This window comes from Bidens hawaiensis, unplaced genomic scaffold (assembly GCF_021521415.1).
Source record: "Bidens hawaiensis isolate Kalapana, Puna unplaced genomic scaffold, B.hawaiensis_p1.1 tig00009903_1, whole genome shotgun sequence".
Classification (NCBI taxonomy): Eukaryota; Viridiplantae; Streptophyta; class Magnoliopsida; order Asterales; family Asteraceae; genus Bidens; species Bidens hawaiensis.
This window is the reverse complement of record NW_027491744.1, coordinates 1-51,267: the sequence shown is the minus strand read 5'-3', so window position 1 is coordinate 51,267 and position 51,267 is coordinate 1. Positions and strand designations below refer to the sequence as shown.

Genomic DNA, 51,267 nt, shown 5'->3' with positions numbered 1-51,267 from the left:
ATATCAAAACTAAATGGGGATTGGAATATGCTACCTAGTACCTTCTACCCAAAATTTTCAAAGTTTCCGAATGGCAAACGTAATTGACAAGTTCGACATTCATACAAAATAGATTTCACCAACCTTTTAAATCTCTAATATCTTTGGTATACTTTATTAATTGTTTTAGTTATATATACTCTAAAACACAAAATTTTTGTTATTTTCAGTTTTAGTGTAGTATTACAACATATTTATGAACGTTATTATTAAGCCGTCTGATATATTGCTATTGCAGGGTGTGCTTATACTAATTATAAAGTATGTATAGTTTTTCATGGTCTAGTTAAGGTACCGTATGTCTATATATAAAAAAATATATATTTCCAAACTATGTATATATTGCGGCATGACCATTTGACTGCATAGCGGAGGGAACTTCCTAGTTATTTTAAGGTATACTATTCATGAGCATAGCTTGGATCCAAAGTTGTTTTGTGTGCACCGTACTAAAATGACTAAATGTAAATTTGTGCACGCGGAATAATGTCATCTAGTTTGTTTATGATTGGCGTTGTTTTGTTACGTGTGCATAACATTTGTGGTTTTCTAGTACGTCCTAATTCAAGTGAACATAAATCTTTGAAAGTTGTATAGAAAAAAATGACTTTGGGTGAATTCAAGAGTAACGCGTCTATGCACATAGCATCTACATACGAAATACAAAATGGTAGAATTTTGTATTCTTGCTCATAGTATTTATATTCGCATATTGCCTTACGAAGTTCAGAAATTTCAAGTTTTGAAAAAGGCAAATGAAATAATTGCATGTGATTATATAATTTTCCTTTTGTGGCTTGTAGGTTTTCTTTATTTTTATTTTTTTCTAGAAAACTCACTAGTTCTACTTATACTTACTAATCCTAATTTTAAATCAATATCATTGTACACATTAAGGGTTTGTATTCAACCTTATCAAGGTAAATTTGTTCCGACCAGTTATATCCATAAAGCAACCATTAGAAAGAGTAACTAGCTCAATATGGATGGTGAGTTGATGATTAAAAGAGAAGCAGTCAAATTCCCACGCTTGATGCAGGGAGGATTTAGTTTTGACCGAAATCCGTTCGTTATGGTACTGATATTGGGATGGCACTCGGTATAGCAATTATGAAAACAAATGAGCCAAAGATATATAGTTGTCATGTGCCGAGAAGAATATCAGCACGTGTTTTATAGGGATCAAAAACCATAGTAATGAATAAAGTTGTAGTATACCAAAAGGATAGCTATACGTGTTTTACATCGATCAATAACTATACAAATGAATACCGGTATTGATGTCACTATCGGTTTGCCAAAAATTTTATACTAGAATGTTGAGAAAAAAATACTATGTATTTAACTTTTTCTTAAAAAATCAAAGTTGAAACAATAAAAACTTTGTAGCTAAACTTCAAATTAAGTACAAAAATTTTATGGCCAGCTTATAGAAAATGAAATTTATATAATTTATTTTAAACAGACTTTTGTGACAAACTTTAAAATACAAAACTTTTGTGGCCAATTAAAAAGAACAATTTACTACTTGTTACATGAATTATTAAGCACTATCATTAATAAACAAATTTAATGTTCGATCTACTCTTTATTATTTTAATTTTTAATTTAAAATTTCAGTTAATCCGTAGTCTCAGAAGCTATTATTAGTATTCTTTATACAAGGAACATATATAATAATTTGATTTTCCAGTTTGACCCTTTTGGCTAGAGAGAGCCTAAACTAACAAAGACGAGAATTGAGAATGCAAGGTTGTGAAGAATGACGCACGTGTTACACGATACACATGTGACACTTATAAAAAGTAAAACAGAAGATTAAAATAAAATAAAACATATTCAGCCACAAACACAGCACGTAGGATTTAGGCCTTTTTAAGATTATGTCTTGTAAGAATCACTTGAAAATAAATACGGGTCAAAGTTATATATTATAAATAGAACTTTGTAAATATTATTTTATTTTATATTTTTGTGTGTCTATATGGCGTTAGGGCGTTAGGACTTAACTCTTTGAGTTCCGCTTTATATCAGTGAAATTAGTTTGATCATTTCGTGTTATAGAGTTTATTTAATTTTTGTTTTTAATCGTTTTGATATTTTATAATAATTTATTTTACTTTTTAACGTAGTTTGTTTTAATTTAATACATACAAATTAGTTTGTTATTATATTATTTTGCGTTTGGATATGTTTGGATATTTTCAATTGAGATGTGTAGGTTTCTTAGATTTTTAACGAACAAAAATACACAAACACGAACATGTTGATTTTTTTAAATGAACAAACATGAACACAAATATTTGTCTAATGAAAAATGGGACGTTGATGTAGTTGACGATGGCGGGTAGTATCGGAAGTTAACCGGCGATGGAGATGATAGACCAGCAATGGAGAACATGTAAAGAAGATAAATTATATTAGGGTTTGAGGATGAAAATATTTACCAATAAATAAGATCTTATAACCCATTTGAGAGCTATTATGGTTTAGTAAGACCCATAACTCGTGGAAATTATTCTTTGATAATTAAGGGGTTATTTCACAAATAAATGAGATGTTATAACCCGTTTAAGGGTTATCCGGGTTTGGTGAGACCCATGACCCGCGAAAATTATTGTTTGATTATGAAAGAGTTTCACAAATAAATGAGATGTTTTAACCCATTTAAAGACTGTCTGAGTTTGGTAAGACCCATACCCGCGATTTTCGGATCAAATGCATGAGAAGCCTCCATTTAGAAATCAAGCAATCCAGTGGCTCTAGAGAATGAGGGACAACCTGAGAGCGACACGTATGATTTTATGGTAGGCAATTTTATAAATAGTTAGATATTGACATAACTACTAAAATGTTTATTTCGTTGGGCCTGGATGGAATACAGTCCCAAAAGCCCCATCTCTTAGACCTCATTTTATCTGATATCTAAGCGACTAAACGGTCTAGCAATTGTAGCACAATGTTTTCGGATTTGACAATGTTTAGATATTTATTTAGTATATAAAGAAACGCGGGCAATATTTTTCTTATCTATATATTTTTTAACAGCTATTTGGATCACTGAGAAGCCACTGACCTGCCCAAACGTGTACATTTCACTCTTCAGAGAAAACCAACCATAGATGAGAAACCCCTTATTTTTTTGTTACATGTGTGAGCATGACATGACTTAAACCCAAGACCCCCATTTCACTCTCCATAGAAAACCAATCATAGATTAGAACCCCCTTATCTTTTGTCATAGGTGTGAATTGAATCCCAGCCCCCCCCCCCCCCCCCCCCCTCTCTTTTTTCTTTAATGAAACCTTTTTAAGAATAAATAAACAATTGTAGTTTTTTTTTTGCTTATTATGTTAGCAACCTTCTTCCTTCATTCATGCAATACTGGGGATAATAAACTAAGATTACTTTGGTAACCATTATACTAGTATATGCATTTTGAGTTTACACTTAGGTTATGAAAGAGGACCAAGTGGATGCAGCAAGTTGCGGCACGAGAGGCAAGAACACCACCACGGTGATGCAGTACCGACAAAAAGTTCACCCTAGCGGCAATACAGAGCCTAGTTTTGTGATCTTGTGGAAGAAGCCTTTATCTTTGTGTATTTAAAACTCGTGCATAAGGTATTTATTTCTTACATTTTTAATGTTCGCTTACATTAAAAATAAATAAATAAAAAGTAATTTCTTTTTCTACTTTATTTATTTTTGTACTGAAAGATTCTTTCTAAAACTCAGAAAATATAAAATCCTTATTTGCTTTTACATTAAACGTGTGTACCTTGTGAATAAAAAAAATTTAGCTATTAGTTTTTTTTATTATTTTTGTCAATTTTTTTATTATTGTGTTAAAAACATGGTTTAGAGATGAATTGAAAGAGATAGTAATGACTGCTTGGTCAAATATCTGAAACAAGTCTTGTATCTGTCAATAGTAATGACTGCATTGAAGGCACATTAAATGGTCATGATCCTCGTCGTGGGTTATGATTGTGAAGCATATCTCAGCTGAAACAACATGTTAATGACTCACAACGGCTAGTAGCTTATTGCTTGGACAACAAGAGTGTGGAAACAAAGCAGACCAAGTCCAACGGCTCTTTCAAAGACTTTTTAATTTTTATTGTCAATATAATCATTTTACTATATAATGAGGCTATGATGAAAAACATATGACCCTTACAACAACTTGCACTACACTAACACTCTTTTGTACTCTAGACTTGTTCAGCAACAGTTCTTGAGTTGTAACACATTTACCTGTTAATAAATCTGAGGCATGCGGATAATTTTCCTCTCCCGAGGTTTTTTTTACGGAGATCCTACCAAGGATCAAGGCTTTTTCATCGCTATATCCTGATCCATTTACTGCTTTACAATACACACTTGTAATATTGTGAAGAACACGTTACCTCACTTATAAAGTTTGATCACTAAGGAGGTGTTGGCCTAGCTTTTTATTTTTTGGCTTATGCTTGTATCCTTACACAAATAAGCTTCTTCAAATAAACTAAAAATCATCTTCAAGCAAGCTTTTTTAAATTAGCATATATACGCTAATAAGCTTGAGCTTAAAAAGTTAAACTAAACACCAAATTAAGTTTATTTTGTAAAAAACAAGTTAAAAATAATAATAACTATAAGCTTTATTAAAAAAAAGCTAGGCTAGAAATTTTTAACCAAAACAATGTGAATGAAAAACAAAAAAGCTTAAAAATAGGAAGGTTGAGAAACAAAGCCCGTATCCCTTTAAACAAAATTATGCACAAAAGCAAATAAAAGGTTAAATACCAAGAAACATATATAATGACAAAACAACAAAATTCAAGGATTATACGTAGGAAGATTTTGGGAGGTCACAATCACCAACATCAAATTGTAGATGTATATAGTAGTTGCAACTAAAAGAAATAAAAAAAACAATAGAAAAATCTTTCTTAACATTGAAATGTCTACGGAGTAAAACAGAAATAATGGCAGGCAATAGCATAACAAATGAATAAATAAATACACAAACAAATAAAAAAATAAGTGGATCACACGATCGGAATCCAAAGAAATTTTATAAGTAGGGGGTCAGCAAAATTACATTAAATTGTGTATTATAATCAACCCAAAGGAAGAACCATACTTAACTTTAAGCATCTATTATACTATAAAAATGAGTCAAAATACCTCAAAAATTGACCACAAAAGTCAAACAAACACCTCTAGTGTTACACTTGCACCATCTTATAAGCCTTTATTGGCACCAATATTATTCAAGCATGCCATTCTTCAAAGCTTTGCTGCTCCCCTCAACTTTCCATAAATCCCACACACGGGTTTTCGGTGGCTGGTTTTATCTGCAATCAGTGCAACCAAGCCTGGTTTTTCATCATCAATCACCGCATCAACCAACCCATAGGCTTTCGCCTCCCACGTGCTCATAAAATAATCGTGGTCTGTATTAGCTTCAACCTGTATAAAAAGATAATAATTAACTCTTTGTTGTCATAAAATCATTTATGTTATTAAAGTATTTTGTTGTCATAAAATATGGTAAACAAGTTTATCTTAATCATATATACTAAAGTTATTCAATCCAAAGACTTTCTACGTCTCAAGAAACTCATGAACGTACATCTAAATCTAAGAAAGAAATATACATAGCAAATTTCCTTTCCATATATGATGAATATGTAATGGAGACATATTCATTACACAATGTTACAAAAAAAAAATATCAATGATGAAGTTGTTTGTTTTAGTTGAAAATCCTTAAATATTAAGTTTGTGGTATTTTAAATAAATGTGAAAAGTAAATTAAATAAAGACTAAAGAGTGAACATGTGAATAGAGAGGGTTTGTTACGTACGAAAGCAGCAGTGTTGGTGGAGCCCACTACGGCTTGTTAATGGAGGGAGCCATGAAGCCATGATTCGTGCCAAACCGTCTCCTCCAATCGGGGCGGGGCGGGGCGGGGCGGGGCAGGGCAGGGCAGGTTATAAAAAAAGGAAAAAATATCCAAATAGCCAAGGTTGAATATGTCTTTTCAAAAATAACCTTGATTTTGAAAAGAAAACTTACAAAATGACCAAGAAATTAAGTCGGATTCGACGTAACCCATTTCTTACCCAATGAATTAATGTGATCTATTAGAAGTCGCCACTTGTTCCATTTTTCTGGCGGATCCGACTAATTGGGAGTTTTCTGACGCATTCGTGAAGGAGCCGACATAAAAAAACAGTCGGGTCCAATGGTTTAAGTCCTGTAAACCTCGGATCCGGTGGCTAATCTTCCATCAAATTTCTCTATATTAAACTCATGGGTTCGTCGCTTTCTTGCGTGTCGCTTTCTTGCACGGATTTCTCAAAAAACAAGTGTGATTCGTGGGAAATAAGGGCATCTCCAATGGGTTTGAGTGTTTTGAAATACAAGCATCTCAGTCATTCAGTTACATATTTTCTCCTACCATTCTCTCTCATCTTTGCTACTTTAGAGTGGTTTGTAATTCCAAACTCTTTCTTTTATCTCTTCTCCCTCTCCTTCGCCTAGGCTCCATGTAGGCTCTCTCTCTCTCTCTCTCCTTTCAAACCAACCATTATAGATGCCATAAACACTATGGTTGTGTTCTATTTGAATAATTAATTGATTTACACTATTGATTTGTTTGATTATGTGAAAAAATAATAAAGATGGAGATAAGGGTTGGTTATGGAGGTTTTAGGGTTTGATTTGTAGAAGATGAAGATGAAAAAAATTACGTCAGCATATGAAAAACTACGTCGGACGGCGGAAAAACTTTGTTTTCATGACCAAACATCATGACACGTGGCGAGATTTTAGTGGCCAATCTAATTCATCGGATCATAAATGGTTTACGTCGGATTTGACTGAATTTCTTAACCATTTTGGAAAAGTTCTCAAAACCATAATTATTTTTGAAAATGAATGATCAACATTGGATATTGGGGAATTTTCTATATTCTCCGGTTCGATAGTAACAAAATTATTCAAACCACCCTGGCTTGACTCGTGAACCTTTTGTCCTCCCTCCTCCTATATATTATTATTATATTAGAAATATAATATATTTATAATTATTTAAAATGAATAGGATTTGTTACGCACGGAAGCAGCAGTATTGGTGGAGCCATTGTTTATGGAGCCATGATCCGAGCTCCAATGAGGGCGGGACAGAATACATTATAAAACAAAACCCTTTTCTCCGATATCATACAACATATTCATCAAAAAACCAATTAAAAAGTAAAAATGTAAAATGACAATGAGGATGAGTGGTGGTTCTTTGGTCATCAAGAGTGCAGTCGAAGCGGGCAAGTGAAGATGGATGTTGACGCCACGTCTCTCATCCCAAATGGTAAACCAAACCCACCTTTGATTTTTTACTTTGATTTTGATTCTGAGTTTGAGTTTGTTGCGGGTGCCATTGTTGCTACAGGTATCCGACAAATGTATGAGTATGTCATTTATGGCATACATGCTGCGAAGCCGGCAATCAAGAAAAGCGACGAGGACTCGATTAATTTCGAGATTCCGGCTCATGGGTTAAAGAAGTGTGACATTATGATGGAGGTCGACCCATACAACCGCTTCATAATGTCCTCTTTAAACCCCGAGAGGCCCTACAAGCAATCTTTAAAGTTACCTCGTGATGCCAACTTTGAGAAAGCAATCTTCAAGATCGTCAAGCTTGATTTGGGCCATATCGATGTCACCATTACTAACTTTGCTAGGAAGTCCGTCGTGGTCAAGTTCACTGATCAAGAAGATTAGGCTAGGGTTTGGTTGTTTAGTTGGTTAATTAGTTTTATTGGTGACAGTCTTATGATTGCAAGATTTGAGTTTAAATTTAAAATTGGTTTGGTTAGTTGTATAGCATGAAGATTGGTATGATATCAATTAATGAAATTTATCTTTGGTCTTATATGTGGTTATGTTATGATATTAATAATTAATGGATTATGCTAAATTGCAACTATTTAAGCTAGATTTTATTTTATTAGTTTTAAAGAAATAATGTTGAATTTGTAAGTATGTTTTTATTAAAACAATTAAATGCATAATAATTGTTTGTGAAAATGCCTAGTCGGATATTGTATGAAATTGATGTGAGTTTGTTTAGATGGAAGGGTCAAAATATGAACCATTATGAAGATGGAAACTTTTGGTATGTATTATATTTTCTTGATTGTAAGATGATTTCAGTACCCCTCTTGCATTCTTTTATTACATCATGTGTCATGATCCACAACATTATGAGTTCTTGATCTTGAGGAAGTGTGAGATTGAATTGTTGTCTTGATCTTGAGGAAGTGTGAGATTGAATTGTTGTATCTGCTAGCAATCGTAAGCCCAATTTAATGTCAAATGTATTCCAATTACAGTTAAATCGAGTGATGGTGTTTGTCTCATATTTGATTGTTGCTGCTATAATTCGCATTGTTAGCAAGTAGATTGAGCTTGATAACACCTTCGATTCCAAAAATATTAATAATTCTTAATATCAACGAGGTTCGTTCAACTTGAGTTAATTAGCGTGTTTGTAACCGATTTTGAACATGTATTTAGATCTAGGTTTTAATCATTTATGAAACCAAATAAAAGTGATCATTCTTATCTACAAGTTCAGAATCAATTAGCGTATCAACTTGAGTTAATTAGCGTGTTTGTAACCGGTTTGAACATATATTTAGATCTAGTTTTTAATCTGAAGAGGTATGTACCCGCCTCAACACCGAGCGAGGCGGGTCAACCCACAAGATATAGACAAGAGGCTTGAAATCAAGACATTATGAAGGCACAAAGCCAAAACCTACGCGCATGGCGCATATCACATATGCTCATACATCACATGCTCAGGCATCACATATGCTCATGCATCACATATGCTCACGCATCACATATGCTCACGCGTATCACATGCTCACGCACCATATATGCTCACGCATATCACATCTGCGCGTGACGTATCCGCGCGTGACGCATATCACATCTGCGCGTGGCGCATCCGCGCGTGGCGCATATCACATGCTTGTGCATATCACATCTGCGCATGAAACATCTGCGCGTGAGAATAAAGAGAAGACCTCGTGCATCCTCAGGATAGGCGCATATCACACATGCACATAATCAACCTCGTCCTTATCCAAATCAGGATTAGGGCAACCTTGATTGTGCACGTCAGACAACCTTCCAGAAGGTATCTTTTTAAGGAATAAGAATATGCTGATGTTGACAGCTGCCAATGAAAGGTGGACAACTCAGCAAAACCCATGTGCTACCACGTGATTGCACATGGGTCAGAGAATAATCAATGAAAAAGCACTAGGTGTCCCAAGGACACGTGGCGCAAAGCAATTGGAGGAGGCCAAAAAGGCCCTAATTGGGTCTGAGCCCAATCATTGGAAACCCTAGCACTATAAATACCACATCAACTCCACAAGGAGAGGTATGCCCTATTACACAGTATTCAGCTATATTAAGCAATACACTCCAATTTCCTTACTCTCAGATTATTATCTTCTCCTACAAATTCTTATTCTCACACCGGAGGGTTACCCCAAAGAGGACCCCTCTGTCCCTTTCTGAGGGGTAAGTTTACGGTGCTGTTCATTTTGTAGGTGGAAGAATCCAGATTCCAGAGAACCATCGGTGAAATAGCATAATCACACCCGAGGAAAGTTGATCGTCTACCAGTGAGTCGATCCACGTTTCTTCATTGGCGCCATCACCTGTTACAACGGCAACAAAATCTCATCAGTTCTCTAAAAAAAAAAAAATTTTCACCATGGTTTCTGGTGTTCGTAACAGCGATCAAGTTCTGGAGGATATTGAGCGTGAGGATGTTAATGAGGGACAGCAGTTTCTGAGGGTGCCGCGTGATTCTACGCGCACCACCAGTAATCATCCCTTCATCACAACTCCTCATGGCCAGACTGAAACTCCTCCAGACGATCTCACGTTCCAAAATCTTACCGGCGCGAAACAAAAAGGACCAATGGGTCCAGAAGATGAAACCAATGACCCTAAAGAATGGCTCATAAACGAGCAACGACGTCTAATGGACAAGTACAATGTGCTGGTCAAACACAGAACACAAAGGCTAGCGTTTGATAAGCAAACCATTCAAGGAACAAAAAGGGCGCGCGCGCCGGAAGAGGGTCACTCTGTTCACACTGAACACGCTGAGTTTAGTGATGAAGAAGTGCACAGCATGAGGAAGACGCGAGATACTCATGCAGGAGGCTCACAGCTCCGCGCGCACGTGAACATGGCGCCTGGAGCCAAAGCCGATCTGGATCTATACACACCATACAGCCCACCAGTGAGAGGGCAAGTGGACGTAACCACACCGTACAGGCCAGCCATCTTGGTGAAACATTCAAAATTCACTGAGCGCATAGCGAAGGCTCCCATTCAGCATAAAACCAAGATGCCAAGTGGTTTGGGCAAATATGACGGCACAACAGATCCAGACGATTTCTTACAAGGTTTTTACAACACCGGAAACCAAGAAAGCTGGACGATGCCAACATGGTGTCACATGTTTGCTCGCTGCCTCACGGGCGCGGCGCGTGTCTGGTTCGAAAGCTTGCCTACTGGGCAAATCGATGGGTTCGAGGAACTATTGGAAAAGTTCCAAGCTCACTTCGTACAACAGCGCAAACACACGCGCGACCCTGATGACATCATGCACTGCGTGCGCAGGAATGATGAAACGATTGAAGACTACATAACTCGTTTCAATCAGGAGTCTCTGGCAATCGGAGGTATCATTGAGCAACTATTGCGCGTGGCCTTTATACAAGGCGCGCGCAGTGATCAACTCCGCCGAGCTCTCGTAAGCAGAGATGGCATGCCGACCACTTGGGCCAAGCTAATGGAAGCATCGCGAGTCTTCGCGAGAAATGAAAAACAAATTGCCCAAGATAGAGCGAGAGAAAGAGGGCATCAAGCAGAGGCACCGCGCAGCAACGAAAGAAGGGGCAAACAGAACACTGTATGGTCCAGGTTGCAACCAACCAGTTTTTCTCCCGCAGAAAAGCAGGCGCAACCAAGCTCACCTCAGCCCCAAAAAGACATTCGTAATCACGGAGAAGGTGATAAGAGGGAAGGCGGCAGAGATCCTAACAGACCTCTGCCAAGAATATGGACTCCCCTCACTAAAACGCCTTCACAAGTGTTAAGCACTGAGAATGTCCAGTTCAAAAGCCCCAAGCCACTACACTACAAGGGACCATCAAACAGTGGCAAGTACTGTGAGTTTCACAAGTCCACAGGACACAACACTGATGCATGCCATCACTTGAAGGATGCAATTGAAAAAGATGTGAAATCATGCAAGCTGGCTCACCTGGTGAAAAACCCAAGACCAGAAAATGAACAACCAGAAGGAGCCTCTGCCAGCAAAAAGTTCAAAAGAATCTGTGTAGCCGAGGAAGGAAGGCAAGGGCAAAAATCAAGAAAGAGAAGCGCGCAAGTCCAAGGAGATTGGCGCGAGCAACAAGTAATCTTCCCAAGAATCAGGGGAGGCCCTTCTATCAGCAGCCCTCTTGTCATCACTACACACATTGCTCATTATGAAGTGTCAAAAGTCCTGGTGGACACTGGCAGCGAATCAGACATCATGTATGAGCAATGTTTCAGGAAGCTGGATCCAGCAGACCAAGCAAGGCTTGAAATTGTGAATGCACCAATCTCTGGTGTTTCAAATGAAATCATTCATCCCCTAGGTCAAATACAATTTGAACTAACCATGGGGGATGAGAAACACAAGCGAGCCGAAGTTGTCAACTTCTTGGTCTTGCCCACCACTTCATGCCACAATATGATCTTGGGTAGGGGAACGATTGCCCAATTCAACGCCATACCGTCGCCAGCGCACGGCGCGTTGGGGTTCCCAACACCAACAAGTGTAACATTTGTATACCGAGATCATTTGTGTGCAGTGACAAGTACTCCGCGGGAAGGGAGAATGAAACTTCCAATGGCAGACAACGCGCCAGAGGAATGGATTCTCAACCCAAAATTCCCGGAGCAGACAATCACAATTGGCGCTACGATATCAGACGACACGAGGTTGAGAATGAAAAGATTGCTCACAGCATATATGTCGGTCTTCGCGTGGCAACACTCTGATATGACTGGGGTTCCGCGAGACCTGGCGCAACATTCTCTCAACACGTTCAAGTCTGTAGAGCCAATTGCTCAAAAGAAGAGAGTCATGGGGGATGAGAAGGCGAAGGCCATGAATGAGCAGGTTGAGGATCTACTTCGCGCAAACATCATCCGCCCGATACGATACCAAACATGGGTAGCCAATCCTGTGATGGTAAAGAAAAGTAACGGGTCGTGGAGGATGTGCATTGACTTCAAGGACCTCAACAAAGCATGTCCAAAAGATTGTTACCCCCTCCCAAACATCGACGCAAAGGTGGACTCCGTGGCGCCATTCAAGCTCAAATGTTTCCTGGATGCCTACAAGGGCTATCACCAGATTCAAATGGCACCACAAGACGAGGACAAGACCGCCTTCAGAACCGACAAGGGTGTTTTTTGTTACACAAAAATGCCCTTTGGTTTGAAGAATGCGGGAGCCACCTACCAAAGACTTATGGATGCCGTTTTCAACGAGCAAATTGGAAGAAACCTAGAAGTCTACGTGGATGATTTGTTGATCAAAAGCAGGGAGGAAAAACAAATGCTCAAAGACATCGAAGAAACCCTTGGGCGCCTAAAGGAAGTTAACATGAAGCTCAATCCAAGCAAATGCACTTTCGGCGTACAAGAGGGAAAATTTCTAGGTGTAATGGTCACCAAGGATGGTTTCAAGGTGAACCCAGAAAAGATGGAGGCCATCCTTGACATGCCCTCGCCATCCACCATGAAAGAAGTCCAGAAGCTGAATGGTAGATTGGTATCAATCAACAGGTTCCTAGCGAACCATGCAAGCAAATCTACCCCATTTGTCAACACATTGAGAAATTGCTTAAAGAAAAGCCAATTTAAATGGACTCCTGAGGCCGAGCAAGCTTTCAGTGAGATAAAAGAATGTTTGATAAATCTGCCCGCGCTCACAGCTCCACTTCCTGGTGAAATTTTGACATTGTACCTATCAGCAGGAGAGCGCGCCATCGGCGCAGTATTGTTGGTGGATCGCAAGGGAATCCAAACGCCAATATACTATGTAAGTCGGGTGCTGACAGATCTTGAGACGCGCTACTCCATCATGGAAAAGTTAGTTTTGTCACTAACACACGCGTCGCGCAAGCTTCATAGATATTTCAATGGTCATCCTATTGAAGTTCTAACTGGTTACAACATCCAGCAAGTCTTGCGGCGTCCCGCGCTCTCGGGAAGGCTGACAAAATGGGCGCTGGAATTAGGAGAGCACACGATCGCCTATAAGCCCCGTCCAGCAATAAAGGGACAAGTCTTAGCTGATTTCATCGCAGAAATCCCCGAAGGAAAAATTGAAGAGGCTCAGCGCGAGGTAGACCCTCCGCGAGCCAATGATGAAGAAAATGTTTGGAGATTGTTCACTGACGGAGCTTCAAACAACGAAGGGTCCGGCGCAGGCCTCAAACTGGTGGATCCAGAGAATCATGAATATACTTACGCCATCAGGTTGGACTTCAAGAGCACCAACAATGAAGCTGAGTATGAAGCCCTGCTGGCTGGCCTGCGCATCGCGCACAAATTCGGAGTTAAAAAGCTAGAGGCCCATGTTGATTCATACTTGGTAGCAGCACAGGTCAATGGCCTTTATGATGCCAAGGAGAACACAATGCCTCTGTATCTAGAGCAGGCGAAAAAGCTCATCGAGCAATTTGACTGCTTCAGAATCATTCATATTCCGCGCAGTGAAAACAAATCTGCCGACGCGCTGAGCAAGATGGCATCAACCAGCTTCGATCACTTTGGCAAAGATGTCAGGGTAGAAGTAATGAGCAACCCGTCGGTGGGAGCGAAGTTTGTCCTTGTAACTCATACAACCCCTTCATCATGGATAACTCCAATAATGGAATTCTTGAAGGAGGGAAAGGTACCGGACAATCGCGCACAGGCGAGGAAGATAAGACACAAGTCGCAGAACTATGAACTGCTTGATGGTACATTATATCGACGCTCTTATCTTGGACCGCTCATGAAATGCCTAGATGCTGAGGAAGCAAGCTATGTGATCAGAGAGATACACGAAGGAATATGTGGAATACATGCTGGCCCGCGCATGGTGGTTGCCAAGGCAATGAGCGCAGGTTATTATTGGCCAGGCATGTACTTGGACGCTTTAAAAGAGATCCAAAAATGCAAAGCATGTCAGAGCTATGCGCCAAACACCATGCGGCCAAAGAACAACTTGATTCCGGTGACCTCCGCATGGCCTTTCCACAAATGGGCAATCGATATTGTGGGTCCCCTACCGCAAGCGCAAGGGCGAGTAAAATTTTTGGTAGTGGCAGTAGACTATTTCACAAAATGGGTCGAAGCCAAGCCACTAGCAAAAATCACAGCCGAGGCGATGAAGCAATTTATCTGGAGCCACATCATATGCCGTTTTGGCTTGCCCATGGAAATTGTGAGCGATAATGGCAAACAATTCACTGACAGGAAGATATCCAGCTGGCTCAAGGAGTTGCGCATCAACCAAATCTTCACTTCAGTATACCACCCTCAGGGGAATGGTCAAGTGGAGCGCGCGAACCAAAGCTTGCTGAATGGGCTGAAGAAAAGGTTGGAGGGAGAATCCCATTCTTGGGTTGACGAGCTACCTAATGTCCTGTGGGCGCACAGGACATTAAGCAAAACCAGCAATGGCGAATCCCTGTTCAGCCTAACCTATGGAACGGAGGCTATGATTCCAGCAGAAATTGGATGCCCATCCCATAGAGTGCTCATGATGAACAAGATTGATAACGAGCGCGAAAGGAGGTTGGATCTCAACTTACTTGAAGGGCGCAGAGAGGCGGCTATCATCAGTGAAGCAAAATACAAGAAAAAACTGGAAAAATATTACAATCTGCGCGTGAAAGAATGCAACTTCAAGAAGAATGATTTTGTCCTTCGAAACAATGAAGCTAGCCGCGCGATACCCCCGGGAAAGATGTCCCCCAATTGGGAGGGACCTTATCAAGTCTCGGAAGAATTGGGAAAAGGCGCATACGCTTTAAAAGATTTGAATGGAAAGAAGATCCCGCGCGCATGGAACGCGGGACAGCTTAGAAAATGTTTCATGTAAAAAATGTCAAGTTTGTAATCAAGGCTTTTTAAGTCATTATGAATAATGATACGCGCTATCTTCTCTTAATGTGGATTCTATTACCTTTTGCATACATGTTTCACACTTCCCTTTATTAATTTTGAGCAATATGACAACATTGTATTGACATCAAAACAAAATAAAACGAAGTAAAACATACATGCGCAAACGCGTTAACGAGTCTTAACTCTAAAACGTCAGGGCCTTAGCCCAATAATATGAGCCTTAGCTCAGGGCCTTAGCCCAATAATGTGAGCCTTAGCTCAAATCACTCACAACATCCATCCTACATGCTGCGCAGCCTGACCATAAAAATACCTAAGCACAACTAAGGCAAAGCAAATGCCAAAACATAGTTGTTAAGGTCTCAGGTCGAGGTCGCGCATGAAATTGTAATGGATATCTGAGTAACACATACTGACACGTAAAGGCTAAAAAACTCATAATTCCCTATAATAAATGCGCGATAACGTCGCGCAAAAGAGGAATAATGAAACGCCAAGGCACGTGTCAACATAATCAAGATATGGCAAAATCACTTACAATATGGCAAGGATTAAGTATAATAATTTCCTTACAACCTTGTTCTTATTTCAACGTGCAAGCATATCTTATATTCAACAAGCAAACATGCAACATAAAGAGATGAATGGGGAATGCACAAGATGCGAATAAGGGAAAAACAAAATTTCATTCCAAAGCATTGAAATTTACAAGTTTACAAGATGATGAGATACAAACTACAAATAAAAAAAAAACATGAAGGGCTTCTCAATTCTCCACGTCGACGTCAGCCTCTTCATCGTCCTCATCACCGCCCTCAGCATCTGGCGCAGCCCGCTCCTCGTCATCTCCAAACTGACCATAGTCAAGTTGTTCGTCCTGAATGGAGTCTTCTATCACAATAGTGTCAGGAGCGGGTCCTTTGGCCACGCCAGAGCCGCTAGCGGGGGCAGCGTTCCCCGCGCAATCATCGCCGCCACCAGCCCCTTCGCACTCGTCAAGTAATTTCTTTAGCGCGCCGAGATCGGGCTGGTCAGCAAGCGCAGATATCTGCAAATCATAAGGAAAAATATGAGTACAAAAAGACTTGGAAAATAAGTCAAGGTAATCTCATTAAAGTTAAAATACCTGCGCAAGGATAGGAATGGGAGTATTCAAATACTTCTCCCCCATCTCGGCCATGTCCGCGCAGGCAACGTCGAGCTGATAAGGGTAGTCGGATGGGTTCTTCTTCAGCATGCTATATTCACAGCCATCCTTAAACCCTTCAGCTCGACCCACCAAGCGCGCGGCAGCGTTGCAATCCATCACAAGGGCCTGAAACTCGTCTGAGTATTTCATCGCGTAAGCGCAACGAGTCATACCCTGTGAGATTAGCCATTGGCGATCCTGCGCGAGGGAAGAAACAGACGTCTCAAGAGCAGGAATCTGAGAGTTTAACAACTCAACAGTTTCCTTAGTCTGTTTCAGCTCCTCTTTGTCGGACGCTGCTGCCGCCAAGGCTTCTTCCTTTTCCGCACGCGCAACATCGAGTGCTTCCTGGCTAGACGCTGCCGTCGCCAAGGCTTCATCTTTCTCGGCCCGCGCGGCCGCCAGCTCCTTCTTCAGGCACGCAACCTCACTCTCCAATGATGATTTGTCAGTTATAGACTGGACAAGAGCTTGGTCACGCGCCTCCGCGTCCAGCTCCAAGTCGCGCACTCTACGCGCGTACTTGGCCGCGTCCGCCTCGGCCGCCTGTAGCTTCTCCCGCGCAGCCTGTAGCTCATGCCCGCGCTTCACGAAGGCGGTGTTGGCACTTGCTCTGTTCTCGCTGAGCTCAGCTTGGAGTTTCTCAGCTCTCTCTCGAGCATCAGAAAGATTCCAAGCAGACACTTTAACCTCTTGCTTGGCTTCCGCAAGAGCATCACGTACCTTTATGTAATCATAGCGAAGCTCTTGGGAGGCAGCAAAGAAAGCCGACCCAGAAAACAGATGATCGTTGAGCAAGTCCTCGCGAGCGCGGTCCTCCTGAAACCTCCTTTCAGCTGGAGGCACAGAATGAGCCCAGAAGTCCTCACACACACCCATGGACTAAAATGAGCTGTCCTCAGTAATATTCCATCTCGGGCGGTAAATGTGATCGGCTTCCTGCAAACACAAAGTAATGATCTAAGTCATCAAAACACTAATATGGAAGTCCGCGCAGCGGAGCAAAAACGAACCTATACCTGCGGGGATGAAGCAGAAAAGTCAGCGCCAGCCCCACGAGAAGACTGCGCCTCGAAGTCTCGTGGCGCTGCAGGGCTGGGGCGGCCACTGTCGGAGCCTTCAACTTGAACCTCCTCATCCTCTGAAACAGGCCTTTTCTCCTGCGACCTAGAAGAACCAAAATCAGTCTCGCGAGGAGGGCTGCGCGCAGGAGGAGGTGAGGGAGGTCTCGACGCCGCCAGGTCGGCGCGTAAAACGGCCTCCTGCTCCTTAGTAATCCCGATGAGGGGAGATTCAATGCTTGCAGGAGCAGGAGCAGAACCAACGGCGCTGGCACCGGCGCCAGCAGTGCCGCTAGCAACTTGTACGCCAGCAATGACTCCTATAAAAAAATCAACAAAAAGAAATGGTTCTGACTTGATCTAAAAAGAGAAAAGTCAGAAAATAAAAGTGCATTACATACCTTGGCGCACCGCCGTTCGCGAGTTAAACATCGCCATGAAGTCCATTCTTCCCCTTTTTGGGGGTAAAACAGGGGACTTCGAAGCGACATCCGGCGCAGCCTCGGCACCTTGTTGCGCCTGAGGTTGATCCACCAAGGTCGCCGGCTCTACAAACATTTGAGTGAGCAAAGATTCATTAATAATTCTATCAGAATCGCGCTCATAAAACCATAAAGTATAAAGTATACCTGTCGAAGAGGAAACGGCAGGCGCAACGCCGCTTCCCTTTTCCGCCGCGCGAAGAGAGGAGGTAGCGGCACAATACCTCGTGTGGACAGGAGGTCTGCCCACTTTTTGAGGCAGGGAAGACAAGGAAAACTTGGAGGTAAACTCCTGGGTTTTCTCAAGTCCCTTCGCCTGACTAGGAGGATCCTGAACAACAGGGGCATTATCTTTCTTCTGTTTCTTACTGGCCCCTGCGCCAGTTTTCCCTTTAGCCTTACGCTTTAGTTGGGGCACCTCAGCCTCCTCCTCCTCCTCCTCTTCCGCGAGCTCCAGCTCGTAGTTCTCAAGCGCGTCTACAATACACGCAACAGAAAGGTTAGCCAAATCTGGTATTATAAAGGCATAAGCATAAGTACAAAGGCTTACCAGGCGCGTCGCTGTCAAAGCGAAATCCCAGATCAACAGGGATGCACATGTCATCGAAGCGATCGGGGAAGCCAACCTCCCCAGCGCCCAGCGCGACGGAGCCACCCTCCATATGCTCATCATAGGCGGCGTGGACATACTCCTTGCTGACTGCACAAAACAAGTCAAATGATATCAGCAAAACGATTTATATTCGCGTAGAAGTAATGCAATGAGTTAACTTACACAAGCCGTCAACTTGGATAACGGGCTCAGTCGCGCTGTCGGCCCACCTCCTGCTCATACCAACCCCCACCAGCGCCTCCTCGCAAATGTTCTTGGCGGGGGATGGTTCGGCAGTCAACTTTTTTACCCAGGCGCCAGTTGGGTTCTTGAAGACACCCACATCCGCAGGCGCAGAAGAGATCGCGCGCATGGTCATGCGGATGGGGATCACACCAGCCCTGATATAGAAAAATCTCTCAGACCAGTCATGAAGGCTCTTGAATGAAACAGTGCAGCACTTGACCTTCTGACTGCGAGGAATAAATGAGAACCAAGAATCTTGGATCTTGGGCTTATAAAAAAACTGAAAGCGCCGAGGGGTGGGCTCCTCGCGCTGAGATTTGCACATGAACTCAAAGTGAGTCATGCGCACGAGTCCAAACGGATGGACTTGGGATATATGAATCCCATAAAACCTAAGCAGCGCACCCACAAACCTTGTCATCGGGAGACGAAGGTTGCAGTGGGTGAAAAAATGGCAATAAAGGGATATATAGCCAGTGGGCGGGTCCGCCGCCGTTTGCCCGGCCGCCGGCTGCATGCTGGCGATAAGGCTGTCAAAATCGGACTGCCTCAGTTTACAGGGGATTTCATCCCACTTCTTCACTGCCTTGGTCTTCCCCACCTCCTCCGATGAGGCCTCAGCAGCCCTCTTCCCCTTGCCGGTCTTCTTCAACGTAGACATTACTAACGATTTCACGCGGCGATTGCTGGGGGAGATTGTGTTGTCTGGGCTATCAGACATACAACAGAGTCAGGCACAAGTTGCTTCTGAAGAACGGAAATCTGGAAGATAGGCACTTAATCGGAATAGAAAGAAACGAAAGCCAATGCGACAAAGAAGATGAAGGATAAAAAACTCAAAGGGCTTGCTTTTATAGGCCCAGGAGAGAGTAAAATTGGTACTGATCGGACTTCACGCGCCCCCACTAGCAGGTGTAAGCCAATGCGAGCGCGACACCTGTCCCTGACACTGTGTGAGGGGACACGAAAAGAAACGATACAGGTGCTGCCAGAGTTCACGCGCCACCACTCGCAGGTACGGACCAACGCGAGCGCGACACGTGTTCCTGACACTATGTGAGGGGACATGAAAGGCAACTGTAGCACCTCGAGCACACGAAAAGTCTGACACGTCTCCATCACTGACGCATGTCAGCAACAACCAACCACGTACAGGGACGATTCGTTTTCAACCAAAAGGATAGAATTTCGCGCACCGATGAGTAATAAGAAGAAAAGACAAACCCGATTAAAAGAGCAAACTATTAAGTCTAATATCTATCTTACCTCGCTCGCGCGAGACAAGACACACATTAGACTGGGGGGGCTTGAAGAGGTATGTACCCGCCTCAACACCGAGCGAGGCGGGTCAACCCACAAGATATAGACAAGAGGCTTGAAATCAAGACATTATGAAGGCACAAAGCCAAAACCTACGCGCATGGCGCATATCACATATGCTCATACATCACATGCTCAGGCATCACATATGCTCATGCATCACATATGCTCAGGCATCACATATGCTCACGCATCACATATGCTCACGCGTATCACATGCTCACGCACCATATATGCTCACGCATATCACATCTGCGCGTGACGTATCCGCGCGTGACGCATATCACATCTGCGCGTGGCGCATCCGCGCGTAGCGCATATCACATGCTTGTGCATATCACATCTGCGCATGAAACATCTGCGCGTGAGAATAAAGAGAAGACCTCGCGCATCCTCAGGATAGGCGCATATCACACATGCACATAATCAACCTCGTCCTTATCCAAATCAGGATTAGGGCAACCTTGATTGTGCACGTCAGACAACCTTCCAGAAGGTATCTTTTTAAGGAATAAGAATATGCTGATGTTGACAGCTGCCAATGAAAGGTGGACAACTCAGCAAAACCCATGTGCTACCACGTGATTGCCCATGGGTCAGAGAATAATCAATGAAAAAGCACCAGGTGTCCCAAGGACACGTGGCGCAAAGCAATTGGAGGAGGCCAAAAAGGCCCTAATTGGGTCTGAGCCCAATCATTGGAAACCCTAGCACTATAAATACCACATCAACTCCACAAGGAGAGGTATGCCCTATTACACAGTATTCAGCTATATTAAGCAATACACTCCAATTTCCTTACTCTCAGATTATTATCTTCTCCTACAAATTCTTATTCTCACACCGGAGGGTTACCCCAAAGAGGACCCCTCTGTCCCTTTCTGAGGGGTAAGTTTACGGTGCTGTTCATTTTGTAGGTGGAAGAATCCAGATTCCAGAGAACCATCGGTGAAATAGCATAATCACACCCGAGGAAAGTTGATCGTCTACCAGTGAGTCGATCCACGTTTCTTCATAATCATTTATGGAACCAAATCTTAGTTATCATTTTTATCTACAAGTTCAGAAAATCAATTACATAACAACATATTTGAAATATATATCTTAACAGGAAATCACAGACGTGGTACCGTCAAAAAGACCACCCAATAGAAAGGCTATAGAGAGCTCATTTTGTCACAATGTGAAAGAAGCATGTATCTTGTTTATTAAAAACTTGTACATAAGGTATTCATTTATTTTCTTATTTTTTATTGTTTGCTTAGAATAAATTAAATAATATTTAATTTCTATTTCTTTATTATTTGTAGCGAAAGCTTGTACCTTGTCCATTTTGTTTGAAAAGTAAACAAAACAAAAAGAAGAAAAAAACAAAAACAAAAAACTTAGTACTTGGTGTATTTACTTAATTTCATTATTTTTATTGTTTTTAAATTCAGAAGGTATTTAAATTCTTATTTATTTTTACATTAAACGTGTGTACCTCGTGTATTAAAAACTTTTAGGTATTATTTTTTGTATCAACTTTTATTTATTTTATTAATTTTATTTTGTTAAGGACATGGTTTAGAGATGAGAAAAATCCATTGCAAAGGTTTAAGAATGGTTAGGGATGAATTAGACAAGACGGAAAAAAGTTTGATTTAACAACAATGAGTGAAAGAAAGCTTGGAATTTGAAGAGATGAGAAACATGCCCCAATACCTTTAAACAAGGCTTGGGTTATACATACATCATGTTGGTTATTCACACACCAGGATAGTCTATACGAGTCGTATAGGCTCTATACGACTCGTATAGGTGCATAGTCAAGTCATTTTCAAGCATAAAAGTAATTAAGGTTTTATTCTTTTGTATCATATAGACCCTATACAGCTCGTATAGGGCTATATGACTCGTATAAGGTCTATTTGACTCGTACAGTTTTTTTTTCAATTTTAAAACTACAAAATATTAAAGATACCCGAGTTGATTACAAAATAAAAATATACATAACAACCTACGTGCAACATGAGCGTTTCGGGGTAACGACTTTTTAGTTTCATTTGTAGGTGTAGATGTTGGTATCATCTTACAAAGCAACACACAAATCTTATATGGTTTGAGAAAGAAAATCTGATACCTGGTCTATACGGGTCGTATAGACCAGAAAAAGTAATTAAAAATCTCTGGTCAAAGTACATGTTGACATGCTGTATATACGAGTCGAATAGATCCTATACGGGTCGTATAGGTTAGACGAGTTACGTAGGCTATACGAGCTGGAAAATCTATACGGCTCGTATAGGATCTATACGGCTCGTATAGACCGCAAAAAGCTGCCACACTGACACGTTCGTATGCAAGTCAATAAGTTAGGGCTATATGAGTCGTATAGCCTTATTCCCACACCAGGGGGCTGGTGTATGCATAGCATGACCCTTAAACAAAGTTATAAACAAAAGCAAGTAAAAGGTTAAATACCAAAACATGTATAGTTAGGCCAGACATAGTGGGCTATAATTGAGGGCGATGAGGGGCGACGAGGGGCGCAAACACCGCCCCCGGGGGCGATATTTGGGCGATTAGGGGCTGGGGCGGGGTTAGATTGTCGACGTATTTGTGTGAAAAATAATAATATAATATTATTATGACCGTTAATCAACGGTCAAATATAAAAAAATAATTATTTAATTTAAATAATACATATATATATATATATATATATATATATAAACATACACACTTCTTCTCCATTTTATATCTATTTCATACACAATTCATACCCAAATTCTTCAAAAAATTTAGCAAAATGAATCCTACAAACAACCCGAACCAACCGACACTCGTGGAAGTCGCCGCTACCATGAGAGAAATCATCAAAAAACAAAAAAAAATGTGTCGAGGAACTCAACGATGTCATGAACGAAACCAACAAACAACACGAAAAGATTTACCAAATGTTGGAATTGCGAGAATTGAGTGAAAAATACGAATCCTTCAAAGCGGCCGAGTCACATGAAGAGGCCGCATTATTGCAACGACAACGAATTGAAAAAATGCGCAAATATTATGGATATTAGTATGTTATTTAGTTATGTTTTTTAATATTTTTAGTTATGTATTTTTTTTAATTTTAATGCTTTATTAGTTATGTTTTTTAATTTTTTTGCATTTCTTTTTAATTTTAATGCATTTTTATTTAATTATTTAAATAAATTGGATTTTATTTAATTAGTTTAGTTATAAAAAGAAAATAATAAAAAAACACACCGTGGGCCCAACTTATAGCCCCTACACTATTACACCCCAAAAACAAATTTTCAATCCATGCTGACTGGACGCCACATGTCACAATTCGACCTCAATTGTAGCCCCTCCACTACACATAGCCTTACAAACAATTAATTCAAGGACTGAGATAGGAAGATTTTGAAAGGTCACAATCATCAACATCAAATAGTACATATAGTTGTTGCAAATAAAGAAATCAGATACAAAATATTAGAAAGAAACATCTAGAGTTACATAAAAAGAGATCTTTTACAAAATTATAACATCAAAATGTCTATGGAGTAAATCTGAAATAATTACAGGCAATAGCATAACAATTTAGTTAAAAAAATGAATAAATAAATACACAAAAAAATAGAAAAATAAGTGGATCACATGATCGGATCCACATAAATTTTGTAAGCAGGGGGTCGACAAAATGACATTAAATTGTGTATTATAATCAACCCAAAAGAAAAACCATACTTAACTTTAAGCATCATTATACTATAAAATAGAGTCAAAATACTTCAAGAATTGAAACAAACACATATTCTAGTGTTACACTTGCACCTTCTTATAAGCCTTTAATGTCACCAATATTATTCAAGCAGAAGCAGGCTCTTCTTCTTTGGCGTCACCTTCACCTTCTTGACCACCAGCGTGTCCATTCTGCAACAACTTGTCCTCCGATGGCATATTCTTCAAAGCTTTTCTGCTCCCCTCAATTTTCCATAAATCCCACACTCGGGTTTTTGGTGGTGGGTTTTTATCTGCAATCGGTGCAACCAAACCCGGTTTTCCATCATCAATCACCGCATCGACCAACCCATACGCTTTCGCTTCCCATGCGTTCATAAAATAATCACGGTCTGTATCAGCTTCAACCTGAATAAGAACATAATAATTAACTTTATGATGTCATAAATAAAAAAGAAAGGTTAAAAAATGTAGTCAAATGGTTGACCTTCTCGTAAGGCGTTCCCGAGACTTTTGAGAGTATCTTGTTCACTTTAACCTTGTGGTACACCATTTCTCTTATTCTTATACTCATGTCCGTAGCCTGAATATATAACGACATAATACTTTTAAAAACATTGGTGTTTATATATTTAATAAGCGAAGATAAGTGCTTACGTTTCCTCCTGCTTTTCCAAGTGGTTGATGGATCATAACCTTAGAATTAGGCATACAATATCTCTTTCCTTTTGTACCACAAGCAAGAAGAAAAGCTCCCATAGACGCAGCGAGCCCGACACAAATGGTGGAAATGTCAGCTTTGACAAGCTTCATAGCATCATATATCCCCATTCCTTCATGCATCATCCAAACGCAGACAAGGAAATTTAATAACATGTTGATTATCAAAAGACTAACTAAATACAAGCTAGAAATAATAAGAGGTTCCGTTGTGGTCATGTTCTTATATTCTTTATTATGAGTGTTGCAATTTACCGTTAGAACTTGCTTTTGTGATCCATGTTAAGACTAGGCTTGTAAACGAACTGAACGGACGCAATTTATGCATGTTCGTGTTAGTTTATTTAACTTCAACTGAACAAAAAATCGAACATGAGCACATGTACAATTAAACGAACGTGGCTTTCTTGCTCATGTTTGTTCGTTAAGAATACAAACATGTTTATAGTGTAAACGAACGAGGCGTTATTGCTCATGTTCGTTCATTAATTGTATAAATGAACGGTTCACGAACTTAAATGAATGAACATCAATTAAAGGTAAACCGAAAATCAATCTATAGGGTCTAGACTTTAGAGTTAATAAAACTTAACTAAATTGTAATGAGTAATATCTTAATTTCATAAACTAGACAAAAATATAATGCACCTAAAAAATTAAGTGAAGATTTAAACAAAAATATAAGGCATGTGTACATGTTCTTTCGTTTAACTAAATGAACAAAAAAAACTTGTCCATGTTCAATCATTTATTAAATAAATGAACATAAATGAAATTCTTGCCAAACGGTTCACTGAATGTTTGGTTCGTTTACAGACCTATTTGAGACTACATATAACAAATAAATTATAAATGACTTGAAGAGGTGAAATTAGAATTAATCACTTTGTTGAGACCTTTAAAGCCTTATTCTTAGACCTTAGTTTTTAATCACTTTTGACTTTTATTTTTAGTCAATAGATGCTTTAGCTATCCAGTTGATTGCTATTAGGTTATAAGTTTATTAATTTTGTTCAAAAATAGTTGATTGATAACTATTTGGGAGTCAGATTCCTAGATAAGATAATCAAAATGTTTCTATTCAAATAATTAAAACTTCAATAAAGGTTTGTTGTATTTTGTCAAGACAGTTTAGCGTCAGAATTTAATAATTTGAATAAATAATTATAGTTATATCTTTAACCTTATAAATCCCTTTTGAAAAGCCCATTAAAAGTCTTCTTCTAACATCTATGTTTATCTTGTAAATTTGTAGTAGACATTGATCACTATGACAGTTAACTGCATCATGACTTAAGCATTCAGTGTAATATTTCAGACCTGTTGATAATATGTGACATAAATATATACATATAGTTTCCTAGTGAGGTGTTGAAGCATTTATGTTTTACTTTAATCAACAAAAGCAAGCCATATGTGTACCAGCAGTAACAGAACCACCGGGTGAATTGATGAACAATTTAATATCTTTCTTATCATCTTCTGCATCGAGAAATAACAACTGGCTGATTATGAAATCAGCTGACATATCATCCACCTGCATAATTTCACTTATTAATAGAAGAGACGTTTACATTTGCAAGTGAAAACTATCCACTAAATATACAAAAGGGATTTGTTATACACCAAATTAATCAACTTGATAAATCCATTGAAAAATACAAGAAACTGGAAGATATATGCACAGAGAAAGAGAGATTGAATACAATGGTCTAAAAGAGATTTGTTATGTGTATAAGTGGTTGTAATATGAACAAAAAAAGGCTCAAAATTGAAGAAAAACCATAACATATAAACAATTTCAATGAAATAACTAATGTATATTCGATTAGTTTTCTGGTGTGTCACAAATCCAATTCTAAACTAACTTCAGATTTGTATGGCCAAAATTATAAAACTTAAAATAATTTTTAAAACCAACACAAAATTACCTAACTATGGGTGTGTTTGGGATTGCTTATTTGAGTCAAAAAGGGCTTTTTGTCAAAAGAACTTATTAACTTATGAATTTTTAAATAAGGAGGATTAGCTAATTTGATTTGGGGGGGGGAGCCAAAATGACCAAAAAGGACATTTTTTTAAAAATGAGTGTAGTGGGTTGTGACGGTTTGAGGGGTGTAATAGGTAAATCAAACGCAATACGTTAATAAGTTACACTTCCCCAACTTATCAAAACCTCCTTATTTTTCCGTGTTGATAAGTTAAAATCTATAAGTCGTTTTTGTTTGCCAAACAACTTGTATAACTTATTAACTTTTTGAAAAGTTAATAAGTTATAAGGAGATTCAATAAACAATACCAAACAGGCAAACACCACCTATATCCTGTATGAATCATTCTAGTTGCAGGCTTACAGCTAATCATCTAATTCTTGAACCTCAATAATCACTCTAAATACCCAAATCCCTAAAATAATCAATTCTGAAGCAATCATGTGTGTGAAAAAACAAAACCCACAAACAAATTCAACTAATTAATCACAATGGTATTAAACATACAACAGAATCGACCCAAAATCAAAAACCCACAAATTAAATTAACCAATTTCAACCCCACAAACACAAAAAAACAAAAAAGATTCAATTTTTATCAACAATAATAATACCTGTGAGCCCAAGAATACAATACGTTGGCGAAGAAGCATGTTGGTGGTATCGAGTTCTTCGAATCTGGGCATCCAAGCGGGAGCTGAAGCAGAGTAATTGGAGGTGGGTACATCCCAATTACTCGATAAAGTATTTGGCTTGAAGGTAGAAGAAGCTTTAATGGATAACGAAGGTCTTCTTCGGTGGGATAATTGGGATAAATTAGGGTTCTTGGGGATGAAGGTTTTGGGGTTTAGTAGTGTGGCAGGTGATGTGGTGTAGGCTGCCGATACACTGTGTTCCATCTTCTTCTTGGTGTGTTTGTTGTGTGTAATTATGGTTGGGTATGGTTTTATTGTTATTTGGATAGATTTTGACAAGGGATGGCAATGGGTCGGTTTGGTTTGGGTTTAGGTATTCCTAAACTCATACCTGGTTATGAAAGTCCGTTTCAAACCTGTATCAAACCCGTCGGGTTTTAATCGGGTAATTACCCGTCGGGTTTCGGGTTTCTTATCGGGTTTTGATAAAATACCCGTCGGGTATACCCGGCTCAAAACCCGCTAGGTTTCTACCGGTTTTTGACAAAATATAACTAACTGATTACAAAGATGGTTACCATAAAGATAAAATGTCACAAATAATTGGAATAAACAAGTTTCGACAAATAATATATTTGGAATATAGTGTATATATATAATATATAATAAGCTATATCTAGTATATTGGGCATATTATCGGGTAAATGGGTTCATGTTATCAGGTAATTGGGTCGGGTAATCGGGTATATTAGAAATCCCAAACCCATCCCAAACCCGCGAAAATTTTCAAAACTAATCTCAAACCCGTCCCAAACCCTAATGGGTCGGGTATTACCCATCCCATTTATATCGGGTTTCGGGTTTTCCCATCGAGTTCGGGTTTCATTGTCATCCCTAATTTTGATCTCACACGCAATGAAGTTGTTTTGATTGTGGTGGGTTATCAAACTGAGGGTGATTTGTTTTGTTTTTCATTTTTTTATAAGAGTATTGTCTTAATCGGACCCATGTTGCTTGGACGATCACACGAGAAACCATACTGCTAGGGTACTTGACAGTCGTTGTGTCACCACAAGAGCAGATTTCTCTGACGTAACACACGGTGGAACTAAAACTCTAGTGAGCTCGGGATTTGAATTGACAACCTCGTAAGACCTAGCTCAAATCCTTCATTGTCAATATCTACCAAGATGCCAATAGTGAAAATCGGGCTTGAATGTCCGTTAGAGTTCCCAAACATCCTACCATTATGTCACATACGAAGGATTTGTTTTTCATGTTTGAATGAATATGTTTGTCAAAATTTAAAATCATTTATGTTCTTTCGTTAAGAAAAAAAGGAGCTTAGGCATTTCTTCAAACACCATATATGCATAATCAATTGCAGAAAAAGTTTTGAAGTCGTCGATGTGTTTCAATGGCATGAACATAGGGGTGACAAATGTGACCCGTTTGATTGAATGGGTTGTATTAAAATGTATATAATGGGTCGGAATGAGTCAAACTAATCAAACTAAAAATGAATATGATTGAAACAGGTTAAAACGGTTGACATTTCTTGAAGGTTTTTTTTTTTCATGGAACAAGAAAAACGGAAAAAACTTTTTAGTATTTTTACTTTTTTAGTTTTTGATTTAAATCATCATTTTAGCTCAAAATTACCGGCTTCTCGTTACAGACTCAGATTTTTAAAAACCAAACTTTTAGTTTCAAAACGCTTGGAGGTGGTTTAATTAATTCAAAACTCTTGTTGACTAGTTTGATTCACCAAATCGTATTTCGGTTCAATTTGGCTAAAACCGTCTTGAAGACCATACATAATGATCATTCAACCATGCACTGATGCACTTATTATAGAGTTAATACATCACTACAACACAGCTGCCGGCTATTACCTGGATCCCTGCTACAACTATAATCTTTTATCTTCATTTATCTCTTATTGGTTTATTTTATTTTAGAGATAGGTATCGTTTAAAAATAAAGTTTGTTCGTTATTGTTACCGATCGTATTTTCTTCCTGTATAGAAGCATTGGCTTGATCAATAAACAACAATACAAGCTTCCTCATAAGTTTTTACTTATTAGTGTTTTACATTTTAGTGATTTGTTTCTTCCATGTTACCTGAACCATGATGTTTTTTTGTTTTCTAACTCCCGTTCTTGACCTATATTTTGTGTTTCGAGGTAGACCGCTTAGTGAGGTTGGATCTAGTGGTTCCTTGTTAGACTAAAAGATCGGCCATCTTTGGATAAAGTTGGATTAGTTTGGACTTTAAACCGAGTGGAAGGGGTGCAATCAAGCGAAACGTTAGGGGTCTCCACTCTTCCCTTGTTTTGATGATTTGACCTTTTTAAGACATCATTATTCTATTCAACATGTTATTTCTTTATACTTTACGGTTAATAACCAATATCATTTAAAACATGTAAATCCATATAAAATCCATGTATAGTATCTATTATCTGGTTAGTACTGCCTCCATTTCATTAGGCTATGTGTAGTGAATGGGTTACAAAATATGGCGTTTTATGTTATATAATGCTCAGTTAGCAAAGAGATGGTTTTTGTTTTAAGGGTGTAATGGTGTTGTAGGCTTGTAGCCTTATATATATATATATATATATATATATATATATATATATAATAAACAAGTGGATCTTCAACAAACCATTCCATTACTTTTCACCAAAACTCTTTATATGTCCACGTGTAATTTTCTCTTTCATTTTAATTTTTAATTTAATTAATAGAACATAATCACAAAATCACGGGATCAGTTTTTGACCAAATCTGGATTACAAATCACATATCATATATAATTCATATATCCCAATAATCTACCAGAAACCCTATTGCAACCATCAGTTATCTCTCAATCCAAACAGATTATTCAAGGTATGTTGAAGATTTCCACGATCATCAAACGATTTCCAATATATCCACGATTATTCAAGGTAAGAGAAACCCTACGCAAAATCCTTATATGGTTTATGGTTCTTCGTATCTCAATCAGTTTTGTTAAACCTTCATCGCAGGTGTCTTCCTATTTCAATCATAACATGTATGTTGGTCCAGTCGCAGTTTTTTGATCCAGCCGCGGTTTGTATAATTTTTTATCCAGTGATAGTATTCTTCGTATTTCATTCGCCTAAATATTCTATTGTTCAACGTTCATTCATATAAATATTATATGATTATCAGTAAATCATATGTTAGCAATGTCTCACTTTTCAGTGCAATGGAAGAACAACTAAACCATGTAGGTCTTTGATCTTAATTATGACCTTTTTTTAAGAATTAAGATTCTAATATTTGTTTTATTTTTAATCTATCAGGGTGAAAATGTGATTTCGATCTCAAAGCACAAATCATAAGCAGATCCACTTTTATTGCTTGAAACGACAATTCCCTATAATTTGAAAACACCATAAGTTTGTTATTAATCTCAATGCTTAAGTTACTGTAATTCTGGTCTATGTGGCTTAGGGGATAGAGTTATAGCATTTCCACTTTTTTGTTGTTTTCAAACATAACTATGTTCTAATATTAACTTACAACATAGGAACCTATTATTGTGCTTATATTCAAATTAAAAAGCATATGAATGGTGTTCTTTAGCTTGCTGGGATGAAAAGGGGAGGATCAAATGCAAGAATTTAAAATAGATGGCTTCAATTTTAAGGTATTTTCTATCCTATGTCTAAACACTATTAATAATTTGGAACTTTTGCATGGTGAAATAGGATAAAGTCATAAAACATTAAACCAATTTCAATATTTTTCCAATAAAGCCACATTTTCTCTAACTATAAAATATATGTAACTTTCATTATCATTTTATTGTTGTGAGTTTTTCTCATAGTTGTTTGAATTAGATAACTAAATGGAACAATTATAAAAGTTGGTTATTGTTTAGAGACCTTTTTAATTCACCATGAAGCCGTTATTTAGGTTAAACATGAAAAGAATGCTCAATCATTAGTAACTAATATCTAATATTTCCATTTATATTAACCGCTAATAATCAGCCATTAGTAACTAAAGTCAAATTGTGGGTTTTATCAAGGATTGATTTTTCTTTAATCCAGGGGCATCTTGGGGATAAGTAAAACAATGAATAAATATAGTATATCATGCATGCTTCATTTGTGCAAAATTATGTCTTATACTTTTGCTTTAATGAAAACATGTAAATACAAAAACTACCATTCATTAACTATTGCTGATTACAAGGAGCCAAAGTTCTTGTGGGTTGTAAGATGCATACCCTCGAGTATATTTCGTATGAGCCAACAATTATTGGTGATGTCAAGAATGAGATGCTCATAGCAAGGTAATATACTATTTTAGTTAAATTAAATTGTTAAATGTTATAACAGTATGATAATAATTTTTAAAGGTTTTGAAAGAGGAACTACAACAAATACGTTTGTTGTATAATAAACATATGAATTTGTGAAGAGGGGTCGAGTTGGAGATTCATATAAATGTGAAACAAAAAAAAAAGTTATCATGATGAAGGTGTTTTAGTGACACTAGATGTGATAATTTTCAAATTTTGATTTCAAGAATTATAAGAGGGTGTCATTTTTTTTACGAATGATTGATAAATGAGATAGGCGTAGTTTAACTATTGAAGCCAATTGGGCGATTCTATAAACAAGCAACCGATAAGGAAGTTTATAAGACTGCATGAATATTATGATGATATCCACATTTGTGAGAGGTTTTTGTTTACTTTTTATTGCAACCCGTATCAATTAAGACTTGAAAAATCACATTCTTGACTTTTGAGGTCAACTGAACCATGTTTGTAAACACTAAACTGATACGATTTCTATAGGTTATCAAGAAAGTTGTTAAGACGTTCATAAACTTTATGATAAATTGACACTCAAGAAAGGTTTTTCTTTAGTTTTCATTACAGCGTATTGCAATCTTGCACTTGAATGTTTTAATCTTCGACCTCAAAAGTCAAACGTTACTTCTTAGCGTGATAAGTTGATATTTTTTTTTCTTAATTTTGTAGGTGAATCTGTTAGAAATATGGAAACATTTGAAGTGAATCAAATCCCGCCACCACTTATGTTTTAACAGTGTTCTTACTCGCGTATAGTACTTTTTCTTGTGTATGTTTATGCTACTTATGTAAGTGGATGTAAATAGTTTGTAATTATTTATATTTATATATTATGTTTTATTGCTTTATTTTATACCAACCCGTGTATTACACGGGTTCTAACCTAGTGTATATATATATATATATCATACACACATACCATTAAAATTATAATAAAAACAAAGCATGCTATGGGCGACAGATATTCCTCGCCAACCCCCTTTTCACCCCTTTTGTCGCCCACGGGGGCGATGTTCCAGCCCAATTTCGCCCCATTTCACCCCAAGTTCTCGCCCACTACACTTGGTCTTAAAAGTCATGGTTTGAAAACACACAAAGTTTAAGTTGAATTGAATGATTGTTTTGTTTTCTTACCAAATGATAATAATATCCTTGGAAATTGGGTCCATCAATATTGTTTATTAATGCTAGTTGTGTGTGTTTAAGGGTAAACTTGAAAAATGGCTAATAAATTTTGAAATTGGACATTTTTAATGAGACAGATAAAAAACAAAATATAGACACTTTTAATGAGATGGAGGGAGTATAATTAAGAACTTTGGTGCAACAAAGTGTGTTATTTCTGTTTTTGTATATGCAGTGATGGTTTTGAAATTTAGCATATACATTGGTGTTGGCTAGATAATTTGTTGTTGAGGGTAAATGTTTGTACCGGTTTGAAACCCGCGTTTGAATCTCTGATGCCGCAAATGTTGGTGTCATTTTTAAGTGTGTTATTTATGTTATTGTTTATGTTATAGTTAGAATGTTTTGTCTTTTAACATTAACTTTTGTGTAGACCGGATAATTGTGTTGTTAAGTGAAACCGACCTATTTTGCATACAATCATCGCATTTTGTTTTAGTATCGGTACAGTAACGAAAACCGACCAATTACCAATTTTGTTTTGTTTTTTTGTTTTTTTTTAGTTACGGTACTGTAACGAACGTGACTGAGATCGACCGAATTTGTGTAGACCCACCGCCTCAACGCCCGTGATTGACAACGCTCGGATTTTACCAACACCTGAGCTTTACTGACCGACGCCACACCATTGATCCACCTCAATTTTTAAATTGTTTTTGTTTTATTTGTTGTTTTAGTTTTGATACCATAAAGCACATAACAAAAACTGACCGAATTCGTGTCGACTTACCGCTTTAAAGCCGAGACCTACAATGCTTGGATTTTACTAGAGCCCGAGTTACCGAGTTGCTCGGCAAAATGTGTCACGTAAAACAATTGTTATATATATAAGATAAATATTAAAGTGTCACGGAATTTAGAATTTATTTTGAAATCTTAGATTAAGTATAAAAGATCTCATCCCGAGATCTAGTCTTTTTTGTTGTCACTTTTCTATTTTTTTCAGCCAAAACCATTTGTTTGATCTTTCTTATATACATAGGGGTGTAATCTCCTTATGCGTGGCCGAGACACGTTTCAGTATCACTTACGATATCGATTATGTTTTGCTCCGTCAAAAACCGACTGAATTCACGTAGACTTTCCCTCACAACGCCCGAGACTGACAATGCTCGGGTTTAACCAACATCCAGGTTTTATCAACCGAAATGTGTTTGGTTATTATTTTTTTCTAGTTCGTCGCAATCATTATTTAATGCCAACACTTTCGATGCCGAACACATTCAGGTCGGTTCTCAGCTGCAACTCAGGTTTTTTTGGTTTGTCGCGAGTTTGGTTGTTTAATTTGTTTATTTTTTTTTAGTTTCGGTGCCACAAATTGATACTGACTAAATTCGTGTCGATGCTTTGCTGCAACACATAGTTTTCCATCAGCTTGGCGCAACGCGCCATATGTGATACTAAATATAGATAAAAAAAGGCGGTGCCACAAGGAAATTTGTAGAATATGCTTTTTTTTCTTTTTTTTTTTGGCTTTTTTAATTTACCTTTTGAATTTAGTTTCGATGTCGTAACAAACTTTATCATTGTCGGCTGAAATCGCCATGACTAGCCAATAGCCATTGTAACACACCGGTTTTCTTGTTGTATTTTGTTTGTTTTAAATACACCCCTTTTACGAAGTTACTTTTTGGGTTTAATTCCGGTACCAGAACGGCATAGTGGATTTAACCGATACCCGCATCGACTAGCTCCGACAACGCGATGGTTTTACCAACGAACGGGTTATACCGGTTTTTATATTAAAGATGTTTGTTTTTTATCGACTTGTTTTAAATATTTTTTTGGCTTTAGTGTCGGTATTGTAACGAACATAAATGATTGTATTTTTGTAGCTTTAATCATAAGTTTTACATATCCTCCACCTAGGCTTCATGTGGGCTCTATCTCTCTCTCTCTCATTCCAAACCAACAATTGGAGATGCCTTAAACACTATAGTTGTGTTCTCCTTGAAAAACTAATCGATTTATATGACAACTCGTAAAATCCAGATTAATTCTTGACATTAATTAAACACGATTATTAGTCATAAGCGTATTAAAATACATGTATGCTCATCATGTCAATCCTAGTCTAGTAAAACTGCATGCATTACCGCATCACACGAATGAAAACCCGACACAATGATTGGTGATACTATATTTTAAATACAAATATAATACTTTTATATTTAAAAGGAAAAGGACACAACATATTTATATGTATATGTATATAAATAACGACTCTAAACCATGTCCAGAACGAAACGACACAACATATTTGAAAGGAAAAGGACACAACATACTATATTTTAACTATGAATATAATACTTTTATATTTGAAAGAAAAAGAACACAACATATTTATATGCCTATGTATACTTTATAGGTTAGTAAGCAAACATATGTGAACGAAACGACATTTTGACTAAATATAAAAGTAAATCTAACCTTAAAGTTATTAAACTTGTAATAAACAAATTATGCATGTATGGGAACGATAAGCGCAAAAATATAACTTTTAACTACATTACCTTTCATTTTGGTAGCACAAACTTATTATAAAGGGACTATATCTAATAACTATTATCTAGTCCTTGAATAAATCCACACAAAACTTCGGTCCATGCCCCTTGGTGACAGATTTTATTCACAAGACACAAACATAAAATAATTGAGTCTATGCATCACACTCCCTTAGAGCATCCATAATGCTAAGCTGTTTTTCCTTGTTTCAAACCGCCACCTCAGCATATCACATCAGATTTCAAACTAACCTCCAAAACATTCATTCATCCTCCATATATAGTCCTTGTTTCAAAGCACCATCTCATCATCCACCTCAGTATTTAATTTTCCTTTTATTTAATTCATTTATTAAAATGCACACATAAAACTAATAAAAACTTCATTAACTTTATATGTTAACCTCCTCTATTCTTAGTTAAAAAAACTCAATTACTTCGTATCCCCGTTGAATTATTAACCCTTTAAACAAATTTGAAAACAAAAATAACATGTTTAATGGTGAGATAATAATAAAAATTTGCTAAAGATTTAATTAAAGTTGATATACTAAAGTGTTTGTTTCGTGAGTAAGTGAATTCAACACATCTTGCTTACTTAAGGTGAAATTTTTATTAGTATCTCACCATTAAATCTCAACTATTCATTTTTCTTTCCTATCAGTCTATCACCATGTAAACATATGCATTTGATATTGATTTCAATCATTCATGAACCAGCAGGAAATTTAAAGATGAAAAATAAGGAATTTAGAAGATGGAAAATATGGTGTGTATTTGCTTTGTTAAGGTGGGACATGTAGTACACTTTTGAAGTGTTCTGGATTCACAAAACGATCCCTCCTCTCTCTCTTCCAGCTAGCCATCTCCAACGGTAACATCCCTTTTGAGGGTTTGGTTTGGAATTCAGACCATTGCCACATCTTCACCATTGGAGATGCTCTTATCTTGAGCCAAAGAATCAAAGCGTGCATGCATGCAAGGCACACCTTTATATAATTACATAAAATGATATTAGGAACCAAAAAGGATAAGTCAACATAAAATAAAGCATCCCAACTCCATTCCATTTTTATCATCCAACCAAGCCGTTCCAACCTTTCTCACTTCCTATTGGCGCCTTGTTTGTACACACACAATAATACATACAAATGTTAATTTTAATATTAAAATATTAAGCCATCATATTTAAGGTTATAAAAGATGCGCTTGAAAACAAGCAACACATTCCATATACATCACCAATGCAAAAGACTCTAATCCTCCTATTCCTATTATTCTTGACCGAACACAAACCATCCCACCCTTGGTTCGGGTTGCATCTAGCATACACACACACCTCATTTTCTTTGTTCCAACAAATCAAGCTCCATGACATAATCAAATCCAAGATAGGGCAATTAGTGCAAAAAGGAAGAACCAAGGGCTAGGAGAATCATTCAAGTTCTTGAGGTTGATTTGGGGTGCTCAAGTTCAAGATCTTTTCTTTAGCTTCATTCTAGGAGAAATCCACTCATAGTGAGCATAGAACTATCCTAATCTCTCAGTCATATACTTTTAATTAAGAGTTTGTGCTTTTACTTAAACTGTAAAAAGTAACAAGAGCTGACTAATAAATATGTAGATCTAGTAAAAGATAACTTAAAAACATATTATATGGCATTGATCTAACACTATGGACTTAGTTTATTGATGTGTGTTATCTTTGAATAACTCAACTCTAACAAACATAATAGGTATTATTAATGTTAAACTTATGTTTAATTTATAAAAGACTTACGCGTTATTTTTAAAGAGAGTTTCGTGCATACAATATTTTTTTTATAAAAGCTTGAGTATAAAAGTTATATTTAAAATGATTTGGTAGAATATCACTTTTTACTATATATGAAGTTTTCGTTTACATAAATAAATTTTATAGTATAGTTTTCTACAAGTAAATATTTTAAACCGCAGTTCTAAAATAAACATATATTTATTTATATACATACATGTATATGAACAAGCGTAACTAATAAATATATAACTACTCGAACTTTTACGACGTTTATGAAACATATATAATATATATATATATATATAATCTTTTACTTTACGTTATAAAACTATGTATCGTTAAATATATTTTTAACTTGGTACTTTACTTAAAAAGATAAACATATAATGACATATATAATTGTTAGCTATTATCCGAATTACGAAGATAAGTATATAGTTGGAGTTATATGTTCATAAAACGAACTACATTAAATATTAATGTATCAATAATTCGTATGATCCCGTAAGTTTAGGTGTTGGGTGAACACATTGCATAAACCAACATACTTAATTAACATGTTGAATTGACCTTAAGTTAGTCAATACTTGTCTTAAGACGAACGTAGGATGAATACAAACAAGAGTTCTTACGCATTACTCACTGACGCGAATGTGAGTTTCACGGCCCCTTTTCTCTTTTACTGTTTTACAAATTAGGGGGGCAAACATACTAAAATTATTTTGATAACTTTGCATAAACTTAGTAACTTTACGTAAACTTATTTAGTTACTTTTTATAAACTTATTTTGATAACTTTTCATAAACTTTGCATAAACATATTTGCTAACTTCGCATAAACTTATTTCATAACATTGCATAAACTTATTTGATATTTTACATAAACTTATTTAATACGATAATTAGTAAACAAGACATAGAATCTTTATGTGAGCATGAGTTACACGAGGCCCTTAAGATCTTCAGATCAATACATTCTATAATCATTAATTATGGGATTAGCCGAGGAATATGTGGGTAGTACTATCGGGATTGATCCCCCACTCATGGTTAGTCGCTCTAACCGACGTGTTAATGAGTGCGTATAATCTAATACAGTTACCGTGGGATGGTATCGGGCAATGAAACAACATGATTTAGGCTTGATTATAGGCTCATTCTCATATATTAATTTGTATTCTTAGCTAGTTTACAAAGGATTATCGATCTTGTTTAGGTTATCGTATATATCATATTGCATTACATACACTCACTTATATATCTAAAAGGGCTTTTAAGTTCGTAAACGTAAACTTTTTGGACAACGTTTTCATCGGGAAAACGCACTCATAACAAAGAAAGTTTTCAACTTCATAAATAAGTTTTAATGTAAATTTTAATCACGAAGACATAAATAACTTTTGATCAAAGTTTTATTTACGTAAACATGAACATGTTTTAAAGCATGTTTTTGCCTTGAAAACATAAGATTTCGATAAATGTTTTAATTATGAAAGCATATATTTGAGAAATTATTACTTGTTTTATACATTTTAAACATTTGAAACTCAATAGTTTCAAAGCAACGAGTTTAATCATGCATTTAAAACCTTTGAACTCACCAACATTATGTTGACTTTTAAGTATGTTTTCAGGGTATTAAAATCAGGAAGAAATTTGTGGGCATATACAAGCATCGCATAGCATGTAGGGTCATTACGTCAATCAATAGCTGTGATTATCCATGAACGTCACGCGCTCGCGTTTCTGCTTTGGCAGGGTGTGACAATTTACACTATCGATTTGTTTGATTATGTAAAGAAATAATAAAGATGTAGATGGGGGTTGGTTATGGAGGTTTTAGGGTTTGATATGTAGAAGATAAAGATGAAAATAATTGCATCAGAATACAAAAAAATTTACGTCGGACGATGGAAAAAATTACGTTGGACGGCGAGCAAACTTCATTTTTCATCAGAAGACCAAACATTATGACAAGTAGTGAGAATTTAGTGGCCAATCTAATCAGTCGGATCAGAAATGGTTTACGTCGGATCCGATTGAATTTCTTGACCATTTTGGGAAATTTTTCAAAACCAAAATTATTTTTGAAAATGCATGATCAACATTAGATATTGGGAAACTTTCCGTAAAAAGAAAAACCCTTTCTCCAGTTCCATACGGACAAAATCATCAAAAGTAATTAAAAATTAAAAAATAAAATGACAACTATAATGAGTCTTCGTTCATCATGAGGGCAATCGGTGGAGGAATCTGGCGTGCACATGGTAACGCAAGCAACATAAATGAAAAAGGGAACGAGAACGTGAAGATGGATCTTGACGCCATGTCTCTCACCCCCCTCAGTAAACCAAACTTACCTTATGTTTTATTCAAGTTTACTCACAGTCTTTTTGCATTTTATGATTTTGACTTTGATTTTGAGTTTCTTGCAGGTACTATTGCTGCTAAAACTATTCAACAATCGCATGAGTTTTTCATTCATGGCATGACATGCATGCAAGTTTCCTCACAGTCTGTTTGCATATTATGATCTTGATTGTCGGCTTCGCGGCATGTTTGTCACAAATGAGTCAAGAATCAAGATCCATCTTCACTTGCCCGCTTCCGATTTCATTTTGCGTTCCCGTTTCCATTTTTGTTGGCTGTGTTACCGTGTGCACGCCGGAATCCTCCTCCGACTGCACTCTTGATGACCAAAGAACCACCACTCATCCTCATTGTCATTTTACTTTTTAATTGTTTTTTGATGAATTTGTTGTATGAGATTGGAGAATAGGGTTTTTGTTTTTATAATGTATTCTGCCTGGTCCTCATTGGAGCTCGGATCATGACTCCATGAACAACCAATACTTTCGAGATTCTGGCTCATGGGTTAAAGAAGTGTGACATTGAGATGGAGGTCGACCCGAACAACCGCTTCATAATGTCCTCTTTAAACCCCGAGAGGCCCTACAAGCAATCGTTAAAGTTGTCTCATGATACCAACTTTGAGAAAGCAATCTTCAAAATCAATCACATAACAACACATCTGAAACATATATCTTAACAGGAAATCACAAACACGAGTTCAAAATTTATCGTGGATGTAGCAAATACAAAATCTGTTTGGTAGTTTTGCATTGACAATGCTAATATAGAAATTTAACCAAAAATACCAGAAATACCCCCAATGGTCAATTTCAACAGATGTGATTTTTTAGCTGTCTAGAAATGGTGATCTGCACCTGTTTGCTATGATCTGATTGCTATACAAATCTGATACTTATCCAAAGCAATTTGTGACCGTAACAAACTTGGGAATGTCCTCGGTTGTAAATTGTGAAACGTTTTCTTCAATTTAACAAGATAGTTGGTAATGTATGCAGAAATGAAAACTGAGATGCATCTAGATATATCTCACAGTTGTGGCAAGAGGCGGGTTGAACAATCTAACTTGTAAATCGCTTATTAAAATGGGTTAAATGAACATAAACGAATGGACATGGGCGAACGAAAATATATGAACAAACATAAACGAACGAACAAAATGTTCGTTCGTTCGTTTGTTTATTAAAACAAACTTCCAAACTAGTGTAAATATGACTTCTGATTAAAGGTCTGAGCTGCAACATCTTTCTCCAACTCCAACTACGCCCGTCTTTAGGATCAATATCCCAAAACCTATGAGATGTGTTTTCACCCAACACTTAGCAGATTCCGTATATGTCTAGACCACCAAATTTTCTTTCTTGGCAAATATCTATCCATTTAACTCTTACCTACCCCTTCGCATTGCTTTCTTGAGCCCATAAAAAAGTCTGCAAATGTTAAATATTGCAGTCGACAATTGACATCGTCACACCACATAATATTATTATATCGAAACTATATTTACTCGCTCCACATTTTTTGCATTTTACATTTTTTACATAACATGTCAAAACGGGTTTGTGTCGAAACACATCATTTTTACATTTTCAGTGCGTCTCGAAATGGTCTGGGTCGGTAGGGATGTAAACGATCCAAGCCGCTCGTGAGCTACTTGAGACCAACTTGCTTTACGAGCCGAGAGCCTAAAAATAAGGTTGTTTAATAAACGAACCCAAGATTCACTTATCAGCTCAAGGAGGCTCATGAGCCAGTATCTACATAGTTGGTGTTTTACATTTATATAGATAGTTTATGTTTATGGAGTAAGCAAATACATGCACTAATCCAGTATCTGATGGGATGGATCAGTTATATAAAACTAGCTTACAAAGTCCAGATATTGGTTGTAGCCCAGCCAGCTTTTAGACTGTTCACTTTAACAATTTTAATATAGAAATTTAACAAAACAAATTACCAGGAATACCCCTGTGAACAATTAATATGCAACAGTTTGCAATTTTCATGAATAAGATTGAAACTGCAAAGTTGACTTTATTTAGTCAAAAATTTGTATCAAGCTAAACTGAATGTCTGAATCAGTTTTTACCGTTTTCAGATTTTTAAACCGAAGTCAAAATCCCTGAAATACTCCCAGTGGTCAATTTCATCATATGCGATTTTTTAGTTGTCTAAAAATGGTAACCTGCACCTGTTTGCTATGATCTGATTGCTATACAAATCTGACACTAATCCAAAACAATTTGTGACCCGTTGCGAATGTACGTCCTTGGTTGTAAACGCTGAACCAAGGACTTGGTTTATCCCTCTAATGATATATAGCTACAAGTTGCATTTTGATGGTTTTTTTAGGGTGTTAGCGAATAACCCCCCAAGTCCATAGATGAAGAATTTGACCCATATTTACTCATTTATGCCTCAAAGCAAAAACATTATAGTCCAACTTTGAACCTGTAAAACTGGACTTATGTCAATACAGGGGATTGTCATGTTAGTATGGAACTAGAAGCACTCCTAAAACTTTAAGAAATATACTAGGTGGCAATGGGAATAGTTGCCTTATATGTCCCGTCTTGCATCTCTTCTTCCTCGATCATAGTGGGCTTCCTGGGGTAGAACTCTGGTAAACGTATGCCTGTGACGTACTGCACTTTGTTGGTTTTGGTTTTAGTCTCCCCTTGAATGAAGAGAGTGTCGTATTTGCAGAAGGACTTGGCGTCGTGTATGCTGTTGAGTTCAGGCATGTTTAAGGAGAGGCGCACGCCTACTCCCTTGATACGGTCCATCTTGAGGAGTCCAGGGGTCACGTTTATGTGGAGGCTTCTGGGGGTCTCCTTCTTATACATGGTGAATGATTCAAACGACTGTGAGCAGAAGAGGTTGATTACAAACGGGCGAGCAACGGTCAATATAACTGAAACATTATGAAAATCAAACTATCAATGCATCGAGGAATTTGAAATAAGAGTTAAGTGTCATTTTAGTACTTGTGGTTTGGCCAACTACGCAACTTTAGTACCTATTCTTTATTTTGTGCAAATGGCTACCTCAGTTACAAAAAACTTGCATTGTTAATACATTTTTTCTAACCCCGTCTATTTTTTCTGTTAAGTCAGGGATAATTTGGTAACTTCCTTATTTTCTTTGTTTTTTTCTTTTCTTTTAAACGCGTATATCTTGTAAACCCTAAATCCCCAAATCATAACATCAAAATCCAAATCTTAAATCCCCAAATGTCGTAAAAATTCAAACCCTATGATGATATGGAGAAACGGTTTGGGGATATAGGATTTGGATTTTGATGTTATGACTTGGGGATTTAGGGTTTACAAGTGTTAATTGTATTTTAGTTAGGGTTTTAGCCCATATTGTTGGTTAAAGCCCATGGGCCTTTTATGGGCTGTTAGCTAGGGTTTAGTTGTGTATATATAGATGTAGTTGCTTATGTATTCAACACACCTTCAAGTAATAAACATTACTTTACTACAACCCTTTCTTTACATGGTATCAGAGCTACGGCTCTCGATCCAAACCCTAGCCGCCACTTAATCTGAACCGAACCAGCCGGCCCTAGATCTGAAACCGAAACCGAACCTCCTGTCCAGATCTCGAAATCTTTTTTCGAGACATATTCCGCCGTCACCGCCTCTCTCACTGTCACCACTAACCTCCGATCAGCAAACCCTAAAATTCTGACGCCGATTCGCCGCCGCACGCGCCCCCACGCGCCGCCTCTGCTCCGCCACTGCCCTCCATGCGCCGCCGCGTGACGGCGCGTGCACCGCCCTCCTGCCGCCGTCCTTTTTTCAGGTTACTTATTTTTTGCTTCCGCACCACCCTGTGTTGTTAGTTTTTCAATTCGGGACCTTTTAGTTTTCTGTCTCAGTTCGCGTGTGTATTCGTTCGAATAAGAAACTTTCAGATCCAATGGCTGATAAAAAGGCTTCAGAAACTCAGATTGCTCCAGGTATTATTAATTATTCAGCTGTTCTTCGCATTCCGGTCAAACTTGACTCAAAAAATTGGGGTTCGTGGAGTCTCTTTGTCCAAAAGGGTCTTGAAAGTATGGACAAAGACGATCATCTCACTAAACCACCCCCGGACCCGATTACCAAAGAATGGAAAATTGATGATAGCGGAATCTTAATGGCCCTATGGAATGCTATGGATACACAAATCCTTACTATTGCTCAAAAATTTTCCACCGTAAAGGAAATGTGGGATCACCTCTCTTCATTCTTTTCGGCTAAGGAGTCTATCTCTCATGCTTATTCTGTGGTTCAAGCCTATGGTCGGGCCGAGCAAGGTGATTCTACATTTACCGACTATTTCACACGATTCTGCAAACTCCGAGATGAGCTTCGCACTATGTTTCCACCCACTAATGATTTGAAGATTCAGGAGGAGCGAAACGCCAAGATGGATGTCATGACCATCATTGCCGGAATCTCGCCCAAGTATTCAAGCGCCCGACCCCTACTGTTGAGCAACTCCGCTGCCACATCTTCAGTTGCATCAACCTTTCACCTGTTGCGGGAAATGTATGGTCCTGGTGCAACTCTATCTCCTACTGATACATCGGCTATGTATACATCTACTGGTCGGGGTACTGGTCGAGGTTCTCATATGACCCACAAAAAGGGTATTGGACGGGGCGGTGGTCTTGTTTGTCACTATTGCAAGGAACCAGGTCATTCGAAATGGGACTGCCCGAACCTCCCTCCTGGAAGTCAGCCACCTCCTCGTCCCAAAGCTCGTTTGGCTGCCGCTGGTGAGACTTCTGGTCCAACCGCCACTCCCTCCTACACAGTTAGCGAAGAAGACTATTGTCGTCTCCAGCAGCTTCTAGCCTCTCAGACTCCTGCTCCTGTTCCTGCCCCATGTGCCAATACGGCCGATTCAGGTACGCTTCCTAGCCCTTCTTCATCTTGGATTATTGATTCGGGTGCCACTCATCACATGACTGGGAACTCGGGTATTCTGTCCAACCTTAATAAAATCTCCCACCAACCTGTTCGACTGGCTGATGGGTCTTCCTGTCCTGTACTGGGGGTTGGATCCATTAACACCTCATCCAACTTAAACCTCTCGTCTATTCTATATGTTCCTAAATTTCCCGATAACCTTTGTTCGGTAAGCCAACTTACTAAACAACACAATTGCTCTGCTAAATTTTATCCTACTCACTGTATCTTTCAGGAACTAGGGACGAACCGTCTGATTGGCACAGGTTTTGAATCTGGAGACCTCTACCGCTTAATCTTCCCGTCAGGTCCTACATGTTCTACAGCAACTGCCTCAGTCAAGGAGGACCACTGTCGGTTAGGTCATCCCTCTACTGCGGTTATGAGGCAAATGCGTCCAGATTTACCACTTTCGTCTTTTAATTTTCATTGTGAGTCGTGTCAACTTGGTAAACATACCAGACGTCCCTATCCCCCTAGAGTGTCTAATCGAGTCAGTTTTTGTTTTGAACTTTTGCATTCTGATGTATGGGGGCCATGCCCTACCAAATCTACTTTGGGTTTTGAATATTTTGTTAGCTTTATTGATGACTATTCTCGCACTACTTGGATTTATTTGATGAAATCTCGTAGTGAATTTTTTTCCATATTTCAAGAATTTAATGCTTATGTTTAAAACCAATTTAACACCACCATTAAAACTTTCCGATCCGATAATGCTAAGGAATATTTTTCCACCGACTTTTCTTCGTACTTGAAAAACAACGGTATTATTCATGAATCATCATGTGCATATACATCTCAACAAAATGGTGTGTCCGAACGCAAAAATCGCACCTATTGGATGTTGCTCGCACACTCATGATCCAATCACGTGTCCTTCATCGTTTTTGGGGAGATGCCGTTCTCACAGCTATATATCTGATTAACCGTATGCCCACACCGTTTCTTCACGGTAAAACACCGTTTTCTGTACTATGTCCCACTGGTACTCCTTTTCCTCTCGCACCTAAAGTCTTTGGTTGCGTTGCCTATGTTCATGACCATCGTCCGAAAACAATCAAACTTGATCCCCGAGCCCTTCGTTGTATCTTTGTTGGTTACTCACGGGTTCAAAAAGGGTATCGGTGCTATAGCCCTTCTCTTCACCGATACTTTACTAGTGCCGATGTCACTTTTAATGAGCCCTATCCTTACTTTCCTGAGTGTTCCACTCCTGTTTCTGACCCATTTCCTGACCTCGATATACCAACATCTCCCTTCATCCCCACCATTCATGTGTCAGTTCCTTCTACCGATCCAATCTCCTCTGATTCTGACCCACCGACAGAATCTCCGCCACTGCTTTTCACATATGCTAGGCGAGGTAGGGGTCAAACATCAGCGACTCTTGAATCACACCCTGGCCACGACCCCGAAATACCCTCCGATACTCCGCTTACATCTGAGCAATCCACACCTCTCACTACTACATCCTTACCCGATCCACCAACCTCTGACACACCTGTTTATGATCCTCCTGGTGCCCCACTTCCCGATATACCTATTTCCTTTCGCAAGGAACCCCGGACATGTACTCGTTACCCAATTCAGGACTATGTTGCCTACACCCACCTATCTCCTGAATCTTATGCGTACACCACTACCCTTGATTCCTACCCGATTCCCAAAAATGTGACGAGCGCTCTCGCTCACCCAGGATGGAGACAGGCTATGGAAGATGAAATTGGGGCTCTAAAGTCCAATCATACATGGGATCTTGAAACACTTCCTAAAGGGAAGCGTATTGTTGGTTGTCGTTGGGTGTTTACGGTTAAACTACACCCGGATGGCTCCCTACACCGCTTAAAGGCTCGGTTGGTTGCAAAAGGGTATTCTCAGGCATATGGCATTGATTACGATGAAACTTTCTCTCTGGTTGCTAAAATGCCATCTGTCCGTATTTGCATTGCTCTTGCTGCCATTAATCATTGGCCGCTCCACCAGCTTGATGTCAAGAACGCCTTTCTTAATGGTGTTCTTGAGGAGGAGGTATATATGGAGCAGCCCCTAGGGTTCGTCGTTGAGGAGGAGGCCTCGAAAGTTTGTAGACTACGTCGTTCTCTATATGGTCTTAAACAGTCTCCCAGGGCATGGTTTGGTCGATTCTCTAGTGTCATGGGACAGTTTGGGATGACTCGGAGTGCCTACGATCACTCTGTCTTCTTTAGACACCAGAAAGGGAAGAGGATTATCGTAGTTGTTTATGTGGATGATATTATAATCATAGGTGATGACGAGGTCGTGATTTCCGAACTCAAGCAGTTTCTTCAGTCTCAGTTTCAGGTCAGCGACTTAGGTCGATTGAGGTATTTCCTTGGCATAGAAGTATCCCGCTCTCCACAAGGAATACTTCTCTCCCAACGAAAGTATGTTCTTGATATGTTAACTGAATGTGGCTTACTGGGTTGTAAACCTGTTGATACCCCAATGCTTCCTACAAAGAAACTCCTCCCAAAAGAAGGAGATCCAATGAAAGATCCTGAGCGATACAGACGGCTGGTTGGTAAACTTAATTATTTAACCGTCACACGACCGGATATCTCCTTTACTGTCAGTGTTCTGAGCCAATTTATGGCTACACCATACACCAGTCACTGGGATGCTGCCCTTCGTGTCTTAAGATATCTTAAGACCTCACCTGGCTTAGGTATATTATACTCAGATCAGGGTCATTGTCGTGTAGGTGCCTTCACGGAAGAAGGAGATGGTCGGATATCAGGGTTCTCAGATGCAGATTGGGCAGGTTGTCCAATTTCTCGACGATCTACCACCGGATATTGTGTGTTTGTTGGAGGAAACCTTGTATCATGGAAGAGTAAGAAGCAACACACGGTTTCCCGGTCGAGTGCCGAATCGGAGTATACAGCCATGGCAGATGTAACATCAGAGATGACATGGGTTCGTCGTCTTCTCAGAGAGCTCGGGGTTGTTTCTAATGACTTGATGAGGTTATACTGTGATAATCAGTCAGCTATTCACATAGCCAAGAATCAAGTATTTCATGAGAGGACAAAACATATTGAGGTCGACTGCCACCTTATCAGAGATCGGGTAGTAGGCACACAAATTGATCCTCCTTCCATTCAACCAGTTCATGTGAAGACAATTTCCAGCTAGCAGACATTCTAACTAAACCGCTCCGGAAAGCTCAGATAGATTTTATTTGTAACAAGTTGGGCATGATTAACATCTATGCTCCAACTTGAGGAGGAGTGTTAATTGTATTTTAGTTAGGGTTTTAGCCCATATTGTTGGTTTAAAGCCCATGGGCCTTTTATGGCTGTTAGCTAGGGTTTAGTTGTGTATATATAGATGTAGTTGCTTATGTATTCAACACACCTTCAAGTAATAAACATTACTTTATTACAACCATTTCTTTACAACAAGATACAAGTGTTTAAAAGAAAAGTAAAAAACAAAGAAAATAACGAAGTTATTAAAGTTGCGTAGTTGACCAAATCACAGATACTAAAATGACATTTAACTCTTGAAATAAAGATAGCAAGCAAGCAAGCACCTAACCTACCAGAGGGGATGCTAGAAAAGAAATGGAGAATGAATTTTAATCTGACACAGTAGAAGACGCGGGTGAAGAAGTTCGTTTTCTTGGTCTTGGATTCTTATTCTTTTTCTATTTTAAGCTTGGGTAGGGTGACCTCAAACATTCCGTCTTCTTCTTCTTCTTGCAGGGTCTTGATCATACAAGAGCGGTGTTCCTGTAAACATTCTGCGGCAAGCCCATGAGTGCGGTGTAGGTTTCTTTGGGTAATTTGCCATGGCGGTAGGTATCTTCGTATTTTTTGGCCGAATGGAGAGCAGCAAAGACCTCCTGCTGGTTTCAACACATGCATTGACATCCTCCTTTTTGACACCAGGCATATTTAGAATACAGATAGGCTTTTATCAGTCTCCGTCTGTGTCAGCCCGGGAATACTGAAACTAAAGTATCTGTTGTCATCCAAAGAGAATGATAAGGAAGACATGGATGGCGGTTATCTGTCGTTGATCAGCTGAAATCCAATAATATAATTAAGATCATAGGCTAGGCTAGGCTAGCTAACTAATTAACAAATTAAATCTGATTAATTAACACACAATTAATTAAGATAGATAGATAATAATTACAACACATACTGGTATAGCTTCTTCCACCATTGCAGGGGGCGTCAAATAAACACTTTTTGAGGGTACCGACTAGACCTTGCGAGGCGTAGCATCTTAGCTTGATCGATTGATTCAACCTATCTCTCTACCCATCGATCGCAGCTTAGGGTTTGTTTCGTTGGAGGAAAGCTCGTAATTTTATTTTAGGGCTCAACTTTCATCCTATCCTACCTAAGGGGTGTTTGTGAATCCTTATTTAAGGTAAAAAAAAAGTGCTTTTTGTGACAAGTTAAAAAGGCTTTTTAATAAGGAGTTTCTAAAAAAGTGTTTGGATTACCATAAAACAATAAGTTATTTTTTTAAAGTGTTTGGTTTAACTAATGATTTAAATGACCAAAAGGGACATAATTTAGCAATGGAATGGAACTTGGAAGGGTGTAATGGGTATTCCAATCCTATATGGATATAAGTTAGCAAACTCTAACATATTGAAAACCCTTATTTTGACTTTGTTGATAAGGAGAATTGAAAAAGCCTTATGAGTTCCCAAACACTTTGTTAACACAAAAAGAAAAATAAGGAATCCCAAACACACCTTAAATATCGTTTTTTTTTCCTTTTTTTTATCAATATCCTACCTAAATATCGTTTAATTAGGATTACGAAAATACACCTAGAATTTAATGATGCAAGCAAACACATTTGCAGCCTTAACGTAAATCAATAATACACCGGAGAGACCAATTATTCTCACCAATATATGTTAACAGATAGTCAAAGTCAAAGCTAAGGTTAAGGGTAGTGGGGTTTGATCCATTCACAAATGATCTAATATATTTACGACACGTAGGCGCTGACGTGACACCGGATTAAGCCCCAGAGGGTGTAGTGGTCTAGGTAATCCGAGGCTTAATCCAGTTTTTTATTTATTTATTTTAAATATTACATTTAATAATAATAATATAAAACATTACATTAATAATAATTTAAAATATTACTAGTCTAATACAAGATTATCGGGTCTTCTATCCCACAAATGCTCGACCAACTCATGCTGAAGGTTGTCGTGTATCTTACAGCTCTTAATGATATTTTAGTTGTCGTGTTGTTGTTCATTGGTGATCGTCGATTCTTGTCTTGGAATATCAAATTGATAGTTTTGACAAATAGCGTGACCCTCTTCTTCTGGTATCATGTATGTATGATTACACACGTGATGACGACTTCCGTTATCTTCTCCCTTATCCAAAATCTTATTGGATTCGCCAACATTGTCCATCTTTTCTTTAGGACTCTAAACGCCCTTTCAATATCTTTTTTTGCCGATTCTTGTTTCTTCGTGATGTACTTTCGTTTATCAGCTAGTGGAAACGCATAAGCTTGAACAAGTGTCTGCATTCGTTGTAAATATCATCAACGAGGTAGTACCCGTACTTGAAGTGTTCTCCATTTGCAAAAACGCCTGAGGGGTTCAACCCCGTCGATAAGGTCATCGATTATCGGTGATTGATCGATAACATTGAGGTCAATATTTGACCCGGCAACCCCAACGAACGCATGTCAAAACCAAAGATCATGTAATGCCACCGCCTCAAGAATAATAATAGGGTCGGGGTTATCACCTCGATGGAATTGACCTCTCCAAGTAGTAGGACACATAGCCCAACCAACATGCATACAATCGAGGCTACCGAGCATCCCGGGAAACCATGCCTTTCACCGTGCACCTCGTATATGCTTTGGATATCATACATTGTTGGTCTACGTAAGTATCTCTGCTTGTATAGCGATATGACCCATAAATATAATTTTAAAATTATATAAGTTATATAAATATTTAAAATTATATAAATAAATTTAAATAATAAAATTATATTAAAACTATATACCTCTACAAAAGTGGTTAAGCGAATCTCGTCCAGTCTTTTTAGCCATTTGTAGATACTCGTCCAACATGTCCGAGCCAACACCATACGCTAGTTGCCGAAGAGCGACTGTAATTTTTTGAGTAGCCGTGAACCCGGGATTACCTCTAGCATCATCCCTTTGTTGAAAATACTCAAAGTGCTATGGCAAGTCATTTGCTAGACGCATGAATAATCGTCCATTCATTCGAAAACGGGTTCTGAAACTTTCATCACCATATGCGGTATTGAGGCTAAAATAGTGACGTATTAAAGTTCCATTAGCAGTCTTTCGATCACGAATACGTGGTTGCCGGAATAATGGGGCCTCGAGGGCGTTTTCGATCTATCAAAATGTTTATTGTCGTTTGAACGCTTGACAAATGAGTTCGTCTTCTTCGGAAGACTTGGAAGACGAAGATGATGAAGACGATGTCATTTATAAAAATGGAGAGAAATATAGTTTTGGTAGAGGAAAAATGTGGTTTTTTAAGAGAATAAGAGAAAATGAGGTGAGTTTTAATTAAAATGAAGTGTGTGGATTTGTATCTATAAACCCACCAACCAACGGCTCTTTTGAGCACTTCCACAAGCCCCAACGGCTATATTTACCCCGCGGACCGGCTCGCCCCGGCCGTCCACAGCCCACGTCCACGCAACTGGGTTAGTGGTGTGCGCGGATGCCACGTCGTCCACGCCCCCATATTAGAGGTGCACAAATCGGTTTTTTTAAAAAAAACCGGTTCGGTTATTAACCGGACCGGTTTTTTTTGGCC

At 38.3% G+C, this 51,267-nt stretch overlaps 1 protein-coding gene across 1 annotated transcript; it reads right to left on the bottom strand.

The window, feature by feature from the left end:
- Positions 1-5,167: 5,167 nt before the first annotated feature.
- LOC143533771 (ATP-dependent Clp protease proteolytic subunit 3, chloroplastic-like) lies at positions 5,168-27,607 on the bottom strand. The gene is made up of 6 exons (XM_077028445.1): positions 27,257-27,607; positions 26,074-26,188; positions 24,589-24,764; positions 24,419-24,514; positions 24,002-24,339; positions 5,168-5,247 (listed from the first exon to the last, which is right to left on the bottom strand). Exons 1-5 carry the CDS (start codon positions 27,539-27,541, stop codon positions 24,058-24,060), a joined length of 954 nt encoding a protein of 317 aa, XP_076884560.1. The 5' UTR covers positions 27,542-27,607; the 3' UTR covers positions 5,168-5,247; positions 24,002-24,057.
- Positions 27,608-51,267: the final 23,660 nt, after the last annotated feature.

Bases quoted from the DNA above. Each gene is read 5' to 3' on its own strand.
- LOC143533771 (XM_077028445.1), bottom strand. From the start codon at position 27,541: ATGGAACACAGTGTATCGGCAGCCTACACCACATCACCTGCCACACTA. The intron at 24,765-26,073 runs GTACACATATGG...TGATGCATGAAG, and splicing joins CGGTGGTTCTGTTACTGCTG to GAATGGGGATATATGATGCT. The intron at 24,340-24,418 runs GTCAACCATTTG...GTTCTTATTCAG, and splicing joins CGGGAACGCCTTACGAGAAG to GTTGAAGCTGATACAGACCG.